This window comes from Boleophthalmus pectinirostris, unplaced genomic scaffold, assembly GCF_026225935.1.
Source record: "Boleophthalmus pectinirostris isolate CB_2022bp ecotype Guang Dong unplaced genomic scaffold, ASM2622593v1 HiC_scaffold_12, whole genome shotgun sequence".
Taxonomy (NCBI): Eukaryota; Metazoa; Chordata; class Actinopteri; order Gobiiformes; family Gobiidae; genus Boleophthalmus; species Boleophthalmus pectinirostris.
In genome coordinates, this window is record NW_026571018.1 from 15210548 (window position 1) to 15282636 (window position 72089).

General features: G+C 38.1%; 4 protein-coding genes and 1 pseudogene across 4 annotated transcripts; 3 read left to right on the top strand and 2 right to left on the bottom strand.

The window, feature by feature from the left end:
* The first annotated feature begins 22395 nt into the window (after window positions 1-22395).
* lim2.1 (lens intrinsic membrane protein 2.1) lies at window positions 22396-30148 on the top strand. The gene is made up of 5 exons (XM_020920681.2): window positions 22396-22415; window positions 24647-24822; window positions 25933-26082; window positions 26456-26590; window positions 30087-30148. Exons 1-5 carry the CDS (start codon window positions 22396-22398, stop codon window positions 30146-30148), a joined length of 543 nt encoding a protein of 180 aa, XP_020776340.2.
* Window positions 30149-32820: 2672 nt separating this feature from the next.
* On the top strand, window positions 32821-34718 carry bsx (brain-specific homeobox). Its single transcript, XM_020920609.2, has 3 exons — window positions 32821-33168; window positions 33791-33981; window positions 34467-34718. The coding sequence occupies exons 1-3, from the start codon at window positions 32925-32927 to the stop codon at window positions 34716-34718; spliced, it is 687 nt and encodes a 228-aa protein (XP_020776268.1). The 5' UTR covers window positions 32821-32924.
* Window positions 34719-38250: 3532 nt separating this feature from the next.
* Window positions 38251-40048, bottom strand: LOC129407544 (jhy protein homolog). Its single transcript, XM_055149059.1, has 2 exons — window positions 39920-40048; window positions 38251-38552 (listed from the first exon to the last, which is right to left on the bottom strand). Exons 1-2 carry the CDS (start codon window positions 40034-40036, stop codon window positions 38328-38330), a joined length of 342 nt encoding a protein of 113 aa, XP_055005034.1. The 5' UTR covers window positions 40037-40048; the 3' UTR covers window positions 38251-38327.
* Window positions 40049-41000: 952 nt separating this feature from the next.
* On the bottom strand, window positions 41001-56757 carry LOC129407495 (uncharacterized). Its single transcript, XM_055148723.1, has 6 exons — window positions 56389-56757; window positions 53872-54436; window positions 49339-49416; window positions 47988-48412; window positions 46694-46967; window positions 41001-41117 (listed from the first exon to the last, which is right to left on the bottom strand). Exons 1-6 carry the CDS (start codon window positions 56739-56741, stop codon window positions 41001-41003), a joined length of 1812 nt encoding a protein of 603 aa, XP_055004698.1. The 5' UTR covers window positions 56742-56757.
* Window positions 56758-66381: 9624 nt separating this feature from the next.
* On the top strand, window positions 66382-71321 carry LOC129407496 (uncharacterized; annotated as a pseudogene).
* Window positions 71322-72089: the final 768 nt, after the last annotated feature.

Genomic DNA, 72089 nt, shown 5'->3' on the forward strand with positions numbered 1-72089 from the left:
CCAGAAGTTTCTTCCATTCTGAAACAAGCTGAACACTTCTGGATAACAGAGGGATTACATTTATCACATTCAGTAAATACTAGACTGCATCAGCTCAGTGTGTTATTTGGTGCAGCTGCAATCAGCTGACTAACAGGTCGTGTGACTCTCTGCGGTTTAATATCAACCACCTTTGGGTATCTCTCTGTTCTTAGTCTTCTGTGGAGCTGGTCCAGGCTTGTCCCAGAGAGACAGAGAAACCTGGAGAAAACAAAAGCGATGTTTAGGAACTTCTTCTTCACTGAGATTAGTGTTTATGCGTGCAATTTAAGTGTGCACAAATGCTCAAAATGTGTGTCTATAAAAAACACAGAAACTACAAACAAAAAGCTAATTATCAGTACACTTTCCAAGAAATGCCCTTAATCATTACTTCTAAATGTGATTTTGTATTCTTTACAAACATGAGTGTGACTAGACACAATAGTAACATTAATCTGGCCTCAGTGAGTGAAGTGTGTACTGGTATGTATGAAGAGATATGCTTCAAAAAGTATATATTTCACTGTAGCAGGTCAATATGTTTTACATAAAGTCCGTCATCAAGAACAAATGAAGCGTTGTATGTGTGTTCTCATCTGTGATTAGAATGTGACAGGTCCAATCACACCAAACTGGATTGAGAATTTCAGCATTAATACATAGACAGCTTCTTATCAGCAAAGACACGCACTTCATCCACCCACCCAATGTACACCAGATCACCTTATTTCCCTACAAGAGCTGTCCTTATAATAAGCAATTGTTTCTGTATCACAACAAGCCCGGGGAATGAAGGAATCTGGGAGCGAAGCTGTACGCCTTTTATCAAGAAGCAGCGCTATGCTATAGGCTTTCAAAAATAAACAATACAAGTAATATGCACAGGTCTTGCCCTTAATTTATCCATACATTCTTGCGCGTTTACACACAGAGAAAGTGCAAGGGGGGGAGGGAGATTGTCTTTGGTAGAATAGAAACAGCTGTTCATTTCTTGGCTCCGGCACCTTTTGTTGACCCCATTTCGGTCGGCGCGCAGGCAGAGACAGTGGAGAAATTAGTTGTATTATCTGGCCTGGGCTAGCTGTGATTCTACCCGCATTCTGTCCATTACAGTGGCCCCTTCGTCTGATTAGCTCACGACACACTTGCTAACATGCCAAATCACTGGTTTCGACACCGCCACCGAGAGCTTTTCCAACAGTCTGTCCCTCCCAGGCGGACTCGAAATCACAACATGAAAAAAAGAGTAGGGTAGCAAATGGGGCTGCTTAAATGCACAGTGACAAATGAAGACAGTTCCAGGTATTTTCCGAGCAACAAAATAAGGAGTAATTTGAGAGACATCTGAAAGCAAAACAACATATTAACACGTTGTTCTATACTGAATTTGAAATAGCAGGGTTTAGTTTTCTAAGGTAGTCGTGTGCTCCAACTGCAAATGATCATATAATTTGAATTTTAAAACATCTGTTCTCTTAAGGCACAGCAGCCAAAAAGAACTGAGAAATTTCTGAACTTTTTTGTTGAATGCTACAAGTAGGGAAGCAAAATAAGTCTTTGGACATATAGTTTTTTGTTCATTTACATTAGGGATGTCAAAAGTATCATTTGAGCAAGTATAGATACTAAAAAAAATGAACAATGTAAACATGTTGCTGACAGAAAATAAGATATTGTAGTGTCAAATTAATTAAATAAATCTATAGTTTTTAGTTTTCAGTACATATTTATATATAAAAAATGATATATAATTGCAAAAAATATATATATATAAATGCAAATCAATTTAAATTTGATTATCTTTAAGAAACAGAAGAGAGATTAAAGCACACCTATTTTGCAAAAATGATTTTCTAGAGCTTTTAACCATGTTATTGTTGTTTCCTCTCACCATTTATTCACCTGAAGTTGTAGGAGTGATGTGTGCAAGATGCCAATTTGCTGTTCAACCCCTGTTTTCACCGCCACTGGCAAATGTCCACTCCGCTGTTCTTACTTCATTCTCCAATTTTATTTTCTCAATCAGTGATACTGCTTGGATTCAGCACCACAGTTCTGTAATATCAGATTTGGTAGTGAACTTGTTTCTTCTTTTAAGTCATTTTAGATTTTAAATATGCACATAATAACATAATGATCCATGGATGTCATAGATTATAGCTATATAGCAAACACAAGCACAATGGTTCTTTTTTTTAACATAAAAAATCAGAGGTTTCTAGTGCGGAACTGTCCATGGTGCTGAATTGTACTATAAACCGTAACTAACATGCGCCTATTTGTACATGACACAGTCTGAGTATTCACTTCCCTCTGCCCTGAGCTTATAGAGCACATCAATATGCTCTATGGGATCTTTGAGTTAGCGCTGTACCATTGATCTGAATTAGTGTTGGGGGCAATTGTTAATAGGGCTGTTTCTAGTGCAGTTTGTATCACACTGAGCTCTCACTTTTACTCCAGCTCCATCTGTTACTCGATAAACACTAGTGTATTTGTGAAGACTTCTCAATATATGATCACGGACATCCCAGCATTGGTCTTGTGTTTTTTGTTGTTTTTTTGTTTTTTATTACACCAGAAATTGAGGTCAGAATCATGTTTAATTGTTGTAACTTTACTAGTGGGGGGTACTGGGGATGTAACTATGACTGCAATATCATATCATCAAAAGTTTCACAATAATATCATGGGCCATCACAATATGTCGAATTACAAGTTTCTTTGCTTAAATTCATTTTTATGGTGCAGCATTAACTAAAGAAACAGAGAGAACTACATATACTATGATCCCTTGCTCTGTTTCCATCCAATCTACATGATGAAATAACTGTTATTAAGCATTTTGAAATCTTAATTATTTGGATTATGACAGAAAGGTAGCATATTCGCAATTTTCTTAGCCTCCACAAAATATCACAATAAATATCGTACCATAATATGCATATCGTGAAAATACTGTATGAAGAGATTTGGATATCGTTACATTCCAGAGGCTACACCACCTTTTTTGTCTTTAAGGAGATGTTATTTCTTTGCTTTGTATGTTCCACAGTATGGCATTAAAAGTCTATTCGCCCTTTGTTTCATCAGAGGTGATTTTATTGTTCAGAAATACCTTTAAAAACGTGCATTCTTGTGTGAGTGGGCTTGCCTTTCCACTGAACTGATCTGTATCTTTGCCTGCTTGTCACGAAGATAGTTTAATGCCCAAGACAAGTTATGCAGTGCACCTTTAACCAACAATTTAATCAAGCTTAAAGGTTTTGTACCCAATTGGTCCAGAATTGGTCCTCAGTAGAGATATATTGGCATAGTCTATTGTATAAGCAGCTCTCGAGGTCCACTCTGGTCGAAGAAAATTGTGAAAAGCGCTTATAAATTCATTGTGGTGAATCATGAGGATGTTCACAAACTCATGTAACCTGTTTAAAATGAACACGTTCTGTTTTTCAAGTTTTTAAGACAATAATAATCCAGTACAGCACCTTTTAAATTAGATATATTCAATTCAATCTGTATTAAGAACACATAATATCTGATTCATAGTATAAAAAAATAAGAAGAATAAAAATTGTATGATACAGTGCATATTATAATGTATACAGAGAAGACCTCCAGTGTCTCCACAGTTTAGAGGTGAATCTGACAGAGTTCCTCACAGAACACACTGGAGCTTGAATGATTTGATTGCTCAGATTCACGGCTCTACACATAAATTAATAAATACAACATTTGATCGTGACAACACAGGGTCTCACACCACAGTTTACAAACATTTCAATGGCGCTACAGAACCTATTTAACAGTATTTAACAGTAATATTCTCAAAGAGTCTTTATCGGCCACTGTCAAACTATTATTATACTAATATATATATTGGAAAATTCACTGAAATTAGTTTTTAATAGGGGTGTAACAATATCCAAGTCTCACAATATGATATAATCACGGTATGACCCTAACAGTATGATATTTATTGTGATGTCGTAGGAAAGCTCATGATATGGTGGGAGGCTCATGATTAGGGATGTAACAATATCCAAATCTCTCGGTATGATATTTTCACGATATACATCTCACAGTACAATATTTATTGCAATATTTTGTGGAGGTTAACAAAACTGTTAATATGCTCTTTTTCCTCTTAAAATGCCTTGACAAGACTTAACAAGAACTAAGACTTAAAAGTGTTTAGAACTGTTATGTCTTCTTGTAGTCTATACTGAAATGGAGCAAAGGATCATGGTCTATGTAGTTCCCTCTGTCTTTTTTTAGCTATTGCTGCACCATAACTCTTAATTTAAGCAAAGAGACTTGTAATTCGATATATTGTGATGGTCCACGATATTATTGTGAGAACTCTGACGATACAATATCACAATATTTTGATATTCCAAAATTATTTTTTGAGTAATTCTGTATAGTTCTGCATTTGAGATATGTGTGTACAAAAAAATTTCCCCAAATGAACAAATGAATGTCTTCTGTCTTCTTAAAGATCATATATTATGCAGAATTTACTCTTGGTAGCTTTAAGCTTTAAGTCCTGTTATAATATTGTTACCTCCTCAAAACCATACCTGGAGTTATGTTTTCATTTACACATGCTTGATTAACCCTTTATTATTAGTCTGTGTACATCTCCAGACCTCAAAATGCTCAGTTCCACCTTGTGATGTCATGAAATAGTAGTTTTCAAATCAACAGCTTTTACCTTAAGTTTGGAAGAGACTGAAAATTCTAGGGCTAAAATTATTCAAAAGATTCTAGTTTAACATTTAAGAGAAGAACTCAGCCTAAATGTTATATTACATTATTACGTAGATTCGAAAATAGCATAATATGGGCCCTTTAAACATTCAAACGAGTTTCTTCAGAAAACCAAACAGCTACATTAAAACCACCTCCCATGCTCCGAGTGCACCCACACAGCACTATTTCCTTACTGTAGTAGAATGATCATTAAAAGAGTGCTGTGAAGAAAACCCATGCAGATAGCCCAAATCGCGTGTACAACGGCGCCTTCCACTTTGCCATACCCCCCATCCATTTTTATTGACTTTATGCACACGAGACATTTTAACAGAAATACCCTTTTTTAATATTCACCGCCACACAACAGCAGCCTAAGTCGCATCGACCGGCCCTGAATTAAAAGTACCTGATGTAGGGCGTCTGTAATCCGCAGAGTCTTTTAGGAGTCACCTGGTCGGTCAAATGGGCCCTTTTAGACGAGTATAATGTGTTCTTAAATTATTTTATTGATGGGAGGGGCAGGGCCACTCCAGGTACCCATACAAACTGACTTAACATGCTGTGAAAGGGTCAATTTGGCCTCCATTTTCCATTTCTTCGTTATCTGCATTTAGAGTCCCGCTGGGGGGCACGGCGTGAGCTGGGACGGCCTTTGAGAAGCGACGTGGATTTCGGCGTTTAAGAGGTTTCTGCAGAGCTCAGGAAATTTGCTAACAGTTTGTATGGGCTTTGTTCTGCTGTGGTTATATTATATTATGATTCTTCAGTTTTATGCTTAAAGGGTCCATTTTAACGCTGTTTTCTGAGCTGTGTTATAGAGTTGTTTCTTCTTCACAAACATACCTTGAGTTGTGTTTTGTTTGATTTGTTTCACAAACGTTTAACACACAATCATTCGTGTTTTGGCAGAATTTTTCTCTAAAACCGAAAAACACTCTGTTCCACCTTGTGATCCTGTGGTAATACAGGAAGTGCTCCACTGTGTTTTTAAACTTCATACACCTTCACAAGAATCATTTGGATAATTTCAGCCATGGAATTGCCAATTTCTAGTGAAAAAAAGAAGCTATAAACATGAAAACTACCGCTTCATGGCTTCACAAGGTGGAACATTTTGAGCATTTTGAGCTTTGGAGATGTAGACAAAATAATAAACAAGGCTTACAAAAAACATGTGTGAATGAAACAAAACACAAAACTCCAGCGGTGTTTTTGAATTCTGAAATTTGCTCCCTCATTTGTTTTGTATGTCTGACAAATTTCCACATTATTACACCAAAGATCTGTGTTGACAATTAAACCTAAACTCCATTTGCTTGTTTTTATTTAACTCCTTTAAACATAAACCTTAAAGCCGAACTAAAAAGCAGTTGGCACATGACACAAAGCTCTTCTCCACATATTTGTCTAATGAATCCACTCGAGGAGGCGCTCTCGCTCGGTCCGTCAGTTAGATTGTCACTTTGTCTTTTATACGCCTCTGATTCCACTGGTTAAGTCACTGATTAACGCTGAATGGAGCAAAAAAGCTGTGGAACACTTTTCAGATCGGGGCGAGCTCTGGAGAAAGGGGCTGCTAATTGCGCTGCAGTTTTCCTGACCTCTTCTTAAGTGCGTGAAAGCCTTGTACAAAATAACATACGAAGCTGCACTTTTCGGGGGTAGATTTGAAAGGTCCCCGCACCAGCACTCTGCCTAATAAAGACATTTGTAAACGATGCCTCCATTTGAATCCATTAGAATACATTTTGTCATAGGATTCTGAGTCAATAAGCGTGTAATCAGGATGTCCCGAGCAGACTGGGGTTTCAGAGGGGATAATTAATGAGATTGCCTTATGAACTATTTAATTACCAACTGTTGGCCTCTTCAATTGTCCCTACAAGTGGCGCTTTTGTTCCCCAGTCGCAATTAAAGCCAGATTGACACAGGAGGAAGACATGTGGAGAGATATACAAGAGTGTATTAACAGGGCATTTACACAGAGGGAAAAAAGGGTGATTATAGAAGAAGAGAAGCCAGATTTAAAGAGGATATATTATGTTTTTTTCTGATCTGTGGTATAATGTTACTTCCTCATCAAAAACGTACCTGGAGTTGTGTCATTTTCATTCACAAATCCTGCATATTTAGACTGAGTTCTTCACTCAAACTGAAAACACTCTGTTCCACCTTGTGATGGCATGTGGTAATACAGGAAGTGCTTTAAACTCCATGTACCTTCGCTAGAATCATCTGGATCATTTAAAACCTGCTGTTAATTTGAAAAGTACTGCTTCAAGACATCACAAGATTTTAAGTTTTGGAGATGTAGACAGACTTCTCCAATTTTATTTTTTTAATCATGACATCAATGACAGGCATAGGATTCAACAGAGACGCACAGTCATTTTGGTAGAAATGAAAAACTCTAACGTGATGTGAAGCTACCCAAAGGAGTGGCCGATAACTTCACCGCTCTTGGCTGCGACAACCTTTATAGCGACGTCAGCTCCCATTGGGCAAGACAGATTTCTAACACAGAAGTCAGCAGACTTGTTTCTTTCCTTACATTGTTTTAGATGCATATCTAACACCTATATTGTCAGGATCTGCTCCTGGTTTTTGCCGTCTCTCCCTCCTCTCTGCATCTACCCCTCCCTTCTGTGTTCTGTGAGTTTTCACCTTACCTGGGCGTGACATGGGTGTGACATGTTCGTGACATGGGCGTTACCTGAGCATTTCTGGGGTGTGACATGAGCATTACATGGGTGTTACCAAACCATGTATGGCAGATGGCACACCTGCCTCCCATTCTTCTATCAGCTGCAGTATAAGAAGCCTGGCTCTATCAAGACTCCTCCCCAGTCTGTTGTTTCTGTTACCAGTTAGTGAATCTTTGGCTCAGTTTCTGCTTCTGGAATTTTTTGTGTATTTTTTTTTAACTTATCTTTTCCTATGTCCAGGTGCCTGTCTATCTGTCTGTCTCCTTACAATATTCCACAAAGTCACTGTATTACCAACTTAACTGCTGTGATCTGTGATTCGGGGTCTTAGTGAAACTGTGACATATACAGCAGAGACAGGCACAATAGGTCTTCTTTTAGGCTTTATATTTAAGTAAAAATGTGCATGTTTTAACATAATCAAATATCACCAAAATCAAATATCACCTTGTAATTTTTTTTTAAAAGCAGATGTTTTTTTCAATTAATTTTGTGGTCACCAATTCAAATTTTTTACACTAATTTCCCTTACTCATGTGAAAAAGAATCACAGATCTATAAGGCATCTATACTACTTTCCCAGTATCTGTAATTAAATACTCACATGTTTTATTCTTTCTCAAATAAAGTGCAGAACTCAGGGGTGTGAGTTGTTTGTGATCCCAGTCTTTTACAGCTGTGATCTTTCAGCTTTGTGAACCTGATGGCCCCTCTCTGTTACTTTAAGTCCATATTATTTGGTCTTCCTTTTAAGTAATAGAGCCTGTAATTGAGTAATATGTGACACAGTGTGTTCCTTTACAAAACATGACAATTTTAGGATTTAGCTAAATTAAGGTGTCATTATGTGTTATTACACAAACATAGACAACACAGTGTGACCTTTACTATGAGCAAGCACTTCCAGTCAAGAGTCTGGATTCACCCTCTCATTCAGTGTTTTTGTCTTTATTTTTTTCCACTTTCTACACGTTCTATACACACAGAAGACATCAAATACATGAAGCAAGATAAATGGAATAATTTAGTGGGGGGGAAAAAAGCTAAATAACTCTACAAAATAATTTTCAACAAAGCAAAGGATGGATACTTGATGGATTTTAATATAACATATATTTTTTACAATAGTAGTTATTAAACCTTTTTTTCTTTGCTACATAATTCAGTATATCTTAATTCATAAATGTCATGTATTCTGTGTGTATATAAAATATAGAAAGTAGTGAAAACAAAGTCAACACATTTGCACACCCATTTTTAGAAGAGGTAAAAATTTATGCTTTTGATGATTTTCTTTAAAATGTCGTTTCAAATGTTCTGTGGTTCTCAAACAATTTAACAGTGCAACATAATGTTGGTCTTTTCAAGTGGTGCTCATTATGAGTCGGTTATTTAGTTTTCTCTCACTATTTACAGTGTTTGTCACCTTCTTATCACGTTATTAGTGAGAAAAACACACAAGAAGCTAAATGTGCCTTCAGACAAACCACTTGGATCCATGTCAGTCACACGTGACACATGCCAGTGTTTGTATTTGTGCCTCGTTGTTGGGTTAAAGAGGGTTAATGTGTGAGATTCACAGGGACGGACCACCACCCCCACATTTACACGGGAAGAGAGTGGAGGGGGGTACACACACACACATATTGGGTTTCCATGCTTCTTGGAGACATTTCTGTAATTTTCTTTCATTTCTCAGAGACTGATTGTAACCTTAAAGCTGTACAAATGTTTAACGCACAAACCAGGCATTTTTAGGCTTAGTTATTCCTTCTAACAGAAAACACCACCTTGTGATGTCATGTGGTAAAACAGGAAGGGCTACACTGTTTTTGTAAACTTCATACACCTTCACTAGAATCATTTGGGACATTTCAGCCCTGGAATTGCCCATCTATAATGAACTAAAGGTAAAAAGGACATCACAATATGGAACAGAGCATTTTGAGCTTTGGAGATGTAGGCAAACATGTGTGAGTGAATGAAACAAAGCACAGGAGCTAACAACATTTCAAAATGGCTTAAGGCTCACAAGAAACTATTTTGCACAATATAGGACCTTTAAATATAAAAGAATACACACACAATATAGAAGGGGGGCTTAAGCTTGTCCAGACCCATATCCCATATCCCAATCTATGTTGAAAAGAGAGAGGGGCGTGCCTGCTCCCTTCTCCTCCTCTTCTCCTCCACCTCTCTTCATTTCCTCCTCGCCTCCTCTTCTTCCTCTTCTTCCTCCTCTCCTCTTCTCCTCCCTTATGTCAAAAGAGAGTGGTCTGCCTCCCCCCCCCTTTTCCCCCTTTCCTCCTCTCCTCCATTTCTCCTCTTCATTTCCACCTTCCCGTGTCAAAAAGAAAGAGGGCCATGCCTGCTCCCTTCTCCTCCTCTTCTGCTCCTCTTCCTCCTCTCCTCTCTTCATATCCACCTCCCCTCCCCTAGGTCAAAACAAGAGATGAGTCTGCCTGTTCCCCTCTTCTCCCCCTTTCCTCTTCTCTTACATCTCTCCTCTTTCTCACCTCCTCCTCCCCCTCCCCTATGTCAAAAAGAGAGAGGTTCGTGCCTGCTCCCTTCTCCTCCTCTTCTTTTCCACATCTCCTCTTCTCCTCATCTTCCTCCTTTCGTTTCTCCATTTCCTCCTCCTCTCCTCCATCCCCAGGTCAAATAGCGAGGGGGGGCGTGCCTGCTCCCATTTCCTCCTTCTCCTCCCCTCCTCCTCTTCTCCTGTCTGCCCGTTGACCCGTTCTGACCCCTCCGTTCTGCCGTAACAAAAGTGTGAGCGAGGAGGCCTGAGATCACACTCTTCTCCATGGACGGGCTGAGTGCTCTTGTTAACGCTACACCCATAGGACCAGAGCATCCAGCGCCCTGACACTCCGACCACCAGATTAACTCATTGTTTTGACAGCGCGCCCAGTCCGACTGTGTAATTACTTCAATACCTGTTGTGTTCTCCACTCAAAGCCTCGCTGATTAGTCCATTGATTATCTATGGGCAGACTCTGCTTGTGCTGCCCGGCCCGGACACTTGTGCAGATCAAACTCGGTCAGTTAGCAGCGTAATGGAGGAGCAATGGCAACATCAGTTGTCTCATATAGATTATTGATGAGAAATTAAATTCAAGGACTGGCTTTGTTTAAGAGGCTTTTGATACTGTAGCTTTGACAAGGACACACCAAGGTGAATTTCTATTTTCAATGTGAAAACACGATGAGACAATAACATTTTAAAACATATTTCAAATTCCATTTTTTTTCCACATGTATTGGAGCTCAGGATGAAACGATATCAAAATCCCTCAATACAATATTTTCACGATATGCATGTCATGGTTATATGTGTTGCGATAATTTGTGGAGGCTAACAAAACTTTGAATATGCTATTTTTCCTTCTAAAAAGTCTTGGAAAAGTCATTGGTAGGGTTACAATATGAAGAATTACGATTTAAAAATGCTTAATAATGCACTGAGAAGACCAAAGGATCATGGTCTCTGTAGTTTCCTCAGTTTTTTAGCTACTGCTGCACCATAATAAGAGATTAGAAGTTTATTTGTATAGCACGATACATACATAAAGTACTTCAAAGTGCTTTACAGCATACAAAATCACATTAAAATCACAAAGAAAGACATTAAAATCACCATAACTGAGACTTGTAATTATATATATCGTGAAGGTCCACATTATTATTGTGAGAGTTTTGACGATACAATATCACAATATTTTGGTTATTGTTACATACAATGATTCATCAACCAGTTTCCCTTCGCAGAAACTGTCTGACCTCGCAGCATTAGGATTCATTCGCTCGATTGGAGGCGAGTACTTTTTTTATTTAACCAGTCGCTGCCATTTGGTCATGACGTATGTAATGCTCCACTAACGGGGCTAACTGGTATATTAGGTTTCCCAAATCCCGTAGGAAGAAGGGCAATAACGTCTTTCCCCTTGATAAAATTCACCAAACATTCTCTCTCTTCCGACTTTAAATCCTCGATCTCGGGAATCTTTGCCAACACAGAACGTATGGCTTCGTCTACATCCAGTGTTTGACATTATAGTTTTGGTTAGTATGAGATATGGAACTGTCCAAATGTGCAATCTATTAATTCTGTTATATGTATTTATGTATTTTAATGTTTTTTCCCCATTTTAAACGTACACATACTCTGTTATAAATTGTTAATCGCTATGGCAACAGCCCTTATTTTTCACCATTCTGAAGCCCGTGTAAAGATTGCATTTGTTCCCATGGGCTTTTTGGAAACACACAGTGAAAAGAGCACGCAGCGTCTCTTACTTGTGTTATCGTTCAAACTATAGCACCATATTACACACACCCCAGACAACTTCCTGGATTTAAAACTCATTTTATGCTCATTAGATCCTGCCCACTACACAGTCCAAATCCACTTTATAACAATGAACGCGCGGACTTCCCAACCAGCTTCGTCGTATTAAACTGTGTTAGCAAATGCAAATGAAATCACGTTTTGTCCGGTCATATCTATAGCCCGTGTAGTCCTGGACAGGGCTTTAGTTCTTCGCAGCTTAGACCAGAGTCGTGCTGAGAGGAGCAGGAAGTGCACGGGTCTGGGGGCTGTTCTGCTTGAATGAGTCGCTTTGCTATTCCAGCCCCTGTTTCCCTGTGGATTAAATCGCTTACATTGGTCTCTTATCCTTTGCCAACAGGAGCGCAATTTCAACATGTCTTCCCATTGGCTTTACAGATGAGGCAACACTATAGCCCTTTTCTTTTCTTTTTTCTTTTTTTTACTCCGCTTTATTATGTCATACAATGTTTTAGGGATGCATGATACGAGAAAAACATGTGATATTTAATACAAAAACAGTATATTGAGATATGTTTATATACATTTTGACATTAAGTTCACTTAAATCCACATATGTACTTGTCAAAAACTAAAAAACTAAAGCATGTTTTTTTGTTGTTGTTGTTGTTTTTTGTTTTGTTTTTTTTTTTTTCCCCCATTGTGGATGTTTTATTGCTCTGAAAAACACAGAAAAATAGGCATCCATACTCTAAGGGGGCTTGCATCTCCACAAACCCGACTCTTTTTTGGCCTAGTGGAGGGCCTCTTCTGCTCGTTTCCATGGAAATGCTGTTCCTTTGGCTATAATATTCCACAGTATGGCATATACTTTATCAGTCTCCATGGAGAAATTTCTGAAATAGGCAAGGCAAGTGTATTTGTATATTACAATTGGTACACAATTTGAGACACTAAAATCAGAGAGAAATGTAACTTTCTATTTCCGTGGAATGTTTTTTCTTCTTTTTTACCCTTATTTTATTACATATTTAGTAGTATTCACCCAAACAAATGCCACAATATTTATTATAATTTCTCTAATAATTTGCTTTAGTGTGTGCCACATATTTTGAACATAGGTCTCATCATCATTTTTATTATTCATTATTAGATTTTCAAGTTTCCTAGTTTACTTTAAAACTGTGGTTCTCAAATTCTTCACACCGAGTCTCCAAGTCTAAGTATCACCACCAAACCTAAACAAGAATTAAAGCAGGATGAAATCATGTCTAAAGTACTAAAATGGGTGTAAAATCTGACTAAACCAGACTAGTTTTTTAACAGAAAAACAAAGACATAAATATAAAAACACATTGTCTCTAAATGAAAGTTACACCAGAAGTGCAGAGAATCACCAAGCGCCCCCAGAAGCAGCATCACAGTTTGAGAAACACTACTTTAACACCCCCATTCTTGCTCACTTGGAAGAACTCAATTAGCAACATGCTCTGCCCAACCGGGGGTCCAGCTCCTGCCTGTTGCCCCTGCCCCGAAGATCAGGCCGAGTAAGTGTGGGACAGAGAGGGTAAAGGGGGAGGGGCTAGAGCCGACATCTGCCCCACACAGATTTGCTTAATTGGGTTTGACTCCTACAATTACAAGCTAATAATGAGCCTTTCAACTCAACCACGTCGCACAGAAAGCAGTTGTCAGATGGTGTGTGGAGAGAGAGAGAGATGGAGAGAGAGAAAGAGGAGAGAGGGAGGGAGAGAGGGACACGGGGAGGGGTGCGGAGGATATAGAAGGGAATTGCCAATGGACTTTGGTTAAGCAGTGGTTATTGAGTCTTTGATAGGACTCCGGGAGGCCAGGGTAGCAACAATGACCGAATTAATGGGCAAGGCACGATGAGAATGTCAGCTCCGCGGGGGGCAGGGCTGGCCTTTGAGCTAGCGCCGCGATTGTTGCTACACGGCTACATTGAAAAGCCCTGACCTGCTTGTTGGTGGATCTGCGCTAATCATGTTTAGCTTCCGGCTATTGTGGTTTTATAGCGGCGATGGAGTGAAGGAGTGAAGGAGTGAAAAGGGTGAGGAGACAGAAGAGGTCAAGATCAAGTGCACTGTTGTTGTTGCATGTGAATTTATCAGGATCAGATAAAGGTTCATTGTCTTTTGTGAAAGCCGTATACCCAAAAGCAACAGGTTAATGTGAAATGTTATTTTGACGAAAAAAAAAAAAACAATAAAAATTTTTTATGTATGGCTAAAAGTATAAATAACTGAATAATAGTAATAATTAGAGCTGGGTATCATTCAGAAGTTGCCGATACGATACATGTCTTGATACAGTAAGCTTACAGTTCCATACGATTCAACACGATATATTTCAAATCAGTTTGATACAATTCAATAAATATAAAGCCTAACTCATGGCTGTGCTACCAAAGGTCTTTGTTAAACCACTTCTTGGGCTAAGTTCATATGAAAAACATTCATTTTTAATCATCAAAACAGTGAAAATGTGAAATGTGTCACATAAACAAGTTTCCTTCCTCTAAACAAGCAATAAAACTGTAGCACGGCAACAAAATAATTTAGTAAAATACACCAAAAAATACTCTTGGTGATATATCGATACATCAGCTCACGATATCAATACTGTATCATCACGTTAAACAATACGATATATTGATATTTTAGTATAATGCCAAGCCTCTCAAAGCACTACTCTGTAACCTTTATTCATTCACTTCACACTGGTGGTAAACTGCTATTGTATCCACAGCTGCCCTGGGACAGACTGACAGAAGCAAGGCTGCCAATCTGCGCTAGCTGAAATCTATCCTCTTTGGGGGACCACAGCTCTAACCACTGAGCCATGGTTGTAAACAAATTTAGGAAAAAAATGTATTAGATGTATTAATTAGAGATGTAACGATATCCAAATATCTCGTATGATATCCTCACAATATGCATCTCACAGTATGATATTTAGCGTAATATTTTGGACAGGCTAATATAATTGTAGACAGGAAGCACTTTTGCTTTTAAAATACTCCGACAAGATTTTGGTGTAAATTATTACCATTTATTATGTTTTGCTTGGTCTAATTTATTTATTTTTTTTTTTTTCATTGGAATGCCCCTTGAGATCCGCTAACTAGTTTTCAAGGAAGTCCAGAAAACACAAAATATTAGTAATACACCATACAGTACAATACAATGCAATAAACAGAATGCAAAACTTACAGGTTTACATTACAAAATATACACAGACAGACAGCTCCTCCAACAGTACCTGATTTATAAAAAATAAAAATAGTACACTTTATATAACAATGATATAAACAAATGGAACATAAAAATAGAACAAACTGAAAATAAAAATAAATACATGTTGCTATTGTTTATTTTAGTGCCTTTTCTGAGTCTGGTTTAATCTGTGGGGGCCCTGAGGGATATACAGTAGGTGGGTAGTGCAGGTGGACCAGAGTGCACCTGGGTTTGCCTATGGTCGGCAGGAGAAGCAACAGTAGGCCTGAACATGTAATCTTTATTTCTCACCTGAAAATAAATCTATGGTAAAGCATATCTGGACAGGGATATTGATTTTGTTATTATTTTACAGCCTAAACCACATGCTTATAGTGCCAAAACTGATTATTTGTTATTATTTGTTAGTTATATTTAGTCCTAACTTTGCTCACCATTTTGTTTGTTAGTTTTCAGCTACAAATAGTCACTACAGGTGGAATGGTGCAAAATAAAACAAACAAATGATGGTGTGTCTAGATCAGGGGTCTCCAACCTGTAGCTCAGGACCTACCAGTAGCTCTCCACCTCCTTCTAAGTAGCTTGCCAAGGGATTTCAGAATTATACCATTGTGGTGAATAACAAAAATTTGGTTACTTACATGCCTATTAATACTGTAAATGTATAATTATGAAGCCCAACTTTGTGCACTAATAAATGGACAATGGTTTATGTTCTGTAGACATCTATCTGTGCTCTCTTTCTTATAATCGTCTCAATTCCTTGAGACCCCTAAAACTAGTAGCTCTCTGGTATTTTTGTTTTGTAAACGTAGCTCACTGGAGGAAAAGGTTGGAGACCCCTGGACTAGAGTTAGAGTTACTTTACTTTGAATATTTCCCTTGTGGATCAATAAAGTTTGTCTAAGTCTAATATTTTAAAATTTAAGACAGAAAAATCTATAGTCTGTATTTTTGGAAAGACATTCAAAACATGTACATTTATTTTAAAAACACACAGAGAGAGATTACTTGATAACTAAAACTATAGTTACTTGCAGCCATGTTTGTTTGTCTGTTTACCAAACCTAAAAATAAAATTCATGTCAAACTACAACTGTTCAGTGGGTGGTCTTTGATTCACTTGTTCTGGCTGAGAAGCCCTGTATTTCTATAAACCATTACCACCACTGAAGTCTGCACAAGGCCTTCACACAGAAAGTTTACTGTGTCCGACTCCATGGACTTTGAAGGCGCCGCTGTCCATCATGATTAGATATAACGACAGTCCCATTTTGACACTTCAGAATCAAGTCTCGCCAAATAGCCCTGGAAGAGGAGCCATATGCTTCAAGATGGCCTCTCCCTGATATAATTTGAGGCTGAAAATTACAAAACAGAGGCCCAAATAATGCGTAAAGTCAAGTTTGGTGAGGGAGAAAATGGAAAAATTTAGGCCCGTGTGCTGCCCTAATGGATATCCTTGTAGCTGAGAAAAAATAGGCCCCAATAATGTGTCCTTAATGTGTGTTTCAGGGAGCGGATTGAGAGAGATGCGCCTGCCATTTCTACAGCAATCACTTAATGGGGCAGGCAAGTCTCAACAAAATGGATGCACTGACCTATTTGCGGTTCTGACGAAGGGAGTCTGTGCTCTTAGTCAGAAACCAGACAAAAAGAGCAAGCCACGAACAACGGCGGATGAATACAAGCTTTTCTGTTGTGAGCGAGCTGGTACGGGGGCTGCCGCTTCGCTGTTTGTGAACGCTAAGTGCAGGAGCTGACAGGAATTTCAATTATTTCATTAGGGAGGGAAAATGAAAAGACATAAGTGTTGTGATTTCAGCAGTGTTTCATAGATCAATCTAATGTGTGCTCACATTGGAAATCAACCAAGATGGAAGAGGGGCAAGTGAAGGAGCGTCTTTCTAAATCACGCAATTAAAATGGCAAATTAGTTTCTTGATATATTCATTTAAGTGGTTAAGTGAAAAGGTTTCTCTCCCCATCCTCACAGCTGTCTCCTGGGTGGTGGGGAGAGGCTGCTTTCCACATGCTCTTATGATTAGGAGGAGTTCATTTATCCAGAAATGCTGAAAGCACTCGCGCCACAAATTAGCCATTTGAAGGCTTGAAAATTCAATTCTGAGGAGTTGATTTAGGCATTTAGGCAAAGCGTGGATGGAACGTACAGATTCAGAAGCATTTGGCCCGCTAATGTCAATAACTTTCAGGGGCCATTATAGGTTTTCTGTGTCCTTGTGTCTTGTGTTCGGCACAGCAGGAAAACACAGCTCTGGCTATGGTTCATTCTCTTCACCTTTGCACCGGCTATGTCAGCTGTAGAGGCTAGTTACTGTGTTTTTCATCAGAAACAGCTAAATATGTGTGCTTATATATGAACTATGTAATGCAATGATACAGTCTGTGGCTTCAGTCTATTTTAAATTCTTACTTTAAAGGGCCTATGTTACGCTTTTTCAATTTCCTCATCAAAAAGGAGTTGTGTTTTGTTTCATTCGCACATGTTTAACACACTAATCCTGCATATTTAGGCTGAGTTCTTCTCTCAAACACAAAACGCTCTGTTCCAACTTGTGATGTCATATGCTAATACAGGAACCGCTCCACTTTGTTTTGAAACTTCATACACTTTCATCATTTCAATCCTGGAATTACCACTTTATTTTTGTGAGCTTTTAGCCATGTTATAATGTTGTTACCTCATCAAAAACATACCTGAAGTTGTGTTTTGTTTTTCATGTTTGAACAATACATTATTATTAGCCTGTCTACATCGCCAAGGCCCAAAATGCTCTGTTCCACCTTGTGATGTCATGCGGTAGTTTAAGTTAATGCCTGTCTTTACCTTTAAATTTAGTTAAGTCGTGATTGGCAATTCTAGGGCTGAGATTATACACATTCCAGTGAGGATGAATGGGGTTTAAAAATATAGTGGAGCAAGAGAGAAGATCTAAATATGAAGGGTTAGTTAGTTTGCGTGTTAAACATGTGTGAATGAAACAAAATACATGTCCAGGTATGTTTTTTGATGAGGCTACAATGTTATAGTCAGGCTGGCGTCACCTATCGCCTCTGCCCAATTTCATTTCTTTCCAGCGACTAGGTCAGGAATCGGAATACACTAAATGTTTTGCAAGAACCCCGGAAGTTGCAGACCACGCACCAGTCAATCAGTGAAGAAGGCTGTTTGGGTCCCTACTGTGGTCCAGCACAACAGTAAACAAAGCAGTCGAGGTGGATGTAGACGATATAAACTTCACATGTCTGTCAACAGTGATTGCTGACAGACATGTTCACTCCCTGCTTTGTTTGCTGTTGTGCTGGCAATTACTTGGACACCACTGAGGATTCTGCGCACTACATACATCAAGACCAAATAGCAGTGATTGGTTAAATAAAAAAGTGTCCACCTACCGTCAAGTGAACATTTCCAAATGCTGAGAGGTCAGACGGATTCCACAAACTGAAACTGGCTGATGAATTAGGCTACAATTCTAGGGCTGAGATTATCCAAATTCCAGTGAGGGTGAATGGAGTTCAAAAACATAGTGGGGCAATATGTAGGGTTAGTTAGTTTGCACGTTAAACATGTGTGAATGAAACAAAATACAACTCTACTACATTAAACTACAACATTAAAACATAGATCAGAAAAAAGCACAGTATGAGCCCTTTAAATATGGTTCCTTTAAATGAAAAAAAAGCAAACCAACTCCACAAAACTCATTGCAAACATGCGGCTACGAGCATTTCACCACATCTGTAATTACTACTACTTACTACTCCAAACTCTTCTGCAGGGAACACCATCAGCTCCTTACCCCGCTCCGAACACGGACTTCCCAAAACAAAATTGATGCGTGAAAAGCCGGATGGATCTTGGAGACGGCAGATTTGCACTTCTGTCACATAGGCATATTGTCCACTTTGATGGTGCATGGGGAGGATCTCAAATGCCCTGCTGGCTGCCACACTCCAGATGGAAGAAAATAAGCCGTGGTCTATAAAAATGAAGTTACGTGTAAGTACGGCACTCAAATCTGGGGTAGAAAAAATGCTTTTCCTGGGGCATTTTGTTGTTGTCAATTGGTCTGAGCAACTTGCTGTAATGCAGGTAATGGCGCTACTCTTCTCCTTTGATCTTGTCTGTGTGTGTGCGTGTATATGTGTGTATATGGGAGCCGTCTGGAAGTGGCAAAGAGGCAAAACAGCAGCGGATAGGGCCAGTGAAGGGGGCAGTTGATTGCGAGTGGAGTTGATGCGTTGTGTGGACATGTGCTGGTCCATTTTAGACACCACTCCTGACTCAGATGTGACCTACATGCAGGTGGAGAGTGCGGGAGATCTGTGAGAAAGTGGATTGATGTCTGCAAATGGGGCTCCTAATGTCTTATGTAAGGAGCTAGGGCTGTTCTTAAAGCTGCACTGTGTAACTTTTCTGGTGGGAGGTCCTCTGTTTGCTTGTCTCCGTAGAGATGTTATTGCTTTGCCTGACATGTTACACAGTATGACATTAAATATACACATCTAGCATTTTTTCATTACGGGTGTTTCTGTTGCTCAAAAATACAATAATTCCTTCACTGAATTGGGGCAGCTCTCCACAGATCTGAGCTGTAATGTAGCGTAGTGCTGTAAACTTGTGTCCCTTGTGATAAATAGGTTTAATCTTTACTGTGGAACATTCTAGACCAGGAGTGTCAAACTCAAATTCACAGAGGGCCGAAATTAAAAACTGGGACTAAGTCGTGAGCCAAAATAAATATTTATCGAATAATTTCAACATCTGCAGGTTTTCTCTTCTTTCAAGATATGTAATGTTCAACCTTTTCTTATTAAAATAAATGTTTAATAATAGTTTTGCTTAAACATTGAATCCAGAATAAGCAAAATATTAAATAATAACAAAATATTAAATAAATACTGTCTCTATAGCCTATTTGTAGGCAGCGGTCCAGCTCTAATACATATTTGATATGATCTTGCGGGCCAAATATAATTATATCGCGGGCCAAATTTGGCCCCTGGGCCTGAGGTTGACATGTATGTTCTAGACAAAGCAGTCATATTTGCATGGAGACAAGCAGGTGGTGGACCGTCCACTAGAAATGTTAAAGCTGCACTATGTAATATTTCCAGTGGGGGGTCCTCTGCCTGCTTGTTTCAATGGAGTGTTTCTTTTTTTGCCTGGAATGTTCCAGAGTACAACATTAAAAGTTATACATTATGCAAAACTGATTTACGTGAGCTTTTAGTCATGTTCTAATGTTGTTACCTGCTCAAAAACACATCTGGGTTGTGGTTTGTTTCATTCACACATGTTTGAGTATCACTGGATTGTTAGTCTGTCTGCATCCTCAGAACTCAAAATACTCTGTTCCACCTTGTGTTTCATATTTAGAGGTAGTTTTCTATTTTCTGTCCCAATTGAACTGCTTAATATTTTAAAGTACTCTTAAGTTGTTGTGTTCACTGTAAAAAAAAATACTATGTCTAGGTAAAAACACTTAAATTAAGAACAGTAGGAGAGTCAGCTTGATGAGTAAAATGATCTACCAGTGGAATAAATGTGTTTTTCTTAATTCATTCGATTTTGTTTCTTGTTTTAGGTGCAAAAAGTCGCAAAATGTATTTTGATATTTTACGTACAAAAAATCTTGTTCTGCTGGCAGATTATTTTACTTGTCAAGTGAAATTTACTCAACTTTTTTAATTCCAGTCATCTGAACTTAGAAATTACATTTTGTTTTTTGTGGTGTTTATTTTTCCTATATGTATATATATATTTTGTTTGTTTTACCTTTAGAGATAGTCAATAGAAAGATCAAAAACCCAATCCAGGGCTGAAATAATTAAAGTGAAAGTGTATGGAGTTTAAAAACATGGTGGAGCGCTTTCTGTATTTCCACTCAATGACAATGAGGAACAGGTTGTTTTCAGTTTGAGAAAAGAACACAGCCTATGTATGTAGTTTGTGTGTTAAACATGTGAATGAAACAAAGGTATGTTTGTGATGAAGAAACAACATTATAACATAAATCAGAAAACAACGTAATATCGATCCTTTAACCCTCAAATATGAGACAAAACAGGATTATAAAACTTTTAGTAAGATTGAAGGAATTAAGGAAATCTGTCCCCTTTAAAGTTGCACTATTCAACTTTTCTGACACAGATGTTATTTCCACAGTATTTATTTATTTCCATGGAGATAAGTATGGAGCACCAAAGTTACAGGTCACTTCTATGGTGAAGGGGTGGTGTTTTTTTGAGGCATTTTTAAGCAAGAACAATTGCATAAACACAAAATAGATACAATATGTTTAACACCCTACTGTGACACATTTCAGGCAAACCTATAACATCACCATGGAGACAAGCAAGAGACTGATCATCCACCAGAAAAGTTCCACAGTGCACCTTTAACGTTTATGTAAGCATAGGTTTTTGAACAATGAGACAAAGTGGTCAGCTGCGTGCCCTGCTCTCCACTAAAGCCCGTTCAGCCTCGCACTTTGAATAAAAACCATGCAGTCATCACTCTCACTTCAGTGCTGCTCATTTCTGTTTTTTCAGCAGATTCCCAAACGACAAAAGTGCTGAGCTGTGATTGGTCTGTTACAGGACAGGCCTTTTGTCCCTTGTCTGCTTGCCGTAGCCCCTCTTTCGTCCTATTCACCCCATCAGCGCTAGTGCTATTAGCTGCCTGTCTTGGCATTATCGGATCTACTTGTATTTTGTAACCAGTTTTCATAAATAATTAGTACAGAGGGGTTAAGTGAGGTAAGATAATTTTGGATATTATATTTTATAATTTGTTGTGATTTGTTTTGATTGTGAATTTCCAACTTTGGTTGTCTTCTCTCAGCTTCATTGTTAAAGTTCCTATATTATGCAAAACTGACTCTTGTGAGTTTTAAGTCATGTCAGAATGTTGTTACCTCCTCAAAAGTACACCTGGAGTTGAGTTTTGTTCCATTCACACATGTTTGAATAACCCTTTATTATTATATATCTGTCTACATCTCCGAGGCTCAAAATGCTCTGTTCCATCTTGTGATGTCATGAAGCGATAGTTTTCAAGCTATTTTTTACCCTTTGTTCAGAAAAAAATTGCAGTTCCAATTGTCCAAATGATTCTAGTGAAGGTGTATGTAGTTTAAAAACACAGTGGAGCAATAGTACCACATGATATCACAAGGTGGAACAGAGCATTTGTGTTTTCTGTCTGAGAGAAGAATTTATCTTAAATATACTCTAATATTGTGTGTTAAACATGTGTAAATGAAACAAAACACAACTTCAGGCATGTTTGTGATGAGGAAACAGCATTATAACATAGATCAGAAAACAATGTAAGATGGGCCCTTTAAAGCTACAGTATGTAACTTTCTATAGTATGTAAATTCCATGGAAACACAATGCTAAAACCAGAGAGATAAAGAGATTCTTCATGGAGATAGATATGTTTAAAGCCATACTATGGATAATTTGGCTCGCAATATAATTATATTTGGCCTGCGAGATCATATCAAATATGTATTAGAGCTGGCCCGCCGGTTACAAATAGACTATAGAGACAGTATTTATCTAAATTTTGTTATTATTTTATATTATGCTGGATTTGGATTCAATATTTAAGCAAAACTATTATTAACCATTTATTTTAATAAGAAAAGGTTTAACATTACATATCTCGAAAGAAGAGAAAACTTGTAGATGTTGTTGAAATTTTTCAATAAATATTTTGTCTGACCCATGACTTAGTCCCAGTTTTTAATTTTGGCCCTCTGTGAATTTGAGTTTCACACCTCTTAGCTAAAGGAACAACTTTTCCATGGAAACGAGCAGGAAGAAGGCCCTCCTCTAGGCCGTAATAAGAGTCAGGTTTGCGGAGATGCAAGCCCAGTTTTCAGTGCAATAAATACAACTAAAATGGAAAAAACAAAACAAAACATGCCTTTATTTTACTGTAAAAAGTCACATATAGTAACTTTAACTTTTTAACTTTTCAGACAATACAACAGAGAAAACAGTTAAATGCACAAATGAAAACAGATAAGAAATTACTTTGTATTTGAAGATAATACGACATTGTGATATATAAGAAAAACCCAGACACAACCTCTAGAGATGACTTGATAGATACAATAATTTAAGTATAATTCAAACATAATCCAATGGGGACTGAAGGATTTCAAACTGACAGACAAGGAAATAGAATTGTCCTTACGTTACCGGCTTCCTTTAGATGTTTTAATTCAAACTTGATTTTTTCTGAAGATCTTCTGTCTATAACAAATCTCTCCTCTTTATATTGTATGGAATATAACATGCAGGCAGATCAAAAATGTTTGGATGTTGTAGAGGATGCTTGGGCCAAAAAGTCATCCCAAGGTACTACTTCACCAAATACACAAAGCTCTCAATCCTGTTGAGGGTTCAGACATATCTATCTATCTATGATCTGAAAAAAAAAAAAACATATGAGACAACTCTCCATGAGGAAGATACGATGGGGCCTGATATTGCATCCAGGTGGGACAATGAGGAATACATGTATCAAGTATCAAAGACAACAAGAGGGCGACTGATCTCTCCAGAACAAAGTGAAAGAGAGAGAAAACTATGACCCCCAGCTTCAATACACCGCTATAATATGTCATTACAGCACAATAGGCGGCGTTCACGAGCTGTATTTGATGATCATTTCAGAAGGAGGGGTACGGGTGTGTGAAAGTCTATGGGAGATTTAGTGTTTGTAAAGGAAATAACTAAACAAATACTGGCAATCAAAAATCTGGACACACACGCTCTCTTTCAATGTTTATTTATTTATTTTATTTACTACTTTCTACATTTTATATACATAAAGAAGACATCAAATATATGAGATATTAAATACATGGAATAATGTAGAAATGTTTTAATTTTTTTTAATCGACAAGGCAAAGGGTGGCTACTTTGAGGATTTTAATATAAAGTATAAGAAAAATATTTAGTAGTTATTTGACTTTAACTTTAGTAAATAATGTCCTTTTGCTTCACATATATGATGTCTTATATCTATATAAGTGTATCTATATAAGATGTAGAACATAGTAAAAACATATTCTTTAATTAACCTGCCTGAAAGTCTTTTTATCTGACAAAAATCATGTTTTTAGTGTTGAATAATGGCACCACTTTCTAAATCTTTTATGAAAAATAACTTCACTTGGTTTATTTGTACTGTCAGAGAATATGTTGAACTTTAAGACAGTTTTTATGTTATGAGAAACTAAATTTAAACAGTTTGGAATGGAGGCAACTGGAGGCAAAATTAAGTCAGCTATAAAACATGTTCAGTGACTAATGAGTGTCATCAGGTCTAAATACTATGGAATATAAGTCTTTATAAGAAAAAATAAGTAACTAGTGTCAAAAACAATTAACTTCTTGTATTACAAAAAACAGCATTTTAATAGCATGAATTTTAGCTGCTACCATCTGGTTTAACATTATGGCCTGTAGAAGAGCTGCTGTGAACACTTGGAGCTCTCTGGACGAGTTCACTGACGGAGATGAGAGGTGAGTGTGGCTGGTGCTAACTGACCTGTGTGCTTGTCCAGGATGTACAGCTTTATGGGCGGAGGGCTGTTCTGCGCTGGCGTGGGGAACATCCTCCTCATCGTCTCCACGGCAACCGATTACTGGATGCAGTACCGGCAGTCCAGCAACTACATGCACCAGGGGCTGTGGCGCTACTGCACTCCGGGCAAATGCTTCCCACACAATGACAGCATCGGTCAGTACAACCAGGAGGGACTTAAAGGGACACTATGGAACTTTTCTGGGGTCCATCATCTATTTGTCTCCAAGCAGATGTTACTGCTCGGAATATTCCACAGTAGAGTATTAGTCTTATCTATCTTGAGTAATCCTTTATTATTAGTCTTCACCTTCAAAGCTCAAAATGCTCTGTTCCACCTTGTGATGTCATGTAGGGGTAGTTTTCAAGTTGACAGCTACCTTTTACCTTCAGTTCCGTAGAGACTAGCAATTCCAGGGCTGAAATCATCCACATAATTCTAGTTAAGTTACTATATAATTCTAGCCAGGCTGGCGCCACTTAGTGCCTCCGCTCAATTTCATTTCTCTCCAGCAACTAGGTCAGGAATATGAATACTCTAGTGCGAGTTCAGGCACCAGCCAATCAGTGAAGAGCCATACATTCTGTGTTGGCAACGATTCCTGAGATTGAGGATTTAAAGTCGGAACAAAGAGAATGTTTGGTGAATTTTATCAAGGGGAAAGACGTTATTGCCCTTCTTTCTACTGGATTTAGGAAAAGCTTAATATACCAGTTAACCCCGTTAACGGCGCATTGCATACGTCACGACCAAATAGCAGCGATTGATTAAATTTAAAAAGTACCTGTTTACCGTCTAGCAAACGAATCCTAATGCTGCGAGGTCAGACAATTTATACGAAGTGAAACCAGCTGATGAATCAAGCTAATATAACTCAACCTAAATATGCAGGATTTGTGTGTTAAACATGAAACAAAACAAAACTCTAGGCATGTTTTTGATGAGGGAAAAAGTATTGTAAGATAAATCAGGAAATAGTTTAATATAGGCCTTTTAAACCTTCATTTAACTAATATTGTCATGCATTTTTAGTAGCCCAATCATAATTTTTAGTTTTAAATTGTAAATTTTCATCATTCTGAAACACACCTCATTTACACTTCATGATTAGTATGAGCTCCTAATTGACTCTGTTTCATTCTAATAGACACGTGTATATTTGTGGCACTATTGCTGTCACATAGTCTATAGCCCTATAACCCTAACCTTCTTGACCCCTCCATGACCCCATTGTGATCTCCGTTGACCCCTGTCCTTCTCCTCAGCCCACTTAGATGCCACACGCGCCCTGATGATCCTGTCCCTGCTGGCGTGCTTCATCGGCATCATCATAGGAGTCATGGCCTTTATCCATTACTCTTCCTTCGACCGTTTCGACAAGACCTTCGCCGCAGGCATTTTGTTTTTCATCTCATGTAAGTCGTCTCGCCTGAAGGTTGCCATGTATTCGCCTCTATTCTCTGCTTTTTGAACTCACATTTTGATCAACAGCCGATGGTTACAGACACCAAAGACTAAGGCTGAAGTCATTTGGAGTCCTCCATTATCGCCGCAATTTCACAACAAAGAAAGCATGGCCTTTTAGCAATCAAAGGGGTTTCACTTGTGGTTCTTTTTCTTTTTCAGCTTTTGTTTTGAAAGAGTGGAGGCACATTTTATATCATAGCCCTGTTTGTTAGTGACAATCCACACTTTTAGATTATGGCACTTTGGGAGATAGATGTAGTGCAAATAATAATCACATTTATAAAGATATTGTAAATCAGACTCTGTGCTTTTGTGTTGCAGGCTTTTTCGTGTTTCTGGCTATGGCTGTGTACACTGGTGTCACTATAAACTACTATGGGAAGCGCTATGGAAACTGGAGGTTTTCCTGGTCCTATATAATCGGCTGGGTGTCCGTGGTCCTCACCTTCTTTTCAGGTACGACATGAAACCCAAACTGTGGATTAAAAAAAAAAAAACAGAAATCATGATTGCGTTTAAAAGCCACAGCAACTTTTCTGGTCCGCCACCTGTTTGTTTCCATGGAGACTTAGCTTTGCCTGGAATGTTCCTCAGTATGGAATTAAATATCTATACTGGTAAATAGAGACATGCATATTAAGACTATCAAGTGACTGATTTCACCAGGGCAAGTTATGTCTATGAGAGGTGAGCACTTTCACAGTAAGTAAGTTTTTCAAGGCAATAAAATCATCTATAATTTAAGAATGAAACATAAATAGTAGTAATAATACGGTGGAACATTATAGATGGTCTCTCAACCAGAAAGCTTCCATAGTGAACCTTAAATTAGTCTACTAATCAATATAAGTAGCTGCCAATCTACGTCATTAGCCTCTCCACCACCAACACTCACACACACCAGACAAGATCAGGCTTTGGTATGGCCACACTGTATATGTGTGGGGGAGCTGGCCAAAGTAGTTAAAATAGGAGGAAGACACGAAAATGTCCATTTTACCAAAAAATATTTATTCTTCCTTGCACCATGAATTTGTGGAAAAAATGAAAAATTACATATTTATAAAAAAATTAAAAAAAAGAAAAAAACCCACGTCCACACGGCTACACTGGTGGTCACCCCCGACTGGCTGAAATGCTCTTAATTTATAGTTCCCCAGACAGGAAGTACCTCCCTCTGGGTCAGCGCCAACTAACGCAGGTGAGCTCTTCTAGAAACTTCACCTGTTCCTACACTGTGCTACATATTTTCTTAAGTCCCCTTTATATAACAGTGCTCAAAATTAACTAGAAACACTGAAATATGCAAATCAAACAAGCAAAATCCATAAAACAAAAGAACTGAAACCCAGTCTTCCCTCCACATGGTCTGGCCCAAAACCTCCCCCAGAGACTACAAATATGGCTGACAAAAGTCACACCCCCTCTTTTGTCTCCAGACCACATGGAGTAACTTAAGATGGTAAGTTGTATGTAACAAAATTAATAGATATAACCAAATAAAACATATTTAAAGTAACTGGTGTGTAGTGATTAACTTAACTAAACAAAGACTAAATAAAACAAACCCGGGATAGTCATATTTAGCTGTTTAGTAGAATATGGAAACAGATGTAAAATGAAATTAAATGTGAACAAATATGGACAATGGCCCTCTTTGTCACAATATGTATGTATATGATCGTGTCCTTTTTGTTTAGTATTTAAAATAAGAAACACACACATAGGCATAGACAGTAACTAGTATTTAGTTAGTAATTTAGAAGAAGAGCTATAACAGTGGAGAATAAATATCTTGTGCATGTGGAAAATCAAAATGTGGTTCCCTTGTAGTCAAAGTTCTAAGATTAAACCACAGTTAACAAAAAAAGAAATCTAAAATCAGATCATAATCACATTTTTGTGGATAAGGAAATCTATCAAAACCATTATATTTCTGTATGTAGTTACATAAAGTCTGTGTATGCGCCATATGAACAGGGCTAGTGGTGCCAGTACAGAACTATAAAAAGGTAAAGAAGATTGGAAGAGAAAACTGGTACAGAAAAAGTACCTCTTCTATTAAGTTTTGATGAAACGGGTCCTGACAGAGCACAAATAGAAACACAGTGTCGCCACAAATGAACAATAAAAACAAAGACAAAAGACAAAGAAATACTATTTAATGGAATTTCTTGTACATTGCAGCTTTGTTTTGTGAGCTAATAAGAATAGGTGTCAAAAATTAGGAATTATTCAAGTACTGGGACCTGAAAAAACAACAGAAAAGTACCCAGGTCTACTACCTGTGAATGTAAGTCCACAGACAATACCGTGTTTTACTTTAGTAATGAAAAACCATCACAGCTTCCCCGGGTTAACCCTTTGCCAAGCCTCTAATCAATGACATGACATTATGAGGGACTGATGCTTTTAGTACATGTCCATCTCTCTGGATCCTCCTCCCGCTGTGAGTACCTGCCTCTCCACGGGGACCCTACTGTACTCAATATCAAACTGCTTTAGTAGGAAATCACTGCCAGACCCCCCTTCGTTTGGCTTTACACATGAAAACTAACACAATTATGCGTATTCTGTGCTTCTCTTAAACAGCATGCAGCCCACACAGCGGTATTTAGTGTTTTATCTTGTCCGCTATCAAGGAAAAGCTGGTCTGTTAGCAGGACAACACCAAAGTACACCTGCAATTTGGTGAAATGTGTGGAACGAGGAGGAAATGGCCAAAGGTTGAAGCTATTTGACTTTGCAGATCTATAAAATTGTTTGGTGTTTGCTCATGTTTTTGTGCGTTTGTAGCGGGATTAAATTACAGGCACTTGTGAGGCCTTGGACAAGTAACCATTCTGAGTGTCCCTTCTGTATTTATTGTACTAGAATGTGGGCTGGCATTGTGGGTTTAGTGCATTTTGGAGGAACAGGACCAAAGAAAACCAGTGACTTATGCAGTACCAGTGATATTATTTCCCAGAGAATGTTTTATTTTGAATATTTACTGTATTTTCAGGACCATCCAGAAGGGTAACAAAATAACTGCATCTAATTTACCTTAATAAAGAATGAAGAAGGACTTGAACACAGTTTTTTATTGTGAAGTCTTTATGCTTTATTCATGGTAATTAAAGGGTAGATAAGTGTTACCCATTTAAGAAAATTCGTAAGAGGATGATAACAAATGATAACTCAATTTAAGAACCTTGGCTGAATTTATTAGATTTTTTTTTTTTTTCTGATTATTTTTAACAATTTAAAAATGCAATTCTTGTTTGATACATCTTCCAATGTTTTTTTTTTTCAATATTAGTATTTTTGTGTTACATTTATCATTGTATTGTGAATATGTAGGCACGTGTGTGTATAAATGCATAGCTATGTAAAATATCAAAACAAACCTATCACACTGTAAAAAACAATATCTTGATAAGTTAAAATAACAATTAAGAACATTTCAGTTTATGAGAAGATTCCACTTGTAAAGTAAATAAGTAAAATAATAAGTGTGTTTTTCTTAATTCAAGCAACGTTTGATTTTGTTTCTTATTTTAAGTGCAAAGAGTTGTTGTTTTCCTTATTTTAAGTGTAGTAAGATGTATTTTCATATTTTAACTACAAAAAGTCTTGCTCCATTGACAGATAATTTTACTTGTCAAGTGAAATTGACTCAGATCATGATAAAACTTTCTTATTTCAGGTAATCTTCTAATCTAAACTTGGCTAGATATCTGTTTTTGCAGTGCATGTAGCTGTAAATATTTGATATCTGTAACTTGTCACAAGCTCGAAATCAATCAATCAATCAATATTTTAACTGATTACATGTAAACCAAAAGCAAGTGATCCCATATAAGCAAGAAAATCCTGATAATACATTTAAACATTGCACTTGATCTTGTGTTTATTACCTGGACATTAAAGATGAAGATTAAAGCTGTGTTGTGTTTTGTCTTTTCCTCAGGTATCTTCTATATGTGCGCCTATCGGATGCATGAATGCCCCAGGAGCGGGAACTCTCATTAGACAAGTCAGAGCCTCATCCACGAACACGCTGTGGATTCAGCTCGTGCACATCCGGGCCGTTTACTCCTTGGAGCTCGGAGCCACAGCGATCAAAGCTTAAGTGTAATCAATAAAAAGAATAGAAAACTGGGACGTGTCTCTTTTTTTCCAAATGAAATTAACTTCATAATATATATTGACCTTCTTACAACACGTTGCACCAAAACTGTTTGTGCATGAAAAGGACAAAGCATTGAATATTAAGCTATATTGCTTTTAGGTTGATGTTTATGTATATGAATAATCTTAGACCTAAATACTAGCACGTTTCTGCAAATAACGCAAGGTTTTAGATAATAGTTAGGCCTACTCTACAGCAAACTTGTGAAAGCGATTATAAAATCACTTATGAATTAAATGGAAAAATACTAAATATATGTACATACAATAATACCAACAATAAGAGTAATTTGTTTTTAAATTGATAAATAAACCGTCTCTGAGCTTAGGTTACTATCCAGATCCAAACGCGCGCTTTTACGCAATGACGCACAGGTACCCCGGCACATTTTACTTAATGAAATGGCTACGTAAAGCTGCTTAACGTCGCCACAAGAACGAATCCTTAAGACGATTTCATCACCATTTGTTTCATTTACTTTCTAATTTGCCCTCTAAAAGCGCCTTGTTATCCCCGTGCGCCACGTAAAGGGATTGACACAGAGCCAGGTGCAGCGGGCGCACCTCCATCTGCCAAGTCCTAAAAAGCCTCTTTCTGTTCCAGCGCACCTCCAAACACCAAGGTAACAGCTCCCTAATCTGGATCGATCACTCAACGCTTTCACTAATCTACCATCAAATAATAATTGGTCCTAAAGTGGTCCCCAGCAAATTGTATGGGAACTAGCTGTATTTTTAGAAGACACGAGATAGTTCAGGAAGTTGTGTAAAAAAATAAACAAATATTTGACCATGACTATTGCTGGGTTTCAGATGACATAACAACTTTTTACAGTTTTATAATACTTAATACAAATATATATTGAACTTCTTATGGGCATTTTACAAATTTTACAAAATTTTGCATGACAAAATTGTCTGTGCATGACATGTAAAATGTTTTTATATAACTACTAACGTTACTGTACATAGTAGATATCATATGGTGTTTTATTGTACTTTTCCTATATGTATCGTGTTATCAGTATTTCTTTTTTGTTTGTTTTTTTACTTTTATGCGAAGCACTTTGGTCATTTGAAGTTGTTTTAAATGTGCTATACAAATATAATCTCAACTGAGCTTAATTAAAACATCGGGTTGTGTAATGTTGTTCTAAATCAAATTGGGAATATGAAATTATCACAGTCTAGAATCTGAAAACCACCAGTTATTAATGAGACAGTTTGAGAATCCAGTATCTAATTTGTTCTAGAGTAAAAATCCTGTCATGGCCCGTGGATTACAACTTCCGCTCTAACATCTGCCTTAATTGCCTAATAGCATTGCAGCGTGAATGCCGCTTACATTAAAACACTTTAACATTAGCGCCTGATTGGAAATGTGATGACAACACCATATCAACAAATTACAGCGCAGCGCTTTCTTCCGCAAATGGCCACAGGAGCGCCACTTCTACTCTCCCAGATTTGAATACCCACAATTACAGCCAATTTGGGCGGAATTACAAGACAGACCTGCAACGGCCTATCCTCCAGTGGCGAGTGCTACAGGGCTCCGAAATCTGCAGCTCCGAGAAACAGAGCGCGAGTTATCCAAGTGATTTACGCGGGCAATTAAAAACTCATTTCAATTTCAGCGCCAGTCAGGCAATCTAAAGTTTTGAGTCTGACCACATAATTGGTAAATATACTGGGGAACTGAAAGTGCTACTGTGACCATCGTTAATGCTTTTGTTGGGTACTTTTAAATCCAACCTATATGTGGATTATAAATTATAGTTATTGCCTACTTGCATGTAAGTTTGACAATCGACCTTTTATATCATAATTATTAAAATACAGGCTAATTAAAGCAGTATTGTCCTATCTATAAGTACTCAGATGTTAACATATGTAGGCCTTTACGTCTGTTTATCAGATTTAGGTCAACAGATCTACAAAAACATGAGTATATTAGAAACAAAGATCAATATTCATGCGTTTAAAAATGATTAAAAATTAGGACTGTTGTCATATCAATTAAGAATTTAGAACAAAATATTGTGTAGGCTATTTTGAAAAGGGTAATGGGAAAAAAGTCCGTAAAATTAAGTCGTAATGTAAAGTAAACAACAAGGAACGAGTCACGTTGGATAGACTAATATTACAATTGCTTATGAAGTTAAGTTTAATATCCAATGAAGCCCAAAGAGCTAAACTATTAGTAACACAGCTCAAAACACCTGTTGTTATATCGGGTACTGTTCATAAGTTAAAATTTCAGGACGGGATCTTCTATAGAAATAAAGCAAGTTCCCGGTCCATCGTCGTTTATTTGCAACATGTTTGATTCCCCACTCGCCCCTCACGTCTCCCAGCCAATAGGAGACAAGAACCAACCTTTCTCAACTCCCTCGTGCGCTGCAGGCTCTCTAATTGGCTGAATCCCAAATCAATTTACCCAATCCTCTACTCCAGCCGAATAAATACTTGTTGGTAACGCGCCCTCCCACCGCTGTCCATCCTAGCTCACCGTAGTGTCATTCACTGATCAAACACAGCGCAGAGGTTACGTTTAAACCGGAGGAACTCAGAAAGGACAACGCTCTGATGCAAGTATAGAAAGAAACTAATCAAAATGAGCCTAAACTACGCTTCAGCGGCGCCCACGCAGAGGTCCACGTCGTTTTTTATTGAGGACATTTTATTGCACAAGCCAAAGCCGCTGCGAGAAGTCATCCCGTCGCCTTTCTGTAACTCGCTGGCCTCGCGTATGCCCATCTTGGAGTATGGATACCCGCTTATGCCAACGCCGATCCTGGCACCGCACCCGCACCATCCTCTGCACAAACCGGAGCACCACCAGTACTTCTTCACTTCTGGTAAGAGAAATAAGCGAAGATGTTAAGTAATAAGATCTAAAATGTATGGCGCAATTGTTATTATTAGGTCTGTGGTATTGTAGTTTTATGAAATAGTCTACCACATCATCAACAATGGCCTAGTTTTCACCTCTGGAAAACATTTAAAGCTATGCCTTGAGATACAAATAAATAAAAATACACAATGTTTTTGTTATTGTAAGTACAGAGGATGTTCTTGGTTTATTTTCTTTGAATGTTGGTTAATTGTCTTGATTTTACTGACCAATGACACTGTTTGATTTCTATCTTTATGTTGGTTAAATAAAATAGCCATAGTGGTCCTGTTATTAAGCAATGCGAGGCGACTGATGGTGTGATTTTGGGATAAACAAAAATAAATTGAACTGTATAGGCCTAGTTTTTCTTTAGAAATAGGACAATAATTTTGTTACTAATTGCGAGATCGTGTCAAGATTGTTTTAAACTATGGTGATACTTGTTATGTTATCAAGGAAACATTCAGTTGTTAATATATTTATTTAGCTGGGTGTCTTGAAAAAAACAAAGCGATTGTTTCCCGGTTTTATTTTTGTTTTGTTTTAGTGTTGCGAATTTATTTTACACGTGGTTTTACCCTCAGGGATGCAGATGCCGGCCCTGTTCCAGCATCACGCAGAGCTGCCCGGGAAACACTGCAGGCGGAGGAAGGCCCGCACGGTCTTTTCTGACTCTCAGCTGTCCGGGCTGGAGAAGAGGTTCGAGATTCAGCGGTATCTGTCCACACCGGAGAGAGTGGAGCTGGCCACGGCGCTCAGCCTCTCCGAGACACAGGTAAACCCACCCAGCAAAAGCTTCAAAAGTATGATGGGTCAGGTGGTCAGGGAAAGGCGGACAGTAGCCTTCGTCTATAATGTGGAAAAAAAACAATAAAAAACTAAACATTAGGCCAGTCAAATTATACAAAACACTGTGCGTAAAACGTGCGTAAAAGTGTAACATTCTTTACACGCGTGCTTTTGTACACGTTGTTTTTTTCATCAGATCTGAATATAATACTAGGCTTTATCAAATAAAATGTTCAAATTATAGTTATAGTTATTTTTAGTTTTTAAACCAAGATAAAATGTAGCCTTTTATTTACTCAATGCGGAAATGAAGGCAAATATTGGCCTTAATTCATTCTTACATACCTTAGGCTGTTTCATTTCTGTGGTTATTTTCCTCTTCCTAATTAGGGCTACTTATTTTTGTATTGTCCTGCTATTGGTCTACCTAAAAAATAAAGTTTAGTTTTACGTAACTTTGTACGTCCCAAGGTGAAGACGTGGTTCCAGAACCGGCGCATGAAGCACAAGAAACAGCTGAGAAAGGCCCAGGACGAGCGCAAAGGACCCGGGGACGTGGACAGATCTGCGGAAAACTCGAGTGAAGGAGAACTGAACGACAAGAGCAGCGAGGAGCTCAAGCACGCGCTCGAGCCGGACTCGTACATGCTGGACGAGCACGAGGAGGACGACGACGACGTGGACATTGAGGATGACATTTGTTCCCCGGAACATCTACTATAGTAGACTGTTCTTCACCAACGACAGACTCACGGTACACGGGACTTTATACAGTTGTGTAAATATTAGAAAATCTCAAAACATTGCCTATATTTATTAAAATGTTGTAAACAATAATTCATATCGCTCTTGAAATAAGCATTTTATATAATTTAGCCAACAAAATGTTTTACCATTATTATTATTATTATTATTATTATTATTATTATTATTATTATTATTGTGTACAAAAATCACGACTGTTGGCTTTGTAATATAAACGCATGTGCCCCATTATTTGCACTTTTACACTGTCTGTTATAGTTTTATGTTCGTTTTTTATTTCTTTAAATGTACACAGCGAAAGATTACAATAATCTTTCCATAAATAATTATGTGAGATGTAAATACATTATATAAATATAGTACAGCATTACAAATGATTCATTACACTCTTTTTTTTTCTTTTGGAAATACTTTCGTCCCTCAATATTCCGTGTGCGTAAAGCAAAGCCTTTGTCCGCACTAGCCAAAGCTTTTCTCCTCCAGTGAGTTAAAAAGGCAGTCAAGTCGAATATGTTGTAACAAGTGCATTATGGGAGCGATGCGCGCAGCCAGGCGCACAGCGGTAATGGAGGCGGCGTGCGCTCTGCGGGCGTTCTGTTTCTGGAGCTGTGCAAACACCGAATAATGACAAGCCGCCAGTGCATCCCGGTGAACTGCTCACTGCGACCCGGCGTCAAGAAACCCGCTGTTTTCCACACTGTTCTTCAGTGACTCCTTTGAGCTTTTTTTTTTTTTAGGAACCAAGTTTAAATATGATTTTCTACATTGATATGACAGCTTTAAGGAACGGTATTTTTTGTGATTCTCTCAGTCCATATACACACATGAACAAAAGACACATTTCAGATGTATAGCTTTCTTTTATTAACAAGTTAAACATAATTTAACAACAAATGGCCTGTGTGTAACATAAATATAGTGATAAAATATAGAGACCATATAATAAGAAAAATACAGAATGCATTAAACATAAAGTGATAGTGTCAGGGGTCATAATTTAGAAAATTTCTCTTCTACTTAGCCTGAACATTAAAGGTGTACATCAAACTAATATTAGGCTTTAGTTGAATATTATGGCTTCATAGAACAAATAAAAATAAATAGAGCTATAAGCTTTTTGGGCCCTTTTAAAGGCTCATTTGCACAACAACGCATATTCCTGTGTCTTCGTTTTATATTGCGCTCCTGTCTTTTGAAAAGCAATTTATCTCATCTTCAAAATGCGCTGCTGATTAGCCGAGAGTACAGGGGGGGGAAAAAAATGGATTGGAGCAGGCCATGCAGAAGGTGATCAATTAAAAGATTAAGCGTTTTGCAACACATGGACGGATCTGCATTTGGGCCTAATAGCAGGACCATCAGCTCATTTTCACGAAGCCGCCGCCTACTGAAAGCGCCTTTCTCACATCAAAGCATCTGCCTTCGCTTCCCAATGGGCAAAAAGGGATGCTAATTTGCCCCCTTCATCTACAGCACTGAAAGACCCCTTCAATTAACTGGATTTCAATGGCAAAAACAAGTAGGTGGGAGCAGGGAGAGATGCAAGGGGACTGGGTCTGGATGGGCAGCGGCGCTCATTAAATCAGAAAGAGCTCCATCATTTGTTCCAATGGCGCATCTGAGGACTTAACACTAAAAACATAGAGCTTCAAAGAGTCCATGATGGGTTAAATAGAGACTATAATCTAATTAAAATATTGTACAGAGGTAAATAGTGCTTTGATAATGATCTGAGGGTTCTATTAGTGAAATGAGAGGCTGGAGAGCGGTTTGTGTCAGGGAGGAGTTACCACTTAAAGCGTGGACACATTAAGTAGGACCAGGGACAGAATCAGGTGGCCTTCACACTGGCAATTCCCATCTGAAATCACCATCTGTAAACTACACAAATACACAACTCATGTCTGTTTACAACAATATCTGTGTATAAGGCCACGCTGCAATAAGTAATATCTGAATAAGATCCAATTAGTCAAATTAAGAAGATTTCATTGACAAGTAAAATTATCTACCAGTGGATTAAGTTTTTTTTTTTGAAAGGTTCTATATTACACAGAATTGATTCTTGTGAGCTTTAAGGCATGTTTACTCATCAAAAGCATGCCCAGAGTTGACTTGTTTCATTCACACCTGTTTGAGTAATCCTTTATTTTTAGTCTGTCTACATCTCCAAAGCTCAAAGTGCTCTGCTCCACCTTGTGATGTCATGAAGCAGTAGTTTTTTACCTTTAGTTCAGTAAAGATTGGCAGTTCCAGGGATTTAATTATCCAAATTATTCTGCTGAAAGTGTATGGAGCTTTTTCTGTATTACCACATGACATCACACGGTGGAACAGAGTGTTTTCTGTTTGAGAAAAGGACAACCTAAATATGCGGGGTTTGTGTGTTAAACGTGTGTATGAAACAAAACACCAGGTATGTTTGTGATGAGGAAACAGTATTATAACATAGATTACAAAATAACATAATATGAGTTCTTTCATTCAAACAACATATGATTTAGTTTCTTATATCAAGTTTTAAGATTTGTTTTTCTTACTTTGTTGTAACTAGCAGTATTTACCTCTTTCCACTGTTTTAATTACAAAAAGACTTGTTCCATTGGTAGATCGTTTTAGTTGTCATGTGAAATTTACTCAAATCAATATAACATGTTCTTAATTCCAGTAATTTTAACAAGATTTTAGTTTTTGTAATGTACATGGGAGAAGACTAAAACAGTATGTACAAATGTCCTTGAAAAAAAACTAAAGAAATATGATTATCAAAAACATCTGTGACATGTTTAAGTTAATCCATGGATTTTAGAGCAACTGTAGTATTTGAAAGAGAAAGTATAATGAATTTTAAAATAGCTTTTTATATCTAAAATTTTTCCTTGCCATGCATTAGTTTGCCTTTTTTTTTTTTTTTTTGCATAATAGTCTTTGTCAAAACCTGCACAGGTCTGAACAATAAGAAATCAGGTTACTCACATCAGAACTATTTACATAATCTGATAACTCCAGTCAGATTTTTGGTGTACATGCCATAGCTAGAGAGTGCAATTCATATTTTCAACAACTATTTTGAAAGTTATTTGTAAATTATCATTAAGGTATTAAAAAGGACAACTGGATTCCACAAATATATATTTAGGCTGAGTTCTTCTCTCAGCCTGAAAACACTCTCTTCCACCTTGTGATGTCATGTGGTATTACAGGAAGCACTCCACTGTGTTTTTAAACTCCATACACCTTCACTAGAATCATTTGGATAATTTCAGCCCTGTAATTGCCAATCTTTATTACACAAAACGTAAATGGTACCTGAGCTTTGGAGATGTAGGCAGAGTAATAATAAGGAGTTACTCAAATATGTGTGAATGAAACAAAACACAACTCTAGGGATGTTTTCAATGAGGTAACAACATTCAAACATGGCTTCAACCTAACAAGAATCTATTTGTGTGTAGAACCTTTAAATATTCATTGCACATCCCTAAACCGAACTTGTTTGTGAATATTTAGCCACTGATCTGTGTGAAATATTTGTTTATTTACTACAGCAAACACATGTTGCAGGATTCAGCTTTTTTTTGTCACACTGCACTTATGCTGAATGCGTAACATTTCCACTGCCTGTTTCTCTTGTTCATGCCTTTTCCTGAGCAGTTCCAGAGTGGTCAGCTGGGACAGGTCCAGTCCCTCCACATACGGCGCATGCTCGGTGAGATTCACCTTTTGTTTGTCTTTCTTTTTTGACTGGACCGGGGCAAGCGGTTTGGCGATGGTTTTAGCGTACTCCAAAGCCTGCAAAAGACCAGATTTATGATGAATGAATGGTACCCAAGAAGCAATTTGTATATTGCAGTTTTTGTTTAATTAAGGCATTTAACAGGTCTATATTACGCTAGTTTCTGATCTGTTATAATATTATTTCCTTATCAAAAATATAGCTGGTGTTTTGGTTCATTTGAACATTTTAACACACAAATCCTGCATATTTAGTGATTTGGATCATTTCAGCCCTGGAATTGCCAATCCCTTCAAAACTAACTAATTTGAAAACTACCACTTCCATCACAAGGTGGAACAGAGCATTTTGAGCTTTAGAGATGTAGACAGAATAATAAAAAGGGGTTACTCAAACATGTGTGAATGAAAAATGAAAACTCTAGGTATGTTTTTGATGAGGTACTAACATTATAACATGGCTTAAAGCTCATAAGAGTCAATTTTGCGTACCATAGGACCTTTAACTCAATATTGTTGTATCCAAGACACTTTTAACACTTGACTATAAGAGAAATTATTGTGAAAATGTGTGAAATTCTTCGAGGCAGAATTTTCTTTTCAAGATATATGGAATTTGACATATCACAAATAAGAGGCTACTATTTCCTGTATTCAAAATAAACTTGATATTTAAGCAGAATCACTAGTGTACAGAAAAACACTTCTGTAAAAGCAGAGAGAAGTTAAATATTTCACACAGTCTGAGATGGTTTTATTGAACAGATGCCTTAGTCTGTAAAATGTGATTCAAAGCATACTCATTCTGGGCCTGTTGTTCATGTTTTTAATGGATATTGTAATTGCAAATTCAAAGTAGAGAGTTGTTTTCTTTTATCTTTTCCATGTAACTACTATTTTTAAAGGTCTCATATTACTCAAAATTGACTCTTGTGAGCTTTAGGTTATGTTATCTTGTTACTTCCTCAATAGCATAAATAGAGATGTGTTTTGTTTCATTCACACATGTTTGTGAATCCTGCTGTGTAATCCGGCTCTAATCCTGTTTCGCCAAGGCTCAAAATGCTCTGTTCTACCTTGTGATGTCATGAAGTGGTAGTTTTCAAGTTACCAGCTCCTTTTATATTCAGTTCAGTAGAGTTTGGCAATTCCAGGGCTGAAATTATCCAAATTATTCTAGTGAAGCTGTATGAAGTTTAAAGACACAGTGGAGCACTTCCTGTATTACCACATGACACAAGTTAGGAACAAATTTTTACATTTGAGAGAAGAATGCAGCCTAAACACGCAGGATTTGTGTGTTAAACAAGTGTGAATGAAACAAAACACAATTTCAGCAGTATTTTAAAGAAAGGGCAAAGAGAGACATTCACCAATTCTCAGATTCTTGTTAAACAAAACATGTTGATGATGTAAATACAGACCTTTAATCTGGCAACTTTCTTGTTGGCTTCCAGGTCCTTGGCTGGTAGACAGGGACTCCTAATCGTGGTTTTGTTCTGCTCACGGATCATATTTGAATACAGCTTCTGCCTCCTCATTTTCTCCGCATGTTGATGGTAACAGAGGGAGAAGAGACAGAGCAGATTATGAAAGGGTTTTAATTAACGGAGCCATTTCTCCCTTAAGGCCCTTGCTCATTGTGCGCACTCTCGGCTCAACCTCTCCACAGAGCGCAACAAAACCCTAACAGAGCCATCCATTCAAGGGGTCTTTCAACATTTACACATATCATTCGCTAATAGGCTTGGCCCTGAAGATGCACGGGGATCAATCTAGTGCAAATTGGCCAAACATGCTCACTTTTTACAACTGCAGATTAACAAAAGATATATCAAAGCACAGAGAGCACTTAACTTCTTAGGGGGAGTCTCATTTGCTTTGTAAATGTAATTTTAGCTGCAGACACGGCCTGGGAGCCTTTAAATGTGGACTCAGACAAATGAGAGAGGGTCAGTGGTACACAATGACACCAATGGATGCACTGTTTGAGGAGGCACAGCCCATTGGTCTAACCTGGCTCACCAGATTGATGTGTGTAGCACTGTGAATTGAGTTCTACACATTATCAATTTGGCATGACTCTCGCTTTAAGGGATCAGAACCTATCAGGATGTTCAAACTAAGACGTCAAGCTGATTGGTCAAAGCCTCACAACAGCGGGAGATGAAATTTTTACTTAAGTTAAATCCAGTTGAAGGAAACGCAAAAACATATTTCCTGTCCACAAATGCAAAAAGTGCTTCCGTCTGCGAGTTTTTTATGGACAAAACAGTATTTTTCACTAAAATGAACTGAGCTACATCTGTTGCATCGCCATGTTTGCTTAGGTTCATTAAGGAGCCACAATGCTGCTCTGTGACTGGTTCAATTTGTGAACTCACAAATCTCGCGTGAATCCATTTTGCTGTTCAAATGCTGCTAGAAAGCTCACACAAATGATCAGGCTGGTTAAGGAGCCAGCTGTATGGCCTATTATTAGAACATTAGATACATAGCCTTATGTTATAGATTACTGTTAGTGATGACCCTTACTGTTTTCTCCATAGCAGAGTAGTCTGGTCCAAGGCCTCGAAGAGTCACATCAGGCTTCAGCTGCTTGTAATCTTTCAAGCTGTAGGCCTAAACAGAAAATATGTTGGAGACAAATAATTATATAGTTATAGTTAGCAGATATGGGTAGTTTTGTAAGTGAAATAAACAATATACATGTTTTAAAGGCAATGATTTTTAATACAAGGAAAAATTATTTATAATAAAGGATGAACAAAGACTTGAAGGGCCCATATGTTATAGAGTTGTTTCTTCATCACAAACATACCTGGTGTTGTGTTTTGTTTCATTCACACGTTTAAACACACAAACCCTGCATATTTAGGCTGAGCTCTTCTCTCAAACAGAAAATGCCCTGCTCCACCTGGTGATGTCATGTCAGGAATTGCTCGACTGTGTAAACGCCAGACACCTTGACTAGAATCATTTGGATGATTTTAGCCTTGGAATTGCCAATCTCTACTAGCCAAAATGTTAAGGTAGCTGTTAACTTGAAAACTACCACTTCATGACATCACAAGGTGGAACAGAGCATTTTGACCTTTGTAGATGTAGACAGACTAATAATAAAGGATTACTCAAGTTATGTTTATGAGGATGTAACAGCATTACAACATGGCTTAAAGCTCACAAGAGGCAATTTTTCATAATATAGGACCTTTAATTTATACAGATATAACAGCATAATAGCTTATTAAAATTATTCAGGCTTAGTAACTACTTAAACTTAGAGGTTAATCCTACGGTAAGGTATTAATAAAGTAGTTACTAGGCCTCGTTCTTAATAAACTAAGGCTGTATTGTAGTATTTCCTGTCCTCTTTCTTGGTTGGAGATATAGTGTTCTTCTATGTACGGTAACACACAGGAGAGGGGCACATTTTTCAGATATTTTTGGGTTGAACAGAGCAAGCTGACCTCACAAAGAGTTCTTGACATGAACATTTCACAAAGAGGAAATAATAATTGTATCTTTAATACACACAAGAGTACCTGTTTGTTAATGATAAAAATAACTTATTACTGCTGTGGAATAAACTATATAAATGATTATTATAAGCTCTGTATCCATTTCTCCCCCATGCCTTGCCCTAATACAGATATATTGTAAAAGCAGCTCTCAGAGTTAAAATAAGTCCACTGTGTACTGTTAGTATCTAATTATAAAGCGTGTTTATTGTCCGAGGATCAGGAAGTGCACGTTAGCATGCTAGTTGTTGTTAGCTTTACCCTCACTGCAAAAATCTCTGGTCTCTGGAGTTGTGAAAAGCGCTTATAAACTCATCACTGTGAATTAATTAGGATGCATAAGGTAAGTAAGGAATAACTTTGGACTAGGGATGTAACAATAACCAAAATATTGTGATATTGTATCATCGGAGTTCTCACAATAACATCGTGGATCATCACAATATATCGAATTATAAGTCTCTTTGCTTAAATTAAGAGTTATGGTACAGCAATAGTTTAAAAAATACAGAGAACTACATCGACCATGATCCTTTGCTCTATTTCAGTGCAGACTACATGAAGAAATAAAAATTCTAAGCACTTTTAAGTGTTAGTTATTTGGATTAAGTCTTGTCAAGGCATTTTAAGAGGAAAAAGTAGCATATTAACAGTTTTATTAACCTCCACAAAATATCACAATAAATATCATACCGTGAGATGTGTATTGTGAAAACATCGTACCAAGAGATTTGGATATTCTTGCATCCCTAATCACGAGCCTCCCCACCATATCATAAACTTTCCCACGATATTGCAATAAATATCGCGCCGTGAGGTTCATACCGTGACGATATCGTATCGTGAGACTTAGATATGGTTACACCCCTACTTTGGACCACTGCAAACCTGTACAAACATGTTCTGAAACACAAGTGATTCTTATATTAATTTGTCAGTTCATAGACCTATTTTCCATTTTGCCCAAACATGTTTAAAATATGAACTTTGAACAGAATCCTAGTATTAAAAAAACTTGCAAATCTAATTGCAATGCTGGTTAGAAAAAATGCAGTTGATACTTATTTTGCAGCTAAAATCATCAACATTTTCTGGGGTTGTGATGCTTCAGACAGGCTCTACTCTGTCTGAAGCTCTTACTCAAGTTAGATTTAATCTGAGCATTATTTTAACACAATCTGACCAGAAAGCGCGGGCTTGGCTGGAATTACACTGGAACAGGTGAGCTGATTTGTGCTGTTAAACAAGTCTCTCAAAAGTCTGTCGCATTATCAAAAAGAGAGCTTTCTTTTGATCACAGGCTGCTAAAAATGTGTTGTTTAAGTTTGTATTTTTTCTCATGTTTTCAGATGTACTACTTTTTGTCTGTATTTACTAATGTGTGCATTGTGTCACCATGGTAACTGCTGAACACTCTGTCAATAGAGATACATGTAGAACACCTCAAAGTATCAATTCGACATTTTTCCCTAAATCGCAAAGTTGACCAAGACCAAAACAATTGCAATTTCAAGCAGGATTTTGAGTACTCCTGAGATGTACTGAGAATTAGTGATCAGTCACAGACACAACGGGACACCTATTCTTTTCAAACCTCCAAGTTATCTGCTCCGGGGCCAGTACGGTGATCTTACGGCTTAAAGCCTTGTGTAATCTGGTCAGACATGATGGGGGGAGGTAGGGGGAGAGAGGGGGCCTGGTGGGCGCGACAGGAGGACCATGTGAAGGCTCCAGTGGGCACAGAGGCCTAAGCACATAATCGTGGCTTCCGGTTTTGGGCCATTGTTCTGTTAAATCGATCAGAGTGCGGCTTACATAGAGAGACATGCAAGCAATTAGTCTCTCTGCGGTGACACTGCTTTCGTATACTGTAGCGTTTTACAATTCACTGTCTCAATAGCAGTGCAAGGCGTAAAGGGCACCTCCCACTATCAGCAAACAAGCTTTCGTGAACTAAAACCAATTCATTTCTGTGTTATGTATGAATTTATTTGACCTGTTTCTAAGCACTGTCAATTTAGCTTATTATTATCAGGCAAACTTTACACACCACCCATATTACGCTCTTTTCTGATCTGTTATAATGTTGTTTCCCCATCAAAAACATACCTGGAGTTTTCTTTTGTTTCATTCACACATGTTTAACACACAAACCCTGCATATTTAGGTGTAGTTCTTCTCTCAAATGGAAAACACTCTGTTCCTTGTAATGTCATGTGGTAATGCAAGGCGTACTCTTCTGTGTTTTTAACTCCATACACCGTCACTAAAGTCGTTGGATTTCAGCGTGGAATTTTCGTAATGGTAAAAGTTAGGGAAAACTTAACCTGAAAACTACCACTTGGTGACATGACAAGGTGCAATTTTGAGCATTTTGAGCTTTGGAGATATAAACAGACCAATCTAAAGACCAAAGGATTAGTCAAAGATGTGTGAATGAAACAAAACAGAACTCCAGGTTTGTTTTTGATGAGGTAATAATATTACAACATGGTTTAAAGCTCATAAGAGTCCATTTTGTATAATATAGGACAAAGGTGCACTTTGCAACATTTCTGGTGGGACCTGCTTGTTTTCATGGAGATGTTATTGCTTTACCTGGAATACTGGATTATGATATATACTGCCCTCTAAAGGCAAAAGACCTTAACTCGCCAGAGTGTGAAACTGAAAAAAATAACTCTTATGGCGTTCTGCTGGGGTTCCTCGTATTATTTTGAATGTTACGGTTGTCATAGCCCTTTATTTTCTTGTTACAACAACTGATTTGGCTCACGATATTTATTCACATGATAAAGGAAGTCTCAAATACCCCCAAAATGACATGAACTAATTTTTGACCAAGCATGATGTTACAGCGTTCTGCCTGTATAGGGCAGTATAAGCTAGGCATTAAGCTATTTTGCATTTATTCACTTCCAGGTGTTTTTATTAATTGAAGAACTAAAGGGTAGCTGTTAACATGAAAACTACCACTACATGACACCACAAGGTGGAACCGAGCATTTTGAGCTCTGATTAATCCTGCATTATTAATCTGTTTACATCTCCAGACATGTGTGAATGAAACAAAACACAATTCCAGGTATATTTTAAGGAGGTAACAGCATTATAGCATGACTAAAAGCTCACAGCAGACACTTTTGCACAGTATAGCCTCTTTAAACTGAAAGTTGGCACAACCTCAAAGCCGTACCATACAGTGTACACTTTGTAGACCCACCTGCCCTGTCGCCGTTAACAAGCCAATGATGAAGCTATGAAACAACAGAAGGGCAATAAAAGAATGGAAAGACCGATCTTTAGTGAGGCCGTCCTGCACACACTCTGGTCTAATCACCTTATCTCCCAACACATCTTCACGTGGCTTTTCATCATCTTATACCAATTAAGTGTATCTTAGTGGAGCTAGACAATTAGGCTGATGTTTTGTGCCCCACTAGAACTCTCAGTGGATTAAGCAGGGCCTGTATGGAGACAGCTCAGGGGATTATACGGGACTTCAAAGGGACATTTATTTGTGTAACCTCTTGTATGTAAGGATTAATGGTCTGTTCCATTCAATTTAGGAATCCATGTGGCACTTTTGTGTGGTGAAACTGCATAATGTGTTTTTCTAACTAACATCTACAGGTTGTTCAAAGACTATTGTGTGCACTGAACCTTGCCGAAACAATTTAAAATTCATGAGGATTAGAGAAAGCGTTTTGGGAGTGACACAATGCATGCTGGTTTAAGTGTGCGATGCATACTGGTCCATTTGTTGCTGTGTTTGGAGTGACTACTAGTTTATATTTAACTGAGGCAAAGGCAAGTCTGGTGGCTTTCAATATGGTGTTAGGTCATAGGAGGAGCTTACTGAGCTGGAAGGAACAACAATTGTCTATATATTGGTTCTGAGTTAGGTAGGCCTGTTACGATAATCACAATACCAAGTAATCGTATTCATTTTTGAAAGTCAATATTTATCATAGGAACTTTGTTTTTTTTTTGTACTAATGGGGATTTTTTTTTTTTTTTTTTTTTTTTTTTTTTTTTTTTATGATTAGATTTGAGATGTAGAGGGCAGAATAAATTACTTCTATGACTCATTATATGTCAAAACTAACATACATAAGTGTTTCAAGTGTTTCTGCTAATTATTTATGGCAGTTTTATGTTATGTAACCATATTACATATTTACAATAGTTTTTGGGCATAATTTTGCTTTAGGGTTATCATGTCAATGGCATGAAATTGTTTCAATATTATTATTTATTGTCTATATTTCATATATACTTCATTCTTCAAAATGTGTTATTGTGACAGACCTAGAGTTAGGCTGTCATGTACTCATATCTACAACCAAAGGCTCAGTTAAAAAAATGTACATACTCTGGAGTCCTTTTCTTGCGTCCTTTCAAACTATGGAAGCGAGTGAAATTGTCTAAGAAGTGCATTCCATGTTCTGTTTAATTTAATTTCAATGTAATTTATTTTTATGTAATTTATTTATTTAGTTTAGTTTATTTTGTTGACACTACCAAGTTTGTTTTTGTTTTGTTTTTTTTTTTTTTTTTTTCATCATTTATTTATTCTGGTAACGTTTACATAAAAAAATAAATTTAAAAAAAGGCTTTTGTGTAAATAAAGCTCAATAAAAAAAAGTGTACAATACAACAAGGACAGCCACCAACCTTATATGCAGTCTGTGTTTGCAACTGCTTCTTTTTCTCCGTCTGCACAAGGTAACCATCAGAGACTCTTCTTTGGCCAGACTGTGTGGAACGTAACTCATCGTCCTGCTCTGGTCCCGGCTGGCCTATAGGGGGCAGCACTTTGTAGCTGGAGCCGGAGCTTTGGGCAGTGCTGGAGGGTGAATCAGAGAGCAGTGGTACAGTCTGGTCTTCAGAGACACTTTCCCTTTGGTCCTCTTCCTCAAAGATTAACTGTTCTTTTACTGCAGTCAATCTGAAAACAGAACATATCATCAGCTAAATAGTCTCACATTTGGGACAGTTAATTTGAGAGGTTAAACATAAATTGGCTTTATTGGATTGGACAGCTATAGTATACAAGGGAGAGAGGAGAAATGGTAGGGATACCTTAAACCACTACACCAGAGTTGTCAAGTTTGCTTCTTTATAGCATCTATATGGCTATATGGGCTTTTTTTTTTTTTTTTTTTTTTGAGAAAATCACACAAATTTTGAGTCACAGTTGTGTTTTTCAGTTTCTCTGCAGTAAATAGACCCAGTAATGACTGCAATACAAACTGTTAATATTTCAAAGCAGACACTACTGAAAATATATGCATTTTGATATATGCATCATTAGCAATCGCTCAGCTGCCATACACAACTTCTAAAGGTACCTGGAGTTTTGTTTTGTTCTATTCACACATGTTTCAGTAACCCTTTATTATTAGTCTCTCTGTTTCACCTTGTGATGTCATAAAACAGTAGTTTTCAAGTTTACAGATATATCTTTTACCTTTTGTTCAATAGAGATTGGCAATTCCAGGCTTGAAATCATCCAAATGATTCTAGTGAAGGTGTATGAAGTTTAAAAACACGGTGGAGCACTTTCTTTATTACTATATGACATCACAAGGAGTGTTTTCCATTTGAAAGAACAACTAAACTAACTAAACTAAATATGCAGGGTTTGTGTGTTAGACATGAAACAAAACACAACTCCAGGTATGTTGGTGATGAGGAAACAACATTATAACATAGATCAGTTAACAGCATAACACAGCCCCTTTAAGTATAGTTGGCTCTTTTTATTTATTTTTGTGGGGCTGGAATCGCTTGTTTGGGGATTTTTTTTAAGGCTTCATCACTTGTTGCTCTCTGAATCTGGCAACGATGCATTATGCCGCCAGTGAGCACAGGGCATAACTCCATATACATTTAAATATTATAAATAAGTTTGGCTTGTAGCACAATGTGTACAACAATAACGTGTAATCGTGTAGATGCGTTTTACCTTTGCCATTGTTCTGGGATGTTCTCCAGGTTCCATTGGTTTAGGTTTGTATGAAGACCACTAATACCCTGATAAGCCATGGAGGGGTTTTTGTGCCTTGTTTGTGTAATACCTGGACTCAGAGAGATCTGTAGTTCAGGGCTGACGTGTGGATAGGACAGTTTGATGATAGACTGGGGTATTTGCTGTGTACTTAACAGTGGCAGATGTGGTGTAGTGTCGAGGTTAATGTTGAGGTGGATGGTAGGAGACAGAGGCTGGGATGAACTTGGAGCTTTGAGTCTTTTTACAGCGGCTTTTGTTATAGTGGAGCTCAGCCTGTGTCCCTGCTCGGCTCTGACCCCTGGGGCCAGAGGCTGCAGAGGTCCAGATGGAGTTAAGTCTTCTTTCCGCTCGGCTTTCTTCTCTTTTCTCATCGGCCTGACCTGAGGTTAGAAAACAATTAGGCGGATTATAATCTTCTTCTAACATAACAAGCAAACTGTTTCTAACATAAAATTACATAAAATTGATTCTTGTCAGCTTTAAATCATGTTATAATGTTGTAACCTCACCACAAACATACCAGGAATTGTGTTTTGTTTCATTCACACATTTGAGTAATGCTTTATTATTACTCTGTCTACATCTACAAACCTCAAAATGCTCTGTTCCATCTTGTGATGTACTAAGTAAACAGCTACTTTTTACCTGTAGTTCAGTAGAGATTGGCAATTCAGGCCAATCTAGGCCAGACCTTCCAGATGATTCTAGTGAAGATGTATGAAGCACTTCCTTTATTACAACATGTCATCACAAGAGAGGAACAAGGAGTATTTTCTGACTGAAAGTGTGTGGGTTAAACATGTGTGAATGAAACAAAACTCCAAGTATATTTTTGATGAGGCAAAAACATAATAACATAGCTCAGAAAATAATGAACTATAGGCCCGTTACAAAAATTTGTATATTAGTCTGTGTAAATTACAGTAGTTAACTCTCGCTATCAAATCTAAATCCGACTTTGCAGAGACACAAGACTGAACTGTAGTGGAGCCTAAATCTTTGCTTGGACGAGGTGGCGTAGTCGTCTCCTCTGCATCATCGAACCAAATTAGATCTGTGGAGCGGTGCGAGTGTGCATGAATGAAGCTGATTTAGAGCACACATCCTTGGCCCTTTCCACAGGGGAGAGCTCGACGGCTCTGTGTACAAGCGATACTGCGGCTACTCAAGTACTTTAAACAATAATGCCTCTCCCTCATGTTTTTGTCTGTTATCCCACCCACTGTTGCTACACTTTTATAGAATTAACGGGTCTTTAATAAAAACTCAAGCTTTTTGATTGAAACGTATTGATTTGGGAACTTACCTTTACCTGCTGTGTTTTTGGCAGCTCAATCTTGCTTTGAATGTCGGAGCTGGAGGTCGCTTTTGGGGCTTGCTGTGCCTGTAAAAATAGAAATGTGAATTAGAAAATAATAATGAAACACAACCGCCACATGTGATAAAATAATATGGCTGAACGACTTGGGAAAAATATGTAATTGCGATTTTTCACAATTATTTAGATAGCGTTTAGATTTATGTTTTGATAATAGGATTCTGTTCAAAGTTTATATTTTAAACACATCCAGAAAAATTGATAGAAAGAATGAAATATGAACTGACAAACTAATACAATCATAGTCATATTTCAGAACATGTTTGTACAAGTCGAAACTGCAGGATTAGAATATTTTATGCAGAATAAAACAGGATATTTTGTTGTTTGTGGAGGAAACTATGGATTGCAGCCTTTGAGATTTGCTAATTGTGTCCATTCAAATTGTGATTTTGATTCAAATGTGAATAATCTTGTAGCCCTATAAAATAACTTTTCCTTTTTCTACATTGCATATTTCAATGTTCACCATAATATTGTCTGCAGCTCCAGTGGTTTCTAATGCACCAGTTTACAGCAATGAAATACATTGTGTTAATGCTCTAATGAAAATCATTTAGTCAACTTCAAGACCCCCTTCTGTGGAGGAGGACCATCTGAGTGGATCAATGATATTGACAGAATGGAGACTTTTCACTGAATGCCACTAATACTGTGAGGGTGTATGGGTGAAGGTCAGGAACATGGATCCAATTGTTACAAATCTATCAATAAGCATTTTTATAATAGGCGGACATCCACGTGCTTTATTCTCCAGACCCAGGGCATATTTGTGGACATGTCTTTTTGACCTTATGGTGCTCCGATGATTGTCTAAGTCTGAGTTGGTTTAACAACAATGAGACACAAGCGCTAGCCTGGAGAGTGTCAGAGTGTAGTATGTGATGAGCCTTTCACCTGCACCCATCGGCCCGCACCGCCGCCTTTTATCACCCATTATAAAAATCCCAATCAGTTGGAGCAAATGATCAAGCCACATATTGCATTTGAAGCATGATAAGCAGCGTAATATCTTCTCTGGTAAATTGGGGGGCCCGTAATTGCTTCTCAGAGACCATATCACAACAAAGTCTGGCAATCGTGGCAGGCTGTATTACCCCCTGTACCGGGAAACATCTGCTTTTCCCAATGAAGACTTCAAAGGGGCTGCGGATTCTTGAATTGCATTTAGCTGCTATTGTGGCCGGCCCAGGTAATCTTGATTAGGTGTTTTGACTGAGCCACGGTATACAGTGGTAGAGAGCTCCCCAGAAGCTTTGGTCTAAAGCTATTAAAAGATTGTACATTATGTTCCCCCTGGCTTTGAAGTGAGGGCCTGTGAGAGGAGCAGGGACTCGGAGGGGCTGAGTGCAATACTACAAGATTGATCTGCTACTTCTGTCTTTATCAAAGGAAGACCAAGCCAATCATCGCGACTGACGCTCTGCCACTTGGCCCAACTAAACATTTGCTGCATTAAGAAATTGTGTACATTTAATAACAAGTCTAATTATCACAAGTGGTGTTGGCTGGGTCACTCTCTTCAAAAGACTAAGATTAGGGTAAAAGGCTCTAACTACTTGATTGTCTGGAGCCAGGCTGATTGAGTAAAAGGATCCCATTTGGACCTGAAGACACAGATTTCTGAAAAGGAAATGGATACGGAAGCAAAGTACAACTGAAAGAAGACTGCTTGTAAGGGTTATCTTTGACTTGAATTTGAGTTTGTACAGCCTGGTCTTTATGTATAAAACTTACTGTATATGTATGCCTGTCTGTTTTATACATCAAACACAATTAATCAAATAAAAATGATATTATATTCAAAGTAGAAGCGTGCAAACGTTCAGCAAATACAGTGCTATATCAGTCCAATTTTAATCTAATCAATAGGTGACTTTTTTTTCCTATTTTATTCTAGGTTTAAAACTGTTTATTTGGATTAATGTGTGTTTAAACTTAGTGGAACAAGTGACCTATATTTAATTTATTTATTTATACTATTTATATATTTATTTAATTCAGCTTATAGAGATTAATGCCACATAAAAATGACAGAACACCAGAATCACAGAACTCATATATGTATATCACAGTACTACAAGCAATAAAGCATAATGTTGTTTTGTCTATTTATCTATTATTCATTTTGTATTTAGACTATGGGGGCTGCCATAGTCTCCTGGGAAACGCTGGATTACTTCTTTAGACCTTTTCAACAACGCATAAAAATTGTGCACATTGCAGATTTCTCCCCTTTTTCATACCCTCTGTCCCCATTACAGCGACACGCCTTTGAGGATACAAGGCAATAGAAAACTAATAAGCGGTTTCAGACGCAAAATGACAAAACACAATGTGCATGAGAGGCAACCGGCCCTGGCTCTGTTTACCATGGCACAAAGATAACAGCTCTCGACTATGTAAATGGCAGTGATAGGAGAGGAAGCAGCGCGCGGGGCTCAGATGGGTGCACAGGCTCGGGGGTATTACAGACAGCCAACAGTCTGGTGGGCCAACAAATGGGGACTGGGGACCTTCACAACCAATTATACCACTGTGCCAGGTGCAGGGTATCTGAGAGGCTATTGGTAACCATGCTTCTCTGATGTTCTTGTTGTACACATCAACTCATAATAAGGAGTGCATTGCCAGACATGGTCCTTTTCAGACCGTGGAGGACAAGCACATGAAAATAGCTAGCCTCCTCAACTAAATTAAATTCCCAGTTTTGGTCAGAAGACACATCATTGAATATTCTCGTGGCTCTGGTGATGACAGTAAACCACAGATACATGACAGATACCTGCCCAGTACAAATAAAGAGGAAAAAGCGTTAAATATAGCTTGATTCAATATAGTTTTTGTGCGTCACTGTGGGACAATTGTACATTATACTATGAAACAACCACGCCAATCTGCAATATATTTTTACATTATATTGGTTCTGAATCTGCTGATCAAATCATCAACCTTTTTTCCACTTAACTCTGTCATAAAAGCTTCACTGACAACTCCACACTTAAAATAAATTACTGTTAAAAATACGCCCCATACACCTGTGTTTTTGAGGTTAGCAACTTTCAGTATAATAAAAAAATGTTTAAATCGCTTCTCTACTCTAACATACATTCTAATATAATGTTGTACTGTCCAGTCCACTTGTAAACTACAACGAACTGGCACACTGTTTGTGTTCATGTGTATGTGAAAACTCCTCTGAGAATGCTGTAAATGAATTGCCCTCTGTGTCTAATAAAGTTTTCTGAATCTGAATCAAATGTATTGATCACATATTTTCAAAGATACTTCAGATATGTCAGCATTACTAGACACAAAAGCACCTCCACGTTACCACCATTACTAATGCTAGAGCAGCTCCTGGTGTCAGCTTCTGTCATTGCAACAACTAAACACTATATAGGAGTAGTAAAGTTGCAGGACGTTAAACTGCATAGAATACTGAAGCAAGACAAATCTCCTGTTTTCAAAGGTTCTAGTTGTAAACTTCCACCCACATCCATCCACCTCTGCCTCCGCCTACACCAGGGTGCACAGTAACGTGTCGGGCTATTTTTTATTATCTTAAATTGTATATTGGTAGAAAGGGTTAAATACATGGTCTGTCAGTTGTTCCACTAGTTCACTGTCCATTTAATAATTTAAGATGATTTAATGCAGTAAAGCATGTTTCAAAGATTGTACGTCACCAAAAAATGCTGTCAAATCAATCTTCATTGTGATTGCTCTGCTCTGGTCTGTTTGTTAGGGGATTCTTGAGCAGTTCAAAACTTGTTTAAACAAATGAAAGGCAGATGTTTAACTGCAAAAATGCACATATTGCTGGGTTTAAGATGACAGCACAGCATTTTGTAGGGCCATATTAATTAATGCAGATGGGGCAGCTAGAATTAATATTGTTAAAAAGCAAAATGATGTTGTAATATAGTGAGTTGTTGTGTTTAGTCAATAACTGAAAATACCAAATTCAGGATTTGTGAATTCACTTTTTGGATGTTTCATGGCAAAGTACAATGCAATCAAAAGGAAATACTGTCTCTTGCTCCCATATGGCATTATCACCTTCTAGAATCTGAAATTTTCGAGTGAAGGTGTAAATAGACACTTATATTTGACATAGCCTGATCATTAATATCTTCAGTGACGTTACGTAAATATAAAAATTTGAGAAACCCTCCACTTGTATGAGTAATTGTTGCTGTTTGTTTACTCTTATTGACCTGTGTGTGATGGTGACTCACGTGAGGTGCATCCTGGTGGAACCTGGAGTATTCTAGGTCTTAACATGTGCTAAATCTGGACTACACAATTGCTATGCCAGTTCTAAACCAGGACTAACCCAAAGGAGGACAGAAATGTAGATGTAATGTAATGTAAATTGACTTAACATTCAGCAAATATTTGAAGAAGACGCCTATCACCTGAAGTTGCATTTGAGAAACCATATTCTAGAGTACATACCCTTAATCCATGGGGTCCTCTAAGTGCATGGGCCTTTACATAGGACCCATACTTTGTCGTGTTACGTCCCAGGGTCAGTTTGTTCTGCTTCACTATGTCCTTCTCCTTTTGTGCTTTTGCAGTTTTGTCCATTTGTCCTGGTTTTACTTGTGTGTGGTTTTGATTGTGTGTGACATGTTCCTCTGTTAATGCTGAAGTAGCACTATTATTTTCAGTTTCATGTTTATGGTTTTCTTCAGATGGTCTTAGCTGTACATTGGTGCACTGAGCGGGTGTAGGTGTAGAGATTGCATTATTGCATCCATATTGTGGATGCAGAAGATATGGCTGATCACAGTGGAGGTTTTGAGGAATCATCAGTTGCTGACTTGTGTCAGTCACCAACATGTATCCATCCTTTTTAAGTCCTTCTTTACTGTTTCTGCAAAGGTGTTCTTCTGTGGAGAGAAAAGATTCATCCACAGAGATGAGGGGACCCTCCCGGGGCCATCCCACTGCTTTGGAGCTCATCTTTGGGTTGGTCCCATAGTGCAGGTGTGAATAGACATCATCTGGGAACACCTGGCTTCAATGACAAAACAGACAACAGCAATTATGTCATTCAACTCAGTGTTTATCATTTAACAGAATCAAGGCAAACGGGAGATATCAAATCCAAATCCACACATAGGTATAATTACATAATTAGTCAAATGACATGTAATTGTTGGTAAACATCCTCATTAATGAGATTTCCATTTCTAAAGGAAACTGCAAACACATCTTGACACATTGTAGTCCTCTGGCAGGGTCAGCGGAGCAAGAGGCATGAGAGCATGATTACAATGATGGGGCCTTTAAACAAAGGCCAATGGGCTGTATCACAGACTTTTCAAATTGAAACAGATGAGAGGGATTATGAGGCTGTAGTTACAGATAATTTTCGTATTTTCACCTCCGAGCTCACTAATGAGAGTGTGTTTGAGAGCTACTAGCGGGGGAATGGTTCACAAACGGCAATTTTCAGCTTATGAAATGGCCCCAAAATTGCAGGCTAAAATGCTCTTTCTGATGGTGATGAAAAGATCTCATTAAATAAATAGCAGAGAGCCTCTTTGTTGTGCTTACACAGGAGGACGAGGGGAGCCTAATTCTACGGTCGCTCATGTTGTGTGTTGGGGGAGGGTTACCTAGGTGTAGGGCCCTTCACTTCTTATGAGGCCAATAGGGTAAGGGATGCCTCACTAATGACTTACATTCAAACAAGTTGTAGAATGCATTACAGGCTACATGCAGCTGGGCGCTGCCAATACAACACAGCCCTTTATTTCTCGCCCAACATACAAATACAAAAGGAGAGAGAAATAGTGTCATATTGTGCCAGTGAATGAGGAGATGAGAAATACTCATACGGTCTTTGCTCAAACATCCGTTATAATATTTCAAGTTGGAGCTGTGAAGTATGGAGCAAAGGGATGAATGGAGCATCCTAAATAGGAATCTTTCACTTGAATGAAGAATGCCCAATGGGTTTGTAAACTATGCAATGACAGCCATTGTGTGAAAGGGTTTACCCGCTTTGAGGAGGCAGTGGAGAGGACTATGAGAACATGATGATGGGAATAGGATTGTGTCCACTGTCTGGCTTTATGAAATAGAGCCTTTTGTCAGAATATGTCATGGTCATTTTCCCATGAAACAATGTACTTTAGAAGCAGACCCACACTTGGTGGGCATCAATTCACTCGGGTTAATGACAGGAAAATGGAAAATGCCCCCTTTCTATTTTGAAGAGAAATGACTATCACATAGTGTCTGAAGGAAGGCGAGAGGAAACAACTAAAAGGGTGCAAATAAACAGATGTGTCAGAGTCCTCGCCATAGACACCTTTGCCTCCTGAAAAGAGCCTTCACAAAGAACACTTATTGTGATTTACCTGAGCCAAAACAAAAATCTAATTTCCCTTCCATAAAAGCTGACATTATGAAGAAGGTGAATTTAAACATTACAATAGGACTCCCTTTCATGTATGTCATCAAATGACTGACAAAAGCGGCTTTAAAGTCTATTTTTGTTGGGCAGTAGTGTTTGTTTACCTGCTAAATGGATTTTGGCTACCTCATTTTAAACAGAAATAAGAATCACTTTTACAAAAAACTGAAGGTAGCCATTTTCAGACTGATTGTGAATATATGCTTTTGCATTACATTTACTTTAAATTATCATAGTCACTGGTTATTCTCTCGCTTAAAACAAGCCCAGTTGTTACTATTGTCTCAATGTTTTGTTAACTGTCACAATGGAAGCCTAATCATTTGTGTTTTAGCAAGAACAGATATAAGTGAAGGACTGATGATGAATTACATTGTTAGAATTATAGATGGTTACACAAAAACAGTATGTTAACCTGCATTTGACTTGATCATTTATACATCACTTGTTACTGAAGCCCCGTTTGCATGGTGATCTAGTCTGTTACTGCCACCTGCTGGACAGTATAGTGATCTGATAGTAATCGATGTAGTATAATAGCCTACCTGTTTGTAATGCTCTCATTTCTTTCATACTCCACATTTTGTCCCTGTGGCAGAACAGGTTGGCAATTGGACATTTCTAAGCTGTCAAAGACCTCCAGACCTTCATCATCATCATCACCACCTGAACCTTCATTTGTCTTGTGTGAGGTGCTGACGTTGTTGTTGAAACACACAGTTTTCACTGGAGAGCTGTTGCTTATATTCAGCTTTAGCTGCTGTTGATAGGCTCTTTCCTGGACCAGGCTCTCTGTGTCTGACTCTGCAGGATCCCAGTCCAAACTCTGGCCCTCATAGGACTGTTGAGAAGGTTCTTTTGTCAAACACTTATGGATGTTCCTGTGCCTCTTGTTCATGTTGGCACAGGACTTTTCCCACATCTGGTAACTGATGGAAGAAAATACACAAGACATAAACAGGATTAAATCACTTATGAAAAATGTTTCTCTCTCCTCACTGATTTCTCCCAACACTCAGGGAACAGTGAGCCACTGTCTTCAGTAAAAAATGAAAGTGAAAATCACTGGCTAGTGTAAACGATGTGAACGCTAATGTTTAAACTGATAGGTTGTCAGGTTTTTCAGATTATTATTTTAGGTGGTGGGATCATCTGATTTGACAGTGTCATCCCTCCAGTTCCTTCTATATTACATATACAGGAAATGTCGATTCTACATGGATTAGATATATACTATGCTAATTTTAGTGAATCAGGTGGCTTGTTTTTGAAGATGAGTTGAAAATGGCAGGAAGTAGGGCTGAGTTCTCAAACGGAATGTCTCGATCATTAAAACACAACATTCAATCCAAAAGACAGGGACAATTTAATCACAATTAAGGAACGCTTTTTTCTCACAGTTTAAATATTAATTTAACACAACACATGTGTTCTTATTTGTTTGCATTTGTCAAATAATAATTATTATGTACAGAATTTATTTTGGCCTAACAGTTTTGGAATTACCTATGTCACATGTGCTGCTTATGTCCAGCCAAGTGAAATTCATAAACTTTTCCAAAATTGTCAAATATATTTTTCACAACATAATAAATATACCTGTGATATGTTTTAGCAAGTGAAATCAGTAGTCTAACCTGTCAAACGCTCTAATTTACGCACGTAGGAAACTCAATCATTCCACCCCTAGCCTACTTGTAATGTTAGTTAAAATGATATAATATATAACGTTATAATGACACAAGGGTCGAAAAAAACAGCACATTTTGCACACTTCGTTGGACTAAAGTTAGCTAGCCAAGCTATGGCAAGATCGTAAACATTCGGTGAAAATTTCCCTTAGACAGTAGGCAATTAAAAGAAACTCTGGAAATAATTGTGACGTGTTATATGCTATCGCTTGTTAAAGCTTGTCAGAAATAAAGATTCCTATTCGCAGAAAATTACCACAGAAAAAGAACGATGTAAAAACCCACCTGCGTTCATCGATGTAACCATGGAAACCAAGATACACTGATGCGTTTAAGAGCACCTCGGACACTTTCACGGAATAGCCAGAATAATTTATTGGCCCTCGCCACTAACAAAGTTAGGGGCGTATTGTTTTTCCTTGCAAAGGATCTCAATTTTGAGGGCCTAAACGTCGACGAAAAGTCCCCAAACCGGGGTCCAGATCGATCGGCCCGGTGAAAAATTCGATAAAATGGGCATCGCGACAATGACCCGAGTGACCCGACACACACACACCACAGGCTTAGTCCGATTGTGCTGAAATTTGAATCACTAATGCGTCATTGTCGACCTGGGCGAATGTCGGGAAGAGAGGGTGGCGTGCCGGGGCGGTCGCGAGTCCCCGGAGGTCGCGTGGGGGGGCGGTGCGCGCCGGGGCGAGGGCCACCATCGCCGCTCATTGTGCTCATCTTTTTTGGCAATTTGCTTTCGAAGACCACAGTTCTTTAGTTTAAGGTCATGGTTTAAGGTCAAGGGTATATTTCCTCTGTTATTTCTGGCCATTTTTGTTTTATAATTGAGTTGTTTTGTAAGTGTTGCTGTACTTACTGTTACGCAGATAAAAAGTGCGACCTACTCTGTGAAATCTACTCTGTAAAGTCTCCTCTGTGAAGTCTACTGTTTGAAATCTTTGTACGATTTGCTCTGTGTCAAGCTCAGCTAAATGTGCCTTTTCCGTTAAGCGATATGTGATTTTCAAATTGTGATTTTCGATTTGCCTACTCTTATAATCTCCCCTTGGCCAAACAAAGCTTTGAGTTAAAGCCCACAAAGCTTTGAAGTTTAGCTTTGAGTTCCGGAGTTGCCATGGTAACAAGGCTTTATGGAACTTTACATGTATGATGTCATCGGCGCCGTGAACCTGATGGAACTGGGAGGTTTTCAGGTTCTAGAATGTGATGATGTCATACTCCCAGACGGGGCAAGAGCCACGTTTCCCTGTTGACTGAGGCCGAGTGTTGTTAAGAAGTCACTGATATGAGACAAACCTCGATACAGTGCGCTTTCGATTCGATACGGTTCAGTAAAAAATAAAGGCTAAATCATGGAAAATCTTTGTTAAACCACTTCTAGTGCAAAGTTCATATGAAACACAAACATTTTAATCCTCAAAACAGCGAAAATGTCAAACGAGTTTCCTTCCACTAAACAAACAACGAAACTGTAGCTGTAACAAAATCATTTAGTAAAATAAACCAAAAATACTCTTGGTGATATATCGATAGAGCAGCCCACAATATCGATACTGTGTCATCACATTAAACGATACGATATATCGATATTTCAATATTTTTGCACACCCCTCTACTCTTTATCACACGAAGACCACAGTTCTTTAGTTTAAGGTCATGGTTTAAGGTCAAGGGTATATTTCCTCTGTTATTTCTGGCCATTTTTGTTTTATAATTGAGTTGTTTTGTAAGTGTTGCTGTACTTACTGTTACGCAGATAAAAAGTGCGACCTACTCTGTGAAATCTACTCTGTAAAGTCTCCTCTGTGAAGTCTACTGTTTGAAATCTTTGTACGATTTGCTCTGTGTCAAGCTCAGCTAAATGTGCCTTTTCCGTTAAGCGATATGTGATTTTCGATTTGTGATTTGCCTACTCTTATAATCTCCCCGAGGCCAAACAAAGCTTTGAGTTAAAGCCCACAAAGCTTTGAAGTTTAGCTTTGAGTTCCGGAGTTGCCATGGTAACAAGGCTTTATGGAACTTTACATGTATGATGTCATCGGCGCCGTGAACCTGATGGAACTGGGAGGTTTTCAGGTTCTAGAATGTGATGATGTCATACTCCCAGACGGGGCAAGAGCCACGTTTCCCTGTTGACTGAGGCCGAGTGTTGTTAAGAAGTCACTGATATGAGACAAACCTCGATACAGTGCGCTTTCGATTCGATACGGTTCAGTAAAAAAATAAAGGCTAAATCATGGAAAATCTTTGTTAAACCACTTTTTGTGCAAAGTTCATATGAAACACAAACATTTTAATCCTCAAAACAGCGAAAATGTTTCCTTCCACTAAACAAACAACGAAACTGTAGCTGTAACAAAATCATTTAGTAAAATAAACCAAAAATACTCTTGGTGATATATCGATAGAGCAGCCCACAATATCGATACTGTGTCATCACATTAAACGATACGATATATCGATATTTCAATATTTTTGCACACCCCTCTACTCTTTATCACACTGTACTTTGCCACGAAATATCCAAAAGGTAAACGCACAAATGTTAAACCTGGTATTGAAATGATTAAAAAACTCACTGTTAGAACACAATGGCCACGTTCACATGATGTTTTTTAATTGTTCTGGATTAAATTGTTTGGACTTAAAATATTTTCCTTGGAGTTTACATGGAAATAATAATTCTGAATATCTGGGTTTCACGTGACATTACAGGGCGACGTTTGTCAGCGCGCAAAATCAGATGGAGGGCAAGAAGTGAACCGACTGGAGGGAAATGCCGATGTGTTGTGCAGTTTACGGCTGTGCCAATTGTTCTAACCGAGAGAAGGAAAAGCGATTTTTTTAGAGTACCGAAGATAGTCGTCCACAAAGGTCAGAAATGGGAAAAGCTGACAGAACAACGCCATAAAAAGTGCATTACAAACTAGAGCCCGACCGATATGGATTTTGCTGTGGCCGATATGAAACCGATATAATGGGAGTTGGCGCTGCCGATAGCCGATATAATCACCGATATATTTAGTGATGTAAATGTTGAATTGTTTAAAAAACTTAGGTTTGGCTCTGGTGGATTTTAAATTGGGTTTATTTAGGCAACATTTATTGTTATTCTGCCTCTTTACATCATATTTACAGACAGTAGGTTGGCTTAATGGCATTTTTGCATCACATTCTAGACACTAGTGATGGGTATTCCAGTTCTTTTTAGAGAACCGGCTCTTTTGGCTCGGCTCACTAAAAGCTGCTGGTTCTTTTGGCTCCCAAGTGGCTCTTCAGATTGTTTTGTTGCAAGCAGGACTGAATCAGGACTGAACCAGGTCTAAACCAGGACTGAAAAAGGACTAAACCGGGACTTATTTATTTTATGCTAAACTACAGTCAAATATGCTCGTTTTTTAAATTTTTATTTTCTTTAATCCTACGTACACGCAAATTTCTCAAAGTTTCGTTTTTAGCCGCTGCCGCTGTCAAACCACGAATCACGCGGCGTGAAGAGAAAAAAAAGTGAGAGAAAGAGAAAACACGGCTCCCAATAAGGATCAGGCTCCCGTCGTTCCCTTTAGAGAGCCGGTTCTAAGAGTCATTTCGTTCGCGACGGACCCATAACTAGTAAAGAAAGTAGCGCTATTAGCCTTTAGCCATAAATACGTGTGCGCCGCGGTAATTAATTATATGCGCAAATGTCATAATTCACACGTCTGTTCACAGCTCATTTACATATCAGTGCAGGTCCAGTAGCAAATATATACGGCCAATATAGTCACTTTAGAACAGACCAATAGAAAACAGTCTGTTTATGTGCGGGAGCTACAGCAGCTAACCCATAACAAATGACAAAAACTAGCTTCAGAGTCGACATATTTCCAACACTCACCGCTCACACAGGCTCCTCCTCACATCACAATTCTGCACTAATAAATGTCCTTTTAATCCAGACTCAAACCGATTGTCCGTAAAAAGAATATAATCTCAGTGTTTGGATCTGTGTCTGCAGGTGTAAACAAACACATGTGAGTGACGACTCTGTGGTGTGTTCAGGGACAGTACAGACACACACAGACAAATGACTCCGTAGATAAATACTGATGTGGAGCCACATATTAGGACATTTATCTGTCTGTAAATTGGATTAAATGAACAGAATGTAGAGAGTCTAAGCTTTATAACGAGGTATAACATGCCCACGTGAAATATCGGCCCCTATCAGCAAGCATATCGGCCGATAGCCGATATGCCTAAAGTTGCCCATATCAGCCGATAATATCGGCCAACCGATATATCGGTCGGGCTCTGTTACAAACCTACGTTTGCGGTCGGGAGGAGCAGAATCCGCAAATGCTCGTGTCTGCAGTGAACACTTCGTCAAAGGTTTGTTACAAAGCTAAATTGTTGTTTGTGGTTTACCTAAACATAAATGAATCATTAACGACTAACGATGTTTGTTGACATTAAATAGTTCGGATAGATCGGTTATACCAATGCCGATACACTGGGGTCCGGTCAAGCGGTAACGGAGGGAAACGAGTAGATTTTTGACATTCAAATAGTTCTCATTCAGAAACTAGAGGGACTATTGAAATAAGTAAAGTATCAGAATGTAGGAAAGAGTTAACACTCCAACAGGGTAAAGTTAAACCTGTGATATTCTTTCAAGTTGTTGACAAAAAAATTTAAAAACTCATGTCGGTAACGGAGGGAATGGTCCAAATGAGTTCAGATTTGACATGTCACATCTACAGACATAGCTTCACTCAAATCTTCCATGTTTTTGGGATACTCCTTACGGTTCGCCCGTAGCACGCCGGCGAATAACGCCTTCATTTCCTGTTTTTTCGGTGACCTGTCACGGCCACAGGCATTGTCCTAGAGAACTCAAATTCAAATCACATCAATGTGATGAAATATGAAATTTAATAAAAGTGAACTCTATAGCGCCCCCTAGCATAGACGTGAAACGTCAACATTATCGGATTAGTACCAAATTCGGGACATAAATTCTATGTATGATATTATGGTATTGTTTTTGCTCGGTTTCTTACGCTCTGTTTGGCCCTCGTCACTAACAAAGTTAGGGGCGAGGGGTATTGTTCTTCGTCGGTTTCTTTTTTTTTTTTTTTCTTTTTCCCCACATTGAATCGCATTTTTGACCCCCTGAACATGGACGAAAAGTCCCCAAACCGGGGTCCAGATCGATCGGCCCGGCGAAAAATTCGATAAAATGGGCATCGCGACAATGACCCGAGTGACCCGACTCAACAGCGCCACCTAGAATTGGACCCCTATGGGACTAGGGAGAGGCAAAGTTTGTCGCAGGGAAACGAAATTCGGGACAGTGATAGAGAACAATGAAACACGACAAAAGATGAATTGGAGCATGACCCTATGACGAACAGGAAGTCGGCCATATTGGATCAAACATTCGCCGCCGTTTTGACTTGGGGGTCTACAAAAAGATTCAAGTCCTCGGGGGTTTGGTCCAAATGAGCTCAAATTTGACATGTCACATCTACAGACATGAACTCTCAGAAATTTTTAAATTTTTTTGGGATACTCCTTACGGTTCGCCCGTAGCATGCCAGCAAATAACGCCTTCATTTCCTGTTTTTTCGGTGACCTGTCACGGCCACAGGCATTGGCCTAGAGAGCTCAAATTCAAATCACAATTGCGTGATCCAGGTCTGAATGTAATGAAATATGAAATTTAATAAAAGTGAACTCTATAGCACCCCCTACCATAGACATGAAACGTCAACATTATCGGATTTGTACCAAATTCGAGAATTAAATTCTCCCCATGATTACATGCAAAAAAGTCTATTACGAACATGATGCATTTTCCACCATTGGCCAGCAGGGGCGCAAATACTCCCCCAAAAAATAGTTAAAAAATTATTACACCCACAGGCTTAGTCCCATCATGCTGAAATTTGAATCACTAATGCCTGATTTCGACCTGATTATAATACACTATAAAACATATGAACTGTGAACTCTATAGCGCCCCCTAGCATAGACATAAAACGTCAACATTATCGGATTTGGACCAAATTCGGAAATTAAATTCTCCCCATCATTACAAGCAAAAAAGTCTATTACAGACATGATGCATTTTTCACGGTTGGCCAGTAGGGGCGCAAAGACTCCCCAAAAAAATAGTAAAAAATTTATTACAGAAACAGGTTTTGTCCCATCGTGCTGAAATTTTAATCACTAATGCGTCATCACAGCCTGAATATAATACACTATAAAACACATGAAAAGTGAACTCTATAGCGCCCCCTAGCATAGACATGAAACGTCAACATTATCGGATTAGCACCAAATTCGGAGATTAAATTCTATGCATGATGACAAGCAAAAAAGTCTATTACGGACATGATGCATTTTTCACGGTTGGCCAGTAGGGGCGCAAAGACTCCCCAAAAAAATAGTAAAAAAATGTATTACAGAAACAGGTTTTGTCCCATCGTGCTGAAATTTTAATCACTAATGCGTCATCACAGCCTGAATATAATACACTATAAAACACATGAAAAGTGAACTCTATAGCGCCCCCTAGCATAGACATGAAACGTCAACATTATCGGATTAGCACCAAATTCGGAGATTAAATTCTATGCATGATGACAAGCAAAAAAGTCTATTACGGACATGATGCATTTTTCACGGTTGGCCAGTAGGGGCGCAAAGACTCCCCAAAAAAATAGTAAAAAATGTATTACAGAAACAGGTTTTGTCCCATCGTGCTGAAATTTTAATCACTAATGCGTCATCACAGCCTGAATATAATACACTATAAAACACATGAAAAGTGAACTCTATAGCGCCCCCTAGCATAAACATGAAACGTCAACATTATCGGATTAGCACCAAATTTGGGAATTAAATTTTGTGCATCATTACAAGCAAAAAAAGTCTATTATGGACATGGGGCATTTTCCATGGTTGGCCAGTAGGGGCGCAATGACTCCCCTAACAAATATTTTAAAAATGATTACACACAGTCTTAGTTCGATTGTGCTGAAATTTGAAACACTAATGCTTGATCTCAGCAGATATAATACACTATAAAATATATGAAATGTGTGTAGTTTTGATTATTTTTTTTTTTTTTTTAAGTCTTTATTGAATCACATTTGGATCCACAAACATTTAAATAGTTATAAAAGTAAATCCACAAATATTGGTTTTGAAGATTTATTTAGACACATTTGCTCATTGGCTGCATGCTTCAAAAACAGACAGTTTGAAATTCAAGGTGTTGTTGTTAAGTTGACCACTACACATCCTTGCATAGACAGTCAGATGCAAAATGCTCCTGTGTTTGATTCAGATGTACAGTGTACTGGAGAGAGCATCACACCCATGTTCTTTAAGCCTTTACATGAACAAGTCTGTAGAGAGCTGTGTAATACCTTGAATGTGGATTATGAAAAACTTGATTCTCCTCCAGTTGACATTGTTGGTGGGTTGGGCTGTCTGTGCAAAAATGAAAGTATTGTTGCTGATGGTAACTGTTTTTTCCGTGCAATTTCCCAAGCAGTTTGTGGCACACAAAAATATCACAGAAAATTTAGGTTAGCAACAGTAAAACAGCTGAAAAAATATCCTAATCTATACACAAATTTAGGTTATTCTTCTGTTCAAGAATACATTCAGAAAACTAACATGGACAAAATTCACATTTGGGCTACTCAAGTTGAAATTCAAGTAATGGCTGATTATTTGGGAATTAATATTTATATTTACACAAGTAATCGGTGGCTAAAGTATAGTTGTAACTCTAAACCGTTGTCAGATGCTGGCATTTATTTGAACCATTGTAATGAAAATCACTATGAAACTGTCATCTGTGTTTCTCTACCTAATGAACAGTTTTGCTATAGCTTGTGTAAAGATATTAATGTTAATGTACCACGATACAACACCCGATCTAACAAAATTGTAGCTCAGGAAAATAACTCAATTAATGTACAACAACAGTTGATAGAGCCATATTCAGTCACACACTCTCAGTACATCAGGAAGAAACTAAATCTGCTTCGCAAAGCAAAGTATGAAGTAGACTAATTGAAACGAAGTAAAAAAATACAAACAGTTTTACAGAAATATCACAACAACCTAAAAAAACAGTAAACAAAAATATTCTCAAAATTTTACATATAGACAAAAAAAAAAATTGAACAAAGTATCCACAAATACAATATCAATCCAATCTACAGACAAACACTAATAAATAAAGGCACTGAGAAGTATAAGATGAATCCAATCTACAGACAAACACTAATGAATCGTAGCATTCATAAATACAAGACAGATAAAAACCACCGCAACTACCTCAAAAATTTAAGTAAACATAAATATAGCAACCCTGAACATAAAAAACGTGTTATATCCAGAAGCCTAAGCAGAAAACAACAACTAAAGGAAAAATCCAAACTTTTTGACCATGTTAGGGAAACATTTTTGGACAGGATAAAATTTGGACCACAGTTTGTGTGTTGTGTGTGCCACAAACGCTTCTTCCAAACTGGTGTTATGGCTTGCAAAAGGTCACATTATGTGAACATGTCCCAATCAGATCTAGATTTTTGTATTTCTGATAAATATGTACATGTGTGTGACATAACTTGTCCTATGCCTTGTGTTATGCATGACTACAGGGGGAAGCTAAACATATGCTACACCTGTAACAGTAAAATGATTAGAGGTAAAATTCAATCTGAATGTGCTGTTAACAATTTAGAACTCCCACCAGTACCAGAGGAACTTGCACGGCTAAACAGTATAGAAACCCATCTTGTTTCACCAAACATGATGTTTTGTAAATACATGACTTTGCCTAAGACAAAACAGCGAGGAATCAGAGGGCCTATCGTGTGTGTAAGGAGTGAAGTAGCCCAATGCTCCGAGAAGCTGTTGCCGCGCTCTGGCTCTCCCGGCTTAGTGCAAGTGAAGCTTAAGCGCAAACTGTCTTATAAAGGTCATTACGAGCATCAGTTTGTGAATACTCAGCATTTAAGAGAAGCTTTGGTCTGGCTCAAACACAGTAACATCCACTTTGAAGACATCGAGTTTAATGAAGACTGGATAAATGATTTCAGTAGAGAAGACCCGGAAGAACAAGACGGGGAAGAACAAGACGAACCAACAGTTGAAGGTACAAATCCACCATCACAAGAAGCCACACAAGATGAACATCTGTACGATAAACAACAGCACGGCGTTTTCAATGACACATGCTCTATGCCTTTAGACTTGGGTCAAGAAACGCTGGACCAATATCTGGATAATGTCATTAGTGTTGCTCCAGCTGAAGGAAACAACCCAGTAAGCACACTAAATGATCACACCAATGAAGCCAAATGTTTTCCTGCCATTTTTGTGACCGGTACAAATACATACCATACCCCCAGAAAATATCCACCCACATTAGCAAAATATTTCAAAGTAAGACTTTTGAATGCTGACACTAGATTTGCAAACAATCTAGAATACCTTTTTTATGCTGATGGCACGTTGATTTTGTATAATGTAATTTCTTGCGTGTCTATTGCCACACGTAAAGGACATTTTGATGGAATCAGCGCGGGTGAATCTCAGGACAATGACTGTAATATTTTAAGAAACGTTGTTCAGTTTAATGGTGGTTTTCGTTTTTTTGTCACCCATACTGGGTAGTCCCGGCTTTTGGAGACAATGCAGGTCTGACGTTTTTGCAATGATTCGTCAATTGGGAATTCCAACCTGGTTCTGTTCGTTCAGTGCAGCTGACCTTCGCTGGCAAAATTTACTTGAAGCACTTTTGATCCAAGAGGGAAGAACACAGACGGTTGAAGATTTGAACTGGGCTGAACGGTGTAACCTTCTGAGGAAGAACCCTGTGGTTGCAGCTCAAATGTTTGACTATAGATGGCATTGTTTTTTGAGGCTTGTTCTCCTGTCATCTACTCATCCCCTTGGTAAAATTGTCGATTATTTTTACCGGGTAGAGTTCCAAGCAAGAGGCTCTGCCCACATCCACGCCCTTTTCTGGGTACAAGATGCACCTAGAATTGATCAAAATACAGATGAAGAAGTCATCTCCTTTGTAGATAAACATGTTACCTGCCAGCTTCCAGAAGATGATCCCAAATTATTGGAAATGGTTAAAACTCTACAGACCCACTCGAAACATCACTCTAAAACTTGTCGGAAAACAAGACCGTCTGCAGATTTAAATTCCCACGACCACCATCTCAGAGAACTTTCATCAAAAGAGCACGGCAAACACCCATTTGTCCAAAATGCCATTTGAAAAATGAAGAGGCAGAGTGCGTGTGTCCACCAGATGATCCAACTCGGATGGGCAAAGAACACGCACAAACCATCATATCTGATTTACAAAATGGTCTTCACAATGAAATTGCAAAGACTACAGCAGAACTGCAAGCAAGAGTCAGGATTACACAGAATGTTTTTGAAGAAGCATATCAAGTTTTAGATGGGCATACATGTATTGTTTTAAAAAGAGAAGTGGATGAAGTCTGGATAAACCAAGCTAACTGGGATTTGTTGTCCATTTGGGAGGCAAATATTGATGTTCAGTATGTGGTTGACGGCTATGCTTGTGCTGCTTATATTGTGAGCTACATTTCAAAGGGTGAGAAAGAAATGGGCTTGTTGCTTGGAAATGCACAAAAGGAAACGCTGGAAGGCAACGAGAGTGCTAAAGACACTATGAAGAAACTGGGAAGCGTTTACATAAACAATCGTGAGGTGTCTGCACAGGAAGCTGCTTATCGAGTGACTGGAATGCATCTCAAAGAGTTTTCCCGCAAAGTGTCTTTTATTCCCACAGGTGATAACATAGTCCGCCTTACAAAACCCATAAAGCAACTGGAAAGCAGTTCATCTGAAGACATTTGGATGACTAACAGACCGTTATAAGAATAGACCAGATGACAGTACATTTAACGACATGTGTATTGCCGTTTTTGTTTCAGAATATCGGGTATTATGCAAAGGTCAAACCAGCCGGAACCCAATTCTTCTCCAAAACTCTCTGGGTGCCATAACTAAGAGAGTTAATACACAACCTGCTGTTATTCGATATGCCCGGTTTTCTCAAACACAACATCCAGAACAGTTCTTTCAGAGTATTTTACAGCTGATTCTCCCTTATCGTGCAGAGAACGACCTGATGCCTCCACCATATACTGCATTTGAAGAATTTTACAACAGCGGACAGATTTTTCTTTCCAATGGATCAGAGTGTTCTGTTAAATCTGTAGTTGATGCAAATCAAAAGAGATTTGACAAACACACTGATGACTTGGAAGCAATTGAAAACGAAGTCAGCATGAATGCAAATTTGGAAGACGCATGGTGTGCCCTCTGCCCTGCCCAACAACTTGAAAGGCTGGAAGATAAGGACGAAGGTGTGGAAAGAGATGAAGAGGAAGTCCATGCTGAGTTACTACAAATTCCTGAATTGGCTGTTAGAAAAGAAGACATCCTCCAATTTGAAAAAGCAAAAACATTAACTAGACAAGAGGGTTTAAGTTTAATTCGATCCTTAAATGACCAACAGATGGCCATTTTCACACAAATTCGACAGTGGTGCTTGCAGAAAATTACAAATCAAAACCCAGAGCCTCTGCGCACGTTTATAACTGGTGGAGCAGGCACTGGAAAAAGTCATCTCATTAGAGCGATACAATATGAAGCAAAAAGACTTTTGGCACCTTTATGTTCTAATCCAGATGGTGTTAGCGTTCTGCTAACTGCACCTACTGGAATAGCTGCATATAATCTAAAGGCTACAACCATTCACTCCACATTTAGCATTGGCATGGACTGCCGTCTCCCCTACGTACCACTGAGTGAAGACAAACTCAATACTCTGAGAGTTCAGTTCAACGATGTTCATATTGTCATCATAGACGAAGTTTCAATGGTTTCATACAACTTATTGGTTTACATTCACGGTAGATTACGACAGATTAAACAAAGTGGCGATTCCCCATTTGGTAACATTAGTATTATTGCAGTTGGCGACTTTTACCAATTACCTCCGGTAAAAGGTAAACCTTTGTATGATGTACGAGTTGGTTATAATCTGTGGGAAGACTTGTTTGGCATTGCGGAGTTGACAACGGTTGTACGGCAACAAGACACCACATTTGCAGATCTGTTGAACCGCTTAAGGACCCGGTCAAGAAACACACCCATGCTCCCAGAAGATGAAGATCTTTTAAAAAGCCGTGAAACAGGACAAAACTCCACTGCTTTGCATATCTTTCCCACCAACACACAGGTGGAAAGACACAATCTCGAACAGGTCCGAATCACCTGCCCGGATTACATAACTATCACAGCACAAGATTACAGCTACAGTAAAAAAACTGGTAAACTGATTGAATTCACGGAGGGAGTTGTTAAAACAAGAAACACCTCGCTACTTGATGAATTGCCTGTTGGTGTCAATGCACGTGTAATGCTGATTAAAAACGTGGATATACCTGATGGTCTGGTGAATGGTGTATGTGGCACAGTAACCCACATAGACAATCCACCCAACAGAAGTCTTCCCCTGGCAATTTATGTCAAGTTTGACGAGGACTTAATTGGCGCACAGAAGAGAAGCCGGACTCTCACTCCACCAGGCCTGACTGGTTCTACACGGATAGAACCAGTAGAAGATCAAGCTAATAAAAAGGGGGAGAAGCGGCGGCAGTTTCCCCTTAAATTAGCGTGGGCCTGCACAGTGCACAAGGTACAAGGTCTTACCGTTGATGAAGCTGTGGTGGGTCTGAACCACACTTTTACAGCGGGTCAAGCCTATGTTGCCTTGAGTCGTGTCAGGAGTTTGGAAGGCCTCATAATTCAAAACTTTGAACTAAAGAAAATTTACTGTAACGGCAAGATTAGGCCAGCATTAGACAAAATGCTTCCTTTCGTGGTCACTGACCAGTCATTGCACATGCAAGAAACTCAAGTATTCAATTTGTTTTTCATGAATGTGCAAGGACTCCCACAACATGTGTCTGATTTGCAGTTATGTATGCAGCCCTTCCATCCCCATTGTGTTGCTGTTACAGAAACATGGCTAAATCTACAGTCACTCGAACAAACCCATAACATTTCAGGATACAGTTTCCACAGTCAACCACGCAGTTTAGCTTATCAAAGTAGCCATAACCCTGCACTTGTAAAACTGCAGACACAACAACATGGTGGAGTTGGAATGTACTGTCAAGACGGTCATTCTTACAACACTGTTTTATTGCAATCTTCTAATTTGGAATGTTTGGCTAAACATTTTACAGAACATGACATTCTCATTTCTGTCATCTACAGAACACCTTCATACCCAATGACACTTTTTAAACATCATTTAAACAAACTGATAAATTGGCTTGATTCGAACTATAGTAACATCACTATTGTGGGAGACTTTAATGACAACATATTGAAATCAACAAATATTTTAAATTTCATGCAAAAAAAAGGATTTGTTCAATGTGTTGCCTCTCCCACTACAGAACAGGGCACTTTAATTGATCACATGTACTTAAAGTCCTCAAAATTTGAAGTTGACACATGTGTTGTACCAACTTATTTCAGTGACCACGAAGGGGTAGCATGTTGTTTCCGATACAAAAACATAACAGACAATTAGTCTGTTCAATTTTCAGCAGTTGTGTTGCCTTACAACATTGTCCTTGATGTGCGCTTTCTTTTTTCTGATTAGCGATTGATAAAGGCTTGATAATCTCGGTGTTTGTGTAGTTGGTTGGTTTTTTGCTTGGATTGGCTTGTGTTTTTGAATCTATTTATCCTGGTGTTTGATTGGTTTGGCTTTGGTTTGGATATCGTAGCAGCTAATTGTTTTTTGCTCATGCATCATGGTTCTAGTGTAATGTTTTCCTTGTAATGTGAAAATGTCATGTATTCTCCTCTTTTAATATGTAGTTGTAAGTACAATTATTGCTTGTTAATACTGTGAATTTCTGTGACACTCAAACCTGTAAAAACTCTTAATGTAATGTATATACTGACAAAAACAATCTGTGCAATAACTTGTATAATTCATGTGTAAAATCACTCTGTATATAAATCTGTTTATAGGACTTGTATATCGTGACAATAAAGGCATTCTGCTCCATTTATAATGTACATTTTATTCAAATTGTAGAGAATGTATACTGGAATTGTATGTAAATTTTCTGCTTTTACATTTGTATCTGATGTGCCAAACTTTAATAAAAAATCTGTCCTTAAAAATAATACCACTTGTTTGTATTTCTTAGACTAAGTTCACAGTAATTTCATGTATTTTTTTAATTTAACATCTTAATGGCCCATCATTTTTAATTGCCATTTACAATACATTTTTTTTAATAATAATAAAAAAAAATAATTTACAATAAAACAAGATAATTTCTTCCATTACATTTAGAATTTTTTTTTTTTCTAACTTTTTTTTTTTCTAACTTGAAATTTTTTTCACTCTAAACAAAACTTAATTAGATGGTTGAATTATTTTTATTGAAAAT

Coding starts and splice junctions, on each gene's coding strand:
- lim2.1 (XM_020920681.2), top strand. CDS start 22,396: ATGGGCCCTTTAAAGCTACA. Junction 22,416..24,646: donor ATGGGCCCTTTAAAGCTACA/GTATGTAACTTT, acceptor GTGCTTGTCCAG/GATGTACAGCTTTATGGGCG. Junction 24,823..25,932: donor CCCACACAATGACAGCATCG/GTCAGTACAACC, acceptor CCTTCTCCTCAG/CCCACTTAGATGCCACACGC.
- bsx (XM_020920609.2), top strand. CDS start 32,925: ATGAGCCTAAACTACGCTTCAGCGGCGCCCACGCAGAGGTCCACGTCG. Junction 33,169..33,790: donor CCAGTACTTCTTCACTTCTG/GTAAGAGAAATA, acceptor TTTTACCCTCAG/GGATGCAGATGCCGGCCCTG. Junction 33,982..34,466: donor TCAGCCTCTCCGAGACACAG/GTAAACCCACCC, acceptor GTACGTCCCAAG/GTGAAGACGTGGTTCCAGAA.
- LOC129407544 (XM_055149059.1), bottom strand. CDS start 40,036: ATGAGGAGGCAGAAGCTGTATTCAAATATGATCCGTGAGCAGAACAAA. Junction 38,553..39,919: donor AGAAAGTTGCCAGATTAAAG/GTCTGTATTTAC, acceptor GGTCTTTTGCAG/GCTTTGGAGTACGCTAAAAC.
- LOC129407495 (XM_055148723.1), bottom strand. CDS start 56,741: ATGAACAAGAGGCACAGGAACATCCATAAGTGTTTGACAAAAGAACCT. Junction 46,968..47,987: donor ATCCCAGAACAATGGCAAAG/GTAAAACGCATC, acceptor TTCTGTTTTCAG/ATTGACTGCAGTAAAAGAAC. Junction 41,118..46,693: donor AAACACAGACTGCATATAAG/GTTGGTGGCTGT, acceptor TTTTCTGTTTAG/GCCTACAGCTTGAAAGATTA.